General features: G+C 42.5%; 3 protein-coding genes and 1 non-coding gene across 5 annotated transcripts; 3 read left to right on the top strand and 1 right to left on the bottom strand.

The window, feature by feature from the left end:
- Positions 1-1,132: 1,132 nt before the first annotated feature.
- LOC115140250 (transmembrane protein 150A) lies at positions 1,133-25,309 on the bottom strand. Its single transcript, XM_029678498.2, is given in 10 exon segments — positions 1,133-3,690; positions 5,010-5,187; positions 9,567-9,694; positions 12,897-12,964; positions 22,838-22,924; positions 23,087-23,134; positions 23,381-23,472; positions 23,475-23,518; positions 23,521-23,637; positions 25,204-25,309. Coding segments are annotated over 10 exon segments (1,098 nt in total). The 5' UTR covers positions 25,241-25,309; the 3' UTR covers positions 1,133-3,391.
- Positions 25,310-30,154: 4,845 nt separating this feature from the next.
- On the top strand, positions 30,155-42,505 carry LOC115140249 (prominin-2-like). Its single transcript, XM_029678494.2, has 24 exons — positions 30,155-30,241; positions 30,580-30,833; positions 31,162-31,208; positions 31,746-31,957; positions 32,086-32,206; positions 32,351-32,414; positions 32,492-32,581; positions 33,877-34,061; positions 34,290-34,358; positions 34,488-34,551; positions 36,377-36,527; positions 37,900-38,058; positions 38,359-38,482; positions 38,643-38,782; positions 38,963-39,047; positions 39,243-39,389; positions 39,533-39,604; positions 39,694-39,783; positions 39,973-40,026; positions 40,159-40,239; positions 40,501-40,569; positions 41,221-41,310; positions 41,493-41,599; positions 41,994-42,505. Exons 2-24 carry the CDS (start codon positions 30,605-30,607, stop codon positions 42,142-42,144), a joined length of 2,601 nt encoding a protein of 866 aa, XP_029534354.1. The 5' UTR covers positions 30,155-30,241; positions 30,580-30,604; the 3' UTR covers positions 42,145-42,505.
- A 49-nt stretch (positions 42,506-42,554) lies between these two features.
- trnag-ccc (transfer RNA glycine (anticodon CCC)) lies at positions 42,555-42,625 on the top strand. The gene has a single exon. It is a non-coding gene; the product is annotated as a tRNA-Gly (tRNA).
- Positions 42,626-43,731: 1,106 nt separating this feature from the next.
- On the top strand, positions 43,732-53,654 carry LOC115140248 (cytotoxic granule associated RNA binding protein TIA1-like). 2 transcript variants are annotated; one of them, XM_029678491.2, is made up of 12 exons: positions 43,737-43,860; positions 43,965-44,020; positions 44,919-45,015; positions 45,485-45,583; positions 46,780-46,834; positions 48,830-48,917; positions 49,072-49,147; positions 49,294-49,402; positions 49,627-49,722; positions 49,809-49,893; positions 50,005-50,146; positions 50,259-53,654. In XM_029678491.2, exons 2-12 carry the CDS (start codon positions 43,983-43,985, stop codon positions 50,415-50,417), a joined length of 1,044 nt encoding a protein of 347 aa, XP_029534351.1. In that variant the 5' UTR covers positions 43,737-43,860; positions 43,965-43,982; the 3' UTR covers positions 50,418-53,654. The 2 variants fall into 2 exon arrangements, with proteins under 2 accessions (XP_029534352.1, XP_029534351.1); XM_029678492.2 differs by having other exon boundaries at positions 43,732-44,020; positions 50,262-53,654.
- Positions 53,655-72,089: the final 18,435 nt, after the last annotated feature.

The following is a 72,089-nucleotide window of genomic DNA, read 5'->3' as shown; positions in this document are numbered from 1 at the left end:
ACGCCGCCAGGGACTCAAATCCTGCAGTGCCAGATGTGTCCCCCTGCTTAAGCCAGTACATGTCCAGACCCGTCTGAAGTTTGCTAGAGAGCATTTGGATGATCCAGAAGAAGATTGGGAGAATGTCATATGGTCAGATGAAACCAAAATGTAACTTTTTGGTAAAAACTCAACTCGTCGTGTTTGGAGGACAAAGAATGCTGAGTTGCATCCAAAGAACACCATACCTACTGTGAAGCATGGGGGTAGAAACATCATGCTTTGGGGCTGTTTTTCCTGCAAAGGGACCAGGACGACTGATCCGTGTAAAGGAAAGAATGAATAGGGCCATGTATCGTGAGATTTTGAGTGAAAACCTCCTTCCATCAGCAAGGGCATTGAAGATGAAACGTGGCTGGGTCTTTCAGCATGACAAAGATCCCAAACACACCGCCCGGGCAACGAAGGAGTGGCTTCGTAAGAAGCATTTCAAGGTCCTGGAGTGGCCTAGCCAGTCTCCAGATCTCAACCTCATAGAAGATCTTTGGAGGGAGTTGAAAGTCCGTGTTGCCCAGCAACAGCCCCAAAACATCACTGCTCTAGAGGAGATCTGCATGGAGGAATGGGCCAAAATACCAGCAACAGTGTGTGAAAACTTACAGAAAAGGTTTGACCGCTGTCATTGCCAACAAAGGGTATATAACAAAGTATTGACATAATCTTTCGTTATTGACCAAATACTTATTTTCCACCATAATTTGCAAATAAATTCATTAAAAATCCTACAATGTGATTTTCTGGATTTTTTTTCTCATTTTGTCTGTCATAGTTGAAGTGTACCTATGATGAAAATTACAGGCCTCTCATCTTAAGTGGGAGAACTTGCACAATTGGTGGCTGACTAAATACTGTTTTCCCCCACTGTGTGTGTGTGTGTGTGTATATATATATATAATACATTTAAAAATGTTAAAGAAATAAACCTTGGTACTGACTTTGACACCCCCCCCCCCCCCCAAAAAAAAAAAAAAAATTGGTTTCGACGTTTAAAAATCATAAAATCGGTCGACCTCTGAGACGCTCTATAAATACATGCCCTGATCTCAACATGTACAGTATCTCACTCAGCACATTAATAACAGGCTTTGAGAAGTACCTTACAGAGATTGTATTTCTCACAGTATCCAAATAAGGCTTCCAAGGAACCAGCCTAGAATCCATCCATTTTCTTTCTCTCTGCATTGTTGGGAAGGGCCTGTAGGTAAGCATTTCACCGTTAGTCTACAAAGGTTGTTCACAACGCATGTGACATAACATTTGACTTAAAATAGTAGATATCCCTAATATATATATATATATTTCTTTCTTCTTCCAAATAAGACAGTTAAATGAGTAAAATTTGCACCTTTCAAAATGGATTGTAGCCAGTGGAGCCTGGCTCATAATGGCTAGAACGGAAGTCATGGAATGGCAAACTCCTGGAAACCATGTTTGATACCATTCCAGTCAAGCCATTACCACGAGCCCATCCACACCAATTAAGGTGCCACCAACCTGTGATTGTAGCCAACCAGTGGACTTTTAAATTGTGTACATTACATGTTGTACTATAGCTAAAACTGCAGATCAGAAATGAAGAGCAATATGTGAGATCTTTCTATGAATAGTTAAACACCTGGCAAAATGCAGAACTCCACTACTCTGGGATACACTTTGGCGGATGAATGGGCCATTACCGTACCAAACAAAGATTGAAAACAGTAAGGTGACCTAAAAAAAAAAAACAAGCCATGTAACCAGTAGGTAACAAGTGAGAGAAATTCAGAGGCAACATGAATAGGCAATATAAAACAAATCAAACAAGAGTGATTGAGACGCAGAGGTTGACCCAGTAAAAGAGGGGCAGAAAAGACCAGCAAGTTTGTGTGAGCATTCTGTCAGCTAGATAGCATTTTATAGATGTATGAAATGCTATGTACATCTATCTAGGGAATAACTAATATAATCACTAAACAGAGATAACATTTTAAACAATAAGAAATCAAGTCATATCACTTGCCCTTTTGAGGCCGCTATTAGAGGTCTTGGGCAGGTATTGTGCACAAAATGTGTAAATGTTTTTGTTAAATGACATTGCTAATTTCACAAATCCTTCTGCAGTTCATTTATACTTGATTGATCAATAAAAAGGTGTGCGTACAACCTGTTCAACTTGGTCTCAGGGCTAATCGTATTATTCTGTATGTAAATCTGAGACATCAATTATGTTAAGTTACATTATGAATGGAATAGCAGTCGTACAATATGATACAAATTAGAGGACCTATAGTATCATACGTGTTACCCGGTCGTACAATAGCATACGAATTGGAAGACAACTTATCTTGGAGGACGTATAGTATTGCACATCTTTATTTGAGACCAGGTTGCTTGTTGCACCATAACAAAGGAGAATTAACATTGGCAGTTAGGGGAACGAATGACAAAGGTTAGGTGGATTTGGTTACGTTTACAATCAGGGTTAGCTAAAATGCTATAGTTGTCCCTGACGTTTCTAAAACATGCAACCTTTGGCTTGCTAGTCTGTCGCGGGTTACGCCCACCCATCCTCTTTGACCAACCTCCCTACTTTAGTTTGTGTCAAGTAACTAAACCATTAGTAGGTATCATACGTCTTGGAGGTGCTCAGAAATACATTTAGTACATTTCGTATTGCTCTGAGGCCAGGCTGAACTGTCATGTACATAACAGTATACAATCTATCTATCTTCTCAAACATTCAATATTTTCTATTACGATGCATTAACATTGGCAGAGTACAGACAAAATAAAAAAACTCAGTCTGGTCAATCCAATGACACACTACTCTCTCATTCAAATTGTAGCGTGCAGAGTTGAATGGCATGAGAGACCGGGCCCCACCACAAGCCATGGCCAGGTAGAGGAAGTCTGTCAAATGTGGCAGAAAACAAAAGTTGGCATATAAAATAAAACCTTATTTTGTGTCTGTCATCCCAACATGTCAAGGATGAACACTGGCAAAAGCCTCAGTGACTGTTCAAACACTGATCTTTAAGAAAGAAGGTATCACGTCAGAGTGCAGAGAGGCCAGTAGCCATCTTGGAAACAGTCACAGCATCATCGCCCCTCATCATCCCAGATATGTATTCTTTGTGTAAGTGTTCCTTTCTGCTGATGAAGCGAAGGAAATTCGACCGTAGTGGAGAAGCGGATGGCTTATTAAAACACAAAAACCCAATACAGCAATACCGACCCGGTGCGTCAATCATATCTTGTGATTTTCAATGTCTTGTCTCCTCCCTCTGGCTGGCCAGTGCCATCATCGACTCCTGCTGCCTGTGTGGTGGTTCCCCTCTGCAGCAGTGTGGTGATCTCCTTTGCCCCTGCAGAGCTACAACATGGCTATGCTCTCTGGGGTGCAGTTGAGATGGGTGGATGTGCTGCTTCCTCCAGGGGACTTTAGGCCCTTGGCTCCCATGCCCAGCGACATGGCCCCGGCCGTGCCGCCCATCATGACCCCCGAGTGGTGGTGGGTCTGCTGCAGGCCGACCATCATGGTGTCGTTGGTGACCGTGCCAAACTCGTAGGTGAAGGTGCCGTAGAAGACAAGGATGTCCACGGTGAAGACCCACTCGCAGATGGCTGCTGCGTGCTGGAGAACAAAGCTCTCGTGGATGAAGAAGATACCACCTGGGGAAAGAGTTAAGGAGACGCAACAGCCCCATCGATGGAGGAAGAAAGGCCACATCAATAAATCCAAATGGGACACATCACCCGCAGAGGGGAGGGGACACCTCACACCAAATCGTAAATTGTATGCAGCAGACGACTCTTTTTGGTCTCTAGTATGGGGGATTGGAATATCTCTTTGTTACAGGGACATTTTGCCACCCAAAAACTCTAACGTCCAAAAGTGAACACTGGGACAATACATTTCAACATCTGAATGTGGGGAATGATGAGATGGAATATGGGAAATTAATGTCTATCATTAAAAGGTACAAAAGTGATATAACAAAAATTGGGTCTTCTCCTTAGTTTGTAAGTGTAAGGCTCTAACTGCCACCCGTTTTGGGTAAGAAGTAATGCATGTATTTACGTGTTGAAGGTCTTCCTTCGTTTAGTCTCTGTTGGACCCAGGCCTTTGTGAAAAGGGTTCGATTGGGTCTTCTCCTTAGTTTGTAAGTGCAAGGCTCTAACTGCCACCCGTTTTGGGTAAGCAGTAATGCATGTATTTACGTGTTGAAGGTCTTCCTTCGTTTTGTCTCTGTTGGACCCAGGGTAAGGTATTAGGATTACTGTGAGCGTAGTTCCCAAATAAATCCAAGTGTTGTCGCTCCATCTTTTTTAACAAGTGTCATATTGTGTTAGTCTGCTAGGTATCCATTTTCATCGTATTAAGTTTCTAATCAATAACCTATACCGTGTGTGTGTATATCCTGTGTTATCATTTAGTTAGTAAGTAATCAAATCAATGTGTGTGGTACGGAATGATCACCAAGACTCGGGTTTGTGCAGTTTCAAGAAGTCTGCGACGTTCAGAATGAGACTAATATGAAGTAATGATTAATAGCGGTTATCGAAAAACAGAAATCGAGTTTGTCAGGAAATGATAACGCTATAAACAACTTCCTCCGTGGTGCTCCAAACTCCTAACGAGTTAATAGTTACATGATCAATTTAATATTGGGTAACAATTAAAACATTGTTATTTGTTGGAATCAACGGTCATCCCATTAATTAAAGTCACAACACTATGCAGTACACTACTTTTGTCCAGAGCCCCATTCATCACAGACCGGAACTAGACGACCGCTTACGCGGTTTCACAGACTAGCCATTGCAAGGTTTCAATAGAGAAGAGAAATTACACATTAACTGTGCTTGATTTAAATTACATGACGCTATGGAGACATGATCAGTCACCTTTTATTAAATGGTGTAATCCATCATGACCAATATCTAATAACCTAACCCCACCACCAATCCCAGCGAGTCAGGAAGGATACTAAGGACAAGTGAGACCAGGGCTCCTGCGGCCAGCGCTACGCGGACGTGTGCCATCCAGTAGTCAAGGGCGGTGATGGCCATCCGGTAGGTGAGAACACACTGCAAGCACACGAAGAGCAGACCCGCTGGGAATGCCACGCCCGCGCCAACGTAGTGCAGAGACTTGGCATGGTCAACCTGCTCAGGGAGGGGGGGGTAAACAGGTTAATCCATTTTTTAAATTGAGATTGAAAACATACATTTTAATATACAAGTGAAGCTGCTCCGAATACCCAAATTCAATTGACTGTCCCCCTGAACCCGCCCACAAGACAAACTCAAAAACGTCACTCACAACAAAAGGGAGCTAACAAAGAAAATCCCTTTAACAACCAAAACAGAAAGGGATTCAAAAGGGGTTCCGAAAGGCACCCATGTGGGTGCACACTGAAAGTTGGCAAAGCCACTAGTAAGGGGTTATAAAAAAAATAAAGACACCCACCATGGATGTCCACTAGGTTTGCCTCCAAAAAGAAAAACTAAATAAAACAGGATAGGGAGTAAAAAGAATATGGAGCAAAAAAAAACACAAAAAAAACAGGAGAAACACCAAAACTCAGGCCTCGTTCAAAATCACACCTCAGTTTACATGAAGTGTAGCTCTCACCAACATCTCTCAAGCTCGCCTGGAGCACAGGGCCAGCCACTACACTTACCTAGATGGCATAGCAGTCAGACGTCTTTTGTCCTCGTCTTGTCCCGCCCGTGTATATATATTTACATCTTTCTTCGCATATCTTTTATATATTTTCTTTTCCAAAAACACTCCTGCAACCCGTCTCACCAATTAAAAAAAGTATTATTCACCTCAAATGTGAAATCCACAATAGAAGCTAGCCAGTTTACTGACTAACGGTTTGTGGTCATCAGCTATCCTTTAACTCGAAAAGCCATCGCCAGTTTTGTACAACGCGACTCACACCAGAACATACCGGACCTATTTTTCTCTCCATATCCCCGGATTTCAACCGCAAGTTCTGGACATTTACACATGGATCTCGCAGCTAGCTAGCTGCTATCCGTGTGACTATTGGCTTACGTCGATCCCGGAGCAAACATCAATTATTCCGGAGCTAGCCAGCTGAAGAGTTCCATCAGCCACTCCTGGGCTACAATCACCTATCCAGACCCGTTTTACTGCACCGGGCCTTCACGACTGGAATACCGACGTTATCTGCTGAGGGAGTTATCCAACTGGCCCCTCCGTCGCGACGTTACCTGAACGCCCATCTGCGGCCCGCTAATCATTAGCCGTCTTATCGGCTGCTATCGGAATAGGTCTATCGGACAATTTTTCTTGGATCACTATATCACCAACTGCATTGATCCCCTCTTCCACACGGAACCCCACTAATCTACCGACGGAAACACACGAGGTGGCTAAAAACAGACCTCCATCCTATGCTAGCTTGCTAAAGATGGCCCGGCTAGCTGTCTGAAACGCCGTGAACCCAATCAACCTCACTACTCAACGGACCCTTATGATTACTCGACTAAGCATGCCTCTCCTTAATGTCAATATGCCTTGTCCATTGCTGTTCTGGTTCGTGTTTATGGGCTTATTTCACTGTGGAGCCGCTAGCGCTGCTCATTACACCTTATCCAACCTTTCAGTTCCACCACCCACACATGCGATTACATCACCTGGTTTCAATGATGTTTCTAGAGACAATATCTCTCATCACTCAATACCTAGGTTTACCTCCACTGTATTCACATCCTCCCATACCTTTGTCTGTACATTATACCTTGAAGCTATTTTATCGCCCCCAGAAACCTCCTTTTACTCTGTTCCGGATGTTCTAGACGACCAATTCTCATAGCTTTTAGCCGTACCCTTATCCTACTCTGTTCCTCTGGTGATGTAGAGGTGAATCCAAGCCCTGCAGTGCCTAGCTCCATTCCTATTCCCCAGGCGCTCTCTTTTGATGTTAACATTAGGGAGGAGGCTTCTAAGTTTTTGTTATTCACTGCTTTAGCACACTCTGCCAACCCGGAAGCCAAGGTAGTTTTTTTTCAAGCAGAAATTTGCTTCCTGCAACACAAACTCAAAAAAGTTCTGGGACACTGTAAAGTCCATGGAGAATAAGAACTTCTCCTCCCAGCTGCCCACTGCACTGAGGATAGGAAACACTGTCACCACCGATTAAATCCACTATAATTGAGAATTTCAATAAGCATTTTTCTACAGCTGGCCATGCTTTCCACCTGGCTACCCCTACCCCTGTCAACAGCACTGCACCCCCCACAGAAACTCGCCCAAGCCTTCCCCATTTCTCCCAAATCCAATCAGCTGATGTTCTGAAAGAGCTGCAAAATCTGGACCCCTACAAATCAGCCGGGCTAGACAATCTGGACCCTTTCATTCTAAAATATCTGCAGAAATTGTTGCAACCCCTATTACTTACTTGCCTGTTCAACCTCTTTCGTGTCATCTGAGATTCCCAAAGATTGAAAAGCAGCTGCGGTCATCCCCCTCTTCAAAGGGGGGGGGGACACTCTTGACCCAAACTGCTACAGACCTATATCTATCCTACCCTGCCTTTCCAAGGTCTTCGAAAGCCAAGTCAACAGATTACCGACCATTTCGAATCCAACCATACCTTCTCCGCTATGCAATCTGGTTTCAGAGCTGGTCATGGGTGCACTTCAGCCACGCTCAAGGTCCTGAACGATATCTTAACCACCATCGATAAGAAACAATACTGTGCAGCCGTATTCATTGACCTGGCCAAGGCTTTCGACTGTCAATCACCACATTCTCATCGGCAGACTCGATAGCCTTGGTTTCTCAAATGATTGCCTCGCCTGGTTCACCAACTACTTCTCTGATGGAGTTCAGTGTGTCAAATCGGGGGGCCTGTTGTCCAGGCCTCTGGCAGTCTCTATGAGGGTGCCACAGGGCTCAATTCTTGGACCGACTCTCCTCTGTAAACATCAATTATGTCGCTCTTGCTGCTGGTGAGTCTCTGATCCACCTCTACGCAGACGAAACCATTCTGTATACTTCTGGCCCTTCTTTGGACACTTAACAACCCTTGAGACGAGCTTCAATGTCATACATCTCTCCTTCCAATGGCTCTTAAATACAAGTAAAATTAAATGCATGCTCTTCAACCGATCGCTGCCTGCACCTACACGCCCGTCCAACATCACTACTCTGGACGGTTTTGACTTAGGTATTTGTAGTTGTCCACATATTCTAGGTGCCTGGTTAGCCTGTAAACTCTCCTTCCAGACTCACATCAAACATCTCCAATCCAAAGTTAAATCTAGAATTGGGTTCCTATTTCACAACAAAGCATCCTTCACTCATGCTGCCAAACATACCCTTGTAAAGCTGACTATCCTACCGATCCTCGGCGATGTCATTTACAAAATAGCCTCCAATACCCTACTCAACAAATTTGATGCAGTCTACCACAGTGCAATCCGTTTTGTCACCAAAGCCCCATGTACTACCCACCACTGCGACCTGTACTCTCTCGTTTGCTGGCCCTCGCTTCATACTCGTCGCCAAACCCACTGGCTCCAGGTCATCTACAAGATCCTGCTAGGTAAAGTCCCCCCTCATCTCAGCTCGCTGGTCACCATAGCAGCACCCACTTGTAGCACGCGCTCCAGCAAGTAAATCTCTCTGGTCACCTCAAACTAATTCTCCTTCCAGTTCTCTGCTGCCAATGACTGGAACGAACTACAAAAATCTCAAACTGAAAACACTTATCTCCCTCACTAGCTTTAAGCACCAGCTGTCAGAGCAGCTCACAGATTACTGCACCTGTACATGTCCCATTTATAATTTAGCCCAAACTACCTCCCCCTACTGTATTTATTTAGCTCCTTTGCATCTCTACCTTGCACATTATTCTACTGCAAATCTACCATTCCAGTGTTTCGCCACCATGGCCTTTTTTTTCTTCTTTGCCTTTACCTCCCTTATCTCACCTCATTTGCTCACATCGTATATAGACTTACTTTTCTACTGTATGTTTGTTTTACTCCATGTGTAACTCTGTGCTGTTGTATGTGTCAAACTCCTTTGCTTTATCTTGGCCATGTCGCAATTGTAAATGAGAAGGTGAAATAAAACAAACTCCTAAATAGCACCTGGGCCAACACAGGTGAAACACCTTCCCACTAATGGGATAGCAACCAGCACAGGTGTAACATACTGACTGATGAGGTGACACCATGTGCTAACCAGCTATACGTGCTAAAGTCCAATCTTAAAACATTAAAAAAACAAAGCCTGTAACACCCACTTCTACCTACCCACACCGCTTGTTTTTAACCAATAGACAAATAGACAAAACAGGGAATCAGAAGGAGAATATAGCCACCACTTGATAATTGACAAAACTTTAAGTTGCTCTGGTTAAGAGTGTCTGCTGAAAAATGGTGGGGTGTAATTGACATCAGGTCATTGTGATAATACAGTCACAACTGGAGAGGAACTGGTAGCAGAGTTATGGAATCAAGATGTACTGTATGTCTAGAGAAGAATTGACGTGAATCACCTGGAAGTTTCCCACCATGACCAGTCCTACAGCATTGGTGCAGCCAGACAACAGGGCATTGGTGTTAATCCAGCAACCGTGGCTGTGCTCAATCACCTGGGCATAGCGCAGAAGGCACACCATCACCACTGGGGGGGAGAGCAAGAGAGATGGGATGAAGAGGAGCACAGGCAAAGGCAGCAGAGTGAGTGGTAATAAATAAGACAGAACAGGAAGTAATGGAGAAGGGTCATGGATGATTAAGGGGGGGGGGGGGCAATAATGGAGGAAAGGCCACATGCATTATTGATTAAAGACCAGAGCCCATTTCAAGCCCTTCTGCACATACTGCTGACTAGTGGCATACACCGACTGCTGACAAGTGGCATACACCGATTTGCTATGTAAATTCATCTAGACTAGATCAGTTAGGCCTATATAGGAAATTCTTAAATATTTGGTTTTGATAAAAGTTCACATTATACCTGTGGATTCAGCACCCGTTTCCTGTGTCATGGTGATAATGACTACAGTACTAAAAAGGAGATTATGTGAGGTGATATAATCTCCTTTGGGGAAAAAAATAAAAATGATAGCAAGTATAGGTATTTAATCACCACCTTCAGATCATTATCACCATGACACAGCAAAAGTATTATCTGTACTGTTGCACAAACAACCAACCTCTCGAATGAGCCAATGATCATATTTGGCCGATATTTCTACTGAGATAATGTTTTTATTATGCCCACCCAGCAGACTGTCGACCAATCGCGTTTATGGTTGTCATGCTGCGGCACGCGGTTGCTAAGCTAATCATCATGCAATCCCTTCTCAAAGTCAGTGTTCATGTCAAAAACATGCCTATTTTCCTTGAAAGTACGTAATGTCACAATTCTAAAGCTATATGATACTACAGATGGCAAGTCATTTTTTCTAGATCAACTTTAATATGGATGTAAACTATAAATATATCTGCAATGTAATTGTCTGCATAATTTAAAATCCCTCATACACAGTACCAGTTTGGACACACTCATTCAAGAGTTTCTCTTTATTTTTTACATTGTAGAATAATAGTGAAGATGCCAAACATATGACACACATATTGAAAGTGTTATACAAATCTAAATATTTTATATTTGAGATTCTTCAAAGTAGTCCCCCCTATGCCCCTAGCTTTGCACACTCTTGGCATTCTCTCAACCAGCTTCATGAGGTAGTCACCTGGAATGCATTTGAATTAACAGGTGTGCCTTGTAAAAGTTAATTTGTGGAATTGCTTTCCTTCTTAATGTGTTTGAGCCAATCAGTTGTGCTGTGACAAGGTAGGGTTGGTATACAGAAGATTTACCAAATAGGGCTAAGACCAAGTTCATATTATGGCAAGAACAGCTCAAATAAGCAAAGAGAAGAAACGACAGTCCATCATTACTTCAAGACATGAAGGTCAGTCAATTCGAAAATTAAGAACTTTGATAGTTTCTTCAAGTGCAGTAGCAAAAACCCTCAAGCGCTATGATGAAACTGGCTCTCATGAAGAACATTACAGGAGAGGAAGACCCAGAGTTACCTCTGCTGCAGAGGATAAGTTCATTAGAGTTACCAGCCTCAGAAATTGCAGCCCAAATAAATGCTTCAGAGTTCAACAGACACATCTCAACATCAACTGTTCAGAGGAGACTGCGTGAATCAGGCCTTCATGGTCAAATTGCTGCAAAGAAACCACTACTAAAGGACACCAATAAGAAGAGACTACTTGGGCCAAGAAATATGAGCAATGGACATTAGACTGATGGAAATCTGTCCTTTGGTTTGATGAGTCCAAATTTGAGATTTTTGGTTCCAACAGCCGTGTCTTTGAAACGCAGAGTAGGTGAATGGATGATCTCCCCATGTGTGGTTCCCACCGTGAAGCATGGAGGTTTGATGGTGTGGGGATGCTTTGCTAGTGACACTATCAGTGATTTATTTAGATTTCAAGTCACACTTAACCAGCATGGCTACCACAGCATTCTGCAGTGATACGCCATCCCTTCTGGTTTGCGCTTAGTGGGACTCTGTTTTCCAACAGGACAATGACACAACACACCTCCAGGTTGTGTAAAGGCTATTTGACCAAGAAAGAGAGTGATGGCGTGCTGCATCAGATAACCTAGCCTCGACAAAATCACCCAACCGAAATGAGATGTTTTGGGATGAGTTGGACCACAGAGTGAAGGAAAAGCAGCCAACAAGTGCTCAGCATATGTAGGAACCCTTCAAGACAGTTGGAAAAGCAGTCCAGGTGAAGCTGGTTGAGAGAAGGCCAAGTGCAAAGCTGACATCAAGGCAAAGGGTGGCTATTTATTTGTTTAACACTTTTTTGGTTATTACCTGATTACATAGATCATAGGTCTTCACTATTATTCTACAATGCAGAAAATAGTAAAAAGAGAAAAACCCTTGAATGAGTAGGTGTCCCAAATTTTGATACTGTATATACACTTTTTTTGTATAATTTTCTCCTAACCCTACCATCCCTCCCCTAATTGGAGTAAACTAATGGACAACACTTTCTACATACATTTTACAAGTCATTTTTTGTTTTTAATCCCATCCTTCAGCTACCCTCAAATCTCATCTCTGAAGACCATCCAGATGGCAAGTTAATTATCTCACATCTGAGAAAAGAGTAGCAATGTTGTACTTCTTGTTGCCGAAATTCTTGCTAATGTTGGGTTTTTGAGCTAGCGCACATTGACATAGCATGGGCAAAGTTTCCCCCATCCTCAAAAGTATATCTGCCATTCTGAATGTTAGACTCCACTCCGAGGCACATCAATCCGCAGGTTGAACATGGTGAGATTGTAGACGCCTAAATTGAGCGGTAAAGTCAAACTGCACTAACTAGCTACGTTACAGGCTGATAAGGTCTTTGGTTTTATTGCGTGGAGCTACATTAGTTAGCTAGCTACCTACCTAGCCAGCCAGCCCATAGAGCAACCATTGCATTGTGGATTTTGTAGTAGACTTGAGCTGTTACAGATTATCACAACGATTTTACTACCAGCCTTATTATAACGGCAAAATGAAACATTTGTTTGCCCCCCCCCCAAAAAAGTGTTATTTAACACTAAATTAAAGGAATGAGTGGCTTTGACCTCCAATACATCACTGATGAGTGATACAAAGGGCACAGCTTATTGTCAGTGTGAGTGATGACAGAAGAGGGGCTGCATCCCAAATGACACCCTATTAATCCCTACATAGGTCTCTGTTCAAAAGTAGTGCACTATGGGCCCAGGTCAAAAATAGTACTCTAAATCGTGAATAGTTTGCCATTTGGGATGGAGAAGAGGCTCTTCTTACCCATGAAGCCTCCGACGTTCCCGATCAGACTGAACAGACAGCTCTCAGGAGGGAAGGAGCCACATTTACTGTACGAGACACAAGAGGGAGGAAACAACATGTCACTCAAAACGCATAAGGAATCCACCCACAAGTTGACTAGGCCTATATTATGACCATGATTCAAATGTTAGGAAAAGGCATGCATGACAAGGTTGTTACTATTCCACCATTTCTCTTCTGGTACGGTTACAAGACTGTAGATTAACGTATTATTAGAGAGCGAGAGAGAAAGAGCGAGACCCTAATTGACAAACAAAAGCAGTCTTCTCATGCTTGGTTGATTTAAAAAAAAGCTTTGGACTCAATTTGGCATGAGTGTCTGCTATACAAATTGATGGAAAGCAGTGTTGGGTGGAAAACATGGCATTATAACATCCATGTACACAAACAAGTGTGCAGTTAAAATGGGCAATAAACACATCTTTCTTCAGGGCCAGGGGGTGAGACAGGGATGTAGCTTGAGCCCCACCCTCTAACACAGAGTGTAAAAAAACATTAGGAACACCTACCTAACATTGAGTTGCACCCCTTTTTGCCCTCAGAACAGCCTCAATTCATCGGGGCATGGAATACAAGGTGTCGAAAGTGTTCCATAGGGATACTGGCCCATGTTGACTCTAGAGGTCGACCGATTAATAGTAATGGCGAAAAAATTAGGGCCGATTTCAAGTTTTCATAACAATCGGAAATCTGTATTTTTGGACACCGATTTTGCCAATTTTTTTCAGCTCTTCCATTGTAGCATTGCCCTGTTTAGGACTTCAAGCCTATCAACTCCCGAGATTAGGCTGTTGTGAAATGGCTAGCTAGTTAGTGGGGTGTGCGCTAATAGCGTTTCAAAAGTCACTCGCTCCGAGACTTGGAGTGGTTGTTCCCCTTGCTCTGCATGTATAACGCTGCTTTGAGGGTGGCTGTTGTCAATGTGTTCCTGGTTCGAGCCCAGGTAGGAGCGAGGAGAGGGACGGAAGCTATACTGTTACACTGGCAATACTAAAGTGCTTATAAGAACATCCAATAGTCAAAGGTATATGAAATAGTCCTATAATAACAACTACAACCTAAAACTAATTACCTGGGATTATTGAAGACTCATGTGGCACATATTACACTTTTACTTTCTTCTCCAACACTTTGTTTTTGCATTATTTAAACCAAATTGAACATGTTTCATTATTTATTTGAGGCCAAATTTATTTTATTGATGTATTAAGTTAAATAAGTGTTCATTCAGTATTGTCATGAAATTGTCAAAATCATAATCGGTCGACCTCTAGTTGACTCCATTGCTTCCTACAGTTTTGTCAAGTTGCCTGTGTGTCCTTTGGGTGGTGGAACATTCTTGATACACATGGGGAAACTATTGAGCGTGGGAAAAAACAGCAGCGTTGCAGTTCTTGACACAAACCGGTGCACTTGGCACCTACTACTATACCTCATTCAAAAAGGAACTTAAATCTTTTGTCTTGCCCATTCACCATCTAAATGGCGCACATACACAACCCATGTCTCAATACTTAAAAATCTTTATTTAACCCATCTCCTCCCATTCATCTACACCAGAGGCTCCTCACAGAAGGGGAGGACCATCCTCCTCAGTGAATTTCAGAAACATTTTAGTGATTTATTTTTAACTAAATATATAGTCACGTCACTAAATAATTCATTAAAAATTTTTTTTTGTAATGTACGTCAACAGCACTCTGTAGGGTAGCACCATGGTGTAGCTGGAGGATAGCTAGTTTCCATCCTCTGGGTACATTGACTTACAGTTGAAGTCGGAGGTTTACATACACCTTAGCCAAATACATTTAAACTTTCACAATTCCTGACATTTAATCCTAGTCAAAATTCCCTGTCTTAGGTCAGTTAGGATAACCACTTTATTTTAAGAATGTGAAATGTCAGTATAATAGTAGAGAGAGATTTATTTCAGCTTGTACTTCTTTCATCACATTCCCAGTGGGTCAGAAATGTACATACACAATTAGTATTTGGTAGCATTGCCTTTAAAATTGTTGAACTTGGGTCAAACGTGTCAAGTAGCCTTCCACAAGCTTCCCACAATAAGTTGGGTGAATTTTGGCCCATTCCTCCTGACAGAGCTGGTGTAACAGTCAGGTTTGTAGGCCTCCTTGCTCCCACATGCTTTTTCAGTTCTGCCCACAAATTTTCTATGGGATTGAAGTCAGGGCTTTGTGATGGTCACTCCAATACCTTGACATTGTTGTCCTTAAGCCATTTTGCCACAACTTTGGAAGTATGCTTGGGGTCATTGTCCATTTGGAAGACCCATTTGCGACCAAGTTTTAACTTGATGTCTTGAGATGTTGCTTCAATATATCCACATAATTTATTCTTCGTGATGCCATCTATTTTGTGAAGTGCACCAGTCCCTCCTGCAGCAAAGCACCCCCACAACATGATGCTGCCACTTCCATGCTTCATGGTTGGGATGGTGTTCTTCAGCTTGCAAGCCTCCCCCTTTTTCCTCCAAACATAACAATGGTCATTATGGTCAAACAGTTCTATTTTTGTTTCATCAGACCAACGGACATTTCTCCAAAAAGTACAATCTTTGTCCCCATGTAGAGCTGCAAACCGTAGTCTGGCTTTTTTTTAATGGCGGTTTTGGAGCAGTGGCTTCTTCCTTGCTGAGAGGCCTTTCAGGTTATGTCAATATAGGACTAATTTTTACTGTGGATATAGATAGATACTTTCGTACCTGTTTCCTTCAGCATCTTCACAAGGTTCTTTGCTGTTGTTCTGGGATTGATTTGCACTTTTCACACCAAATACGTTCATTACTAGGAGACAGAACGAGTCTCCTTCCTGAGCGGTATGACGGCTGCGTGGTCTCATGGTGTTTATACTTGCGTACTATTGTTTGTACAGATGAATGTGGTACCTTCAGGCATTTGGAAACTGCTCCCAAGGAAGAACCAGACTTGGAGGTCTACAAATTTCTTCTGCGGTCTTGCCTGATTTCATTTTCCCATGATGTCAAGCAAAGAGGCAATGAGTTTGAAGGTAGACCTTGAAATACGTCCACAGGTACACATTCAGTTGACTCAAATGATGTCAATTAGGCTATCAGAATCTTCTAAAGCCATGACATCATTTTCTGGAATTTTACAAGCTGTTTATAGACAGTCAATGTAAGTGTATGTACAATTCTGACCCACTGGAATTGTGATACAGTGAATTAGAAGTGAAATAATCTGTCTGTAAACAATTGTTGGAAAAAGAAATGACTTGTGTCATGCAAAGTAGACGTCATAACTGACTTGCAAAGACTATAGTTTGATAATAAGAAATTTGTGGAGTGGTTGAAAAACAAGTTTTAATAACCCCAACCTAAGTGTATGTAAACTTCCAACTTCAATTGTAAATACAAAACCTAGGAGGCTCATGGTTTTCACTCCCTTCCACAGCAATTATGACAACTTCCGGAGGATGTCTTTGAACCTATCAGAGATCTTGTAGCATGAAATGACGTCCACCCAAATCAAAGGATCAGAGAATGAATGTAGTACTGAAAGTCTAAGCTGAAGCTATCTAGCACTGCAATGCATGTTGACTCAAAAAGACAATAGTTGAACAAAATAACAAAACTGGAATAAACATATCTGAATTTGTCCAATAGAAACGCTTGTTTGCAAATTTTGGACTAATGATCACACCCTAGATCAGCTAGATGCAGGCAAGAGTGTGCAAGGCGGTATTGAAAGTGTCACTGTCACCTTGATTACTCAAATCTCTCTCAACCAGTGCACAGACAAACTCTTGTTGCTTTGTTGTAGCAACCTCTTGATGGGTATAGGGAAAATTCGAGTATCATGTAGTAGTGTAACAGTATAACTTTAGACCGTCCCCTCGCCCATACCCGGGCGTGAACCAGGGACCCTCTGCACACATCAACAACAGTCACCCACGAAGCCGATTGAAACACTATTTAGCGCGCACCACCGCTGACTAGCTAGCAGTTTCACATCTGTTACACTAGCCTAAACCTATCAATGTCATATTGAGCTCGGTGAATGGAATATGAATGAGTCATCCAATATGCTGTAATATAAATTAAGCATTGATACATAGAAAATGTAATTAAAATAAAACAGTAATACCTTATTTACATAAGTACTCAGACCCTTTGCTAGGAGACTTGAAATTGAGCTCTGGTGCATCCTGTTCACATTGATCATCCTTGAGATGTTTCGAGAACTTACCTGTGGTAAATTCAATTGATTGGACATGATTTGGATAGGCACACACCTGTCTATATAAAAAGGTCCCACAATTGACAATGCATGTCAGAACAAAAACCAAGCCATGAGGTCAAAGGAATTGTCCATAGCGCTAACAGACAGGATTGTTTGAGGCACAGATCTTTTTTTGAAGAATTGAAGGTCCCAAAGAATACAGTGGCCTACATCATTAAATTGATAGGTTTGAAACCAGCAAGACTCTCCCTAGAGCTGGCTACTCAGCCAAACTGAGCAATCAGGGGAGAAAGGCCTTGGGGAGGTGACCAAGAACCCGATGGTCACTGACAGAGCTCCAGAGTTCCTCTATAGAGAGGGGAGAACCTTCCAGAAGTACAACCATCTCTGTAGCACTCCACCATTTTATGGTAGAGCAGCCAGACTGAAGCCACTCCTCAGTAAAAGGCACATGACAGACCCCTTTGGAGTTTGCCAAAAGGAACCTAAAGACTCTCAGACCATGAGAACCTAGATTCACTGGTCTGATGAAACCAAGATTGAACTCTTTGGCCTGAATGCCAAACGTCACATCTGGAGGAAACCTGACACCATCCCTTAAGTGAAGCATGATGATGGCAGCATCATGCCGTGGGGATGTTTTTCAGCGGCAGGGACTGGGAGATTAGTCAGGATCGAGGGAAAGTACAGATCCTTGATGAAAACCTGCTCCAAAGTGCTCAGGACCTCAGACTGGGTCAAAGGTTCACCTTTCAACAGGACAACGACCCAAAGCACACAGCCAAGACAATGCAGGAGTGGCTTCAGGACAAATCTCTGAATGTCCTTGAGTGGCCCAGACAGAACATCTCTGAAGAGACCTGAAAACAGTTGTGCAGTGACACTCCCATCCAACCTGACAGAGGTTGAGCGGACCTGCAGAGAAGAATGGGAGAAACTCCAAATACAAATGTGCCAAGCTTGTAGTGTCATACCCAAGAAAACTCGAGGCTGTAATCACTGCCAAAGGTGCTTCAACAAAATACTGAGTAAAGAGTCTGAATACTTATGTATTAAATAAAAAATATCACATATCTTAGAACCGGTTTTTGCTTCTTCATTATGGGGTAGTGTGTGTAGATTGAGAGGGGAAACGATTTAATCCATTTTAGAATAAGACTAACCTAACAAAATGGGTCTAAATACTTTCCGAATGCACTGTATATCAATGAATTGTCGAGAACACTAGAACAGCCTTACCCTACTGCAGCCTTACCCTACTGGACCTGGAAATCAAATGCCTGTCTGCAGAATATCTGGTGTGTCAGTCCCTAACCAAGAAGGGCCTACAGCAGCACCTAAGCTTCTGCACAGATTCTGGCCCTGACAGTAAATCTCAGGAAGACAAAAATAATGGTGTACCAAAAAAGGTCCAGTAGCCAGGACAACAATTTTCAGTGGTATTGTTAACAAGCACACCCACATAAAGAAAATGAAAAACCGGTTCAGCCTCTGGTTTGACCGTGATCTTGCAGGGTTACTCCACCTCAAGAATTGCATTTAGCGAAAGGCTTGGCATACGCATACCCAGGCTGACTGGCTATCGTTCAGGGAAATGAGTAATAAGTGCACTCAGGATATACAGAAGGCCAAAGTTGGTGACTTAAAGGAGAAGTTCTCTCTCTGTGGGTCTAACCCCAATAAGTTCTGGTAAACGGTTAAAAACCAGGAGAATAAGCCATGCTCCGCAGCTGCCCATGTCCCTTAACGTAGATGTGGTTGTTACTAACAAGAAGCAAGAAGCACATGCCTCCTTGCCCGTCCAACATTTCCCGTCCAACATTTCCTCATCTCCCACCCCTTCTAATTCGACTAGACCCGATGCTTCTCCCTTTTTTTCCCCTTCTCCGCTACAAAGTTTCTCCCTGCAGACGGTCACTGAGTCCGAAGTGCTAAAGGAGCTCCTTTAACTTGACCCCCCCCCAAAAAACATCTGGGTCAGATGGTTTAGACCCTTCTTTAAGGTTGCTGCCCCTATCATCGCTAAGACTGTCTCTCCTTTCTGGGGAGGTTCCCATTGCTTGGAAGGCAGCCATGGTTCATCCTATATTTAAAAAAGGGGGAGATCAAGCTGATCCTAACTGTTATAGGCCTATTTCTATATTGCCCTGTTTATCTGACTGGCTTTCTTGATGTCTATAGTTCTCTGGTATGCAATCTAGTTTCCGCTCAGGTTATGGATGTGTCACTGCAACCTTAAAGGTCTTCAATGATGTCACCATTGCCCTTGATTCTAAGCAATGTTGTGCTGCTATTTTTATTGACTTGGCCAAAGCTTTTGATGTCTCTGAGGGGTCTTTGGCCTGGTTTGCTAACTACTGCTCTCAAAGAGTGCAGTGCATAAAGTCAGAACATCTGCTGTCTCAGCCACAGGGTGTACCCCAAGGCTCAATCCTAGGCCCCACGCTCTTCTCAATTTACATCAACAACATAGCTCAGGCAGTAAGAAGTTCTCTCATCCATTTATATACAGATGATACAGTCATACTCAGCTAGCCCCTCCCCGGATTTTGTGTTAAACGCTCTACGACAAAGCTTTTAGCGTCCAACAAGCTTTCTCTGCCCTTAACACATCCAAAACATAGGTAATGTGGTTTGGTAAGAACAATGTCCCTCTTCCCACAGGTGTTATTACTACCTCTAAGGGTTTAGAGCTTGAGATCGTCAACTCATACAAGTACTTGGGAGAATGGCGAGATGGTACACTGTTCTTCTCGCAGCACATATTAAAGCTGCAGGCTAAAGTTAAAATCTAGACTTGGTTTCCTCTATCATAACTGCTTCTCTTTCACCCCAGCTGTCAAACTAACCCTGATAAAGATGACCATCCTACCCATACTAGAATACAGAGACGTAATGTATAGATCGGCAAGTAAGGGTGCTCTCGAGCGGCTAGATGTTCTTTACCTTTAGGCCATCTGATTTGCCTCCAATGCTCCTTATAGGACACATCACTGCACTCTCTATATGCCCTCTATGGTTGTGAGGTTGTGGTCCACTCACCAACCAATAATTCACAAAATGGCATCAACATCCAATTGAGACTACACAAAATATATTTTTGTACATCGCAAACAATGTATACAGAGCAGAATTAGGACTTCACCCACTAGTTAACAAAGTCCAGAAAATATATCTTAAATTCTACAACCATCTAAAAGGAAGCGATGCTCACACATCCTATGACAAAGCCATCACCTACAGAGAGATGAACCTAGAGAAGAGTCCCCTCAGCCAAATGGTTCTGGGGCTCTGTTTAAAAACACAGACAGAACCCACAAAGCTCCAGGACAACAACACAATTAGACCCAACCTAATTATAAGAATGCAAAAAGAAAACAGACAAAATTAGAAGAAACAAATCCAGAAAAATCACATTGTAGGATTTTCTATTTATTTATTTGCAAATTATAATGGAAAATAAGTATTTGGTCACCTACAAACAAGCAAGATTTCTGGCTCTCAAAGACCTGTAACTTCTTCTTTAAGAGGCTCCTCTGTCCTCCACTCGTTACCTGTATTAATGGCACCTGTTTGAACTTGTTATCAGTATAAAAGACACCTGTCCACAACCTCAAACAGTCACACTCCAAACTCCACTATGGCCAAGACCAAAGAGCTGTCAAAGGACACCAGAAACAAAACTGCAATTATTAGGAAATGGAAGACATACAAGACTACTGATAATCTCCCTCGATCTGGGGCTCCACGCAAGATCTCACCCCGTGGGGTCAAAATGATCACAAGAACAGTGAGCAAAAATCCCAGAATCACATGGGGGGACCTAGTGAATGACCTGCAGAGAGCTGGGACCAAAGTAACAAAGCCTACCATCAGTAACACACTACGCCGCAGGGACTCAAATCCTGCAGTGCCAGACGTGTCCCCCTGCTTAAGCCAGTACATGTCCAGGCCCGTCTGAAGTTTGCTAGAGAGCATTTGGATGATCCAGAAGAAGATTGGGAGAATGTCATATGGTCAGATGAAACCAAAATATAACTTTTTGGTAAAAACTCAACTCGTCGTGTTTGGAGGACAAAGAATGCTGAGTTGCATCCAAAGAACACCATACCTACTGTGAAGCATGGGGTGGAAACATCATGCTTTGGGGCTGTTTTTCTGCAAAGGGACCAGGACGACTGATCCGTGTAAAGGAAAGACTGATCCGTGTAAAGGAAAGAATGAATAGGGCCATGTATCGTGAGATTTTGAGTGAAAACCTCCATCAGCAAGGGCATTGAAGATGAAACGTGGCTGGGTCTTTCAGCATGACAATGATGCCAAACACACCGCCCGGGCAACGAAGGAGTGGCTTCGTAAGAAGCATTTCAAGGTCCTGGAGTGGCCTAGCCAGTCTCCAGATCTCAACCCCATAGAAAATCTTTGGAGGGAGTTGAAAGTCTGTGTTGCCCAGCAACAGCCTCAAAACATCACTGCTCTAGAGGAGATCTGCATGGAGGAATGAGCCAAAATACCAGCAACAGTGTGTGAAAACCTTGTGAAGACTTACAGAAAAGGTTCGCTGTCATTGCCAACAAAGGGTATATAACAAAGTATTGAGATAAACTTTTGTTATAGTGGTTAGAGCGTTGGACTAGTAACCGGAAGGTTGCAAGTTCAAACCCCCGAGCCGACAAGGTACAAATCTGTCGTTCTGCCCCTGAACAGGCAGTTAACCCACTGTTCCTAGGCCGTTATTGAAAATAAGAATTTGTTCTTAACTGACTTGCCTGGTTAAATAAAGGTAAAAAAAAATAAAATAAAATACTTATTTCCCACCATAATTTGTAAATAAATTCTTTAAAAATCCTACAATGTGATTTCCTGGATTTTTTTCCTCTCATTGTCTGTCATAGTTGAAGTGTACCGATGATGAAAATTACAGGCCTCTCATATTTTTAAGTGGGAGAACTTGCACAATTGGTGGCTGACTAAATACTTTTTTGCCCCACTGTATTTCCCACAGACTCAAAGAAATTGAAAACATTGATCAACTCCCATACCGGTTAGATGATGAACAAACCAACTCCGTGCGTGTGCAGGTTGAGTTTGTCTATCCACACCAGGCGCAATCAGGACACGCAGGTTGAAATTTCAAAATTAACTCTGAACCAACTATTTTAATTTGGGGTCGAAAAACACATTAAACATTCATGGACATTTAGCTAGCTAGCTAATTTGTCCTGGGATAAAAATATTGGCTAGTTATTTTACCTGAAATGTACAGTCTTTTCTGGATCGTTGTAGAATATCGGCCTATTTTGAGTCACAACATCGTGTGTTTATACTCTGACAATGAATCCACAGATTAAAAGGGGAAACCTAGTTAGTTTAGGTTGGCAACCAACTTTAAGATGTACTACTGCAACCAACCGGACTGGTGTGGACCTTGTTCATCTTTCAATCACCCACATGTATATTCTCCTAAAAACCAATGAGGAGATGGGAGATGCAGGACTTGCAGTGCATCAAGTGTCTATTTTAGCGCCTAGCCACACTAACACTCATTGATGCGCACATGCAGTTTTGATGAAATGATTGAACATGTGTACATTATTTTGCAATGCTCACACACAAAACGCAGCAGGTGTGGTCAGCATGAAAGGTGAGAGAGAGCAAGCGAACAAAGGAATGTGAGACCTGATGAGGGGGATGTCCTGTATGGTGCAGCACGTCTTAGGGAAGCCTGGCCTGGCCATCTCCTCTGTACATGTCACATTGTAGGACCTGCACACAAGACACCATTTTGGGACGGAATTAGCCCTTTGTTCAGTCAAGCAGATGATATACTGTAGTATCAAGTCAATGTAGGCTATAAATCCAAAGACAAAACGGGGTCTTCTTTACTCCCATAAATGTTTATATGAAACTCACTGAAGGGTCACTCACCAGTTCTCCACAGGACAAACGTGATGATTCATCACAGCCATGGCGTAGCTGTGGGGGAAAACAAACACATCAATGACTTAAACATTAACATTATGGACTGGATTTCTGGATATATATTAAGCCTAGTCCTGGACTAAAAATGTAGATTCTCCATTAAGCATGCTTTTTAAAATCCAGAACTGGGCTTAATCAGTGTCCAAGAAACTAGATATCAATGTTTCTCTGTCAATCACTTTCTAGTACACCCTTAGTAAGGAAACAAATGTAACTGGAGCCTAGTATTTGAGAACTCACACTATCCATATTCCTGTGATGGAGAAGGCAGAGAGGCTGACAGGCAAGACGATCCAGGCAGTCATTGGACTGGCAGTGGACTGCTGTCCAATCTTTGTTCAAAGCATGAGGGAGAGGAGGGCTTCAGGCTGGACAAGGCAGACAATAAGGGGACAAGGTGGGGACACTAACAGGCAGGGAGGACAGACATGGGGGGGGCATGAAAGGAAGACAGGGGGATGGCACACTGCTTGTGTTATGACGCTCGATGCCTGCAGCTGTCTTTACCACAGAGCAGGGAGTGAGAGAGTTGAACAAAAGGCCAAATGTGAGCAGAGAAGAAAAGAGGGGCAGGGGAGAAAGAACAATGAGGCATAGTATTTGTAGTTTCTTTTTCAGTAGGGTGACTTCACTTTCTTTAGTTGCCTGAAAAAAATGTCAGACATCAGGAAGTCTAAAATCAGGTATCCTAGGTCTAGGAAAATCACACCACAATAACATTTAAAAGTTTATTAATTTAGCAGACACTCTTATTCAGAGCGACTTACAGGAGCATAAGGTTAAGTGCCTTGCTCAAGAACACAACAGATTTTTCACCTAGTCGGCTCAGGGATTCGAACCAGCGACCTTTCAATTACTGGCCCAACACTCTGTCAAAATCACCCTTTGTCAGTATAACCTACAGACGAAAACAAAATCTGATTGGCATTGCTATACTAAAATTAGTGTGTTGACTGACATTATAAGCAGTGTCATTTTGCAGTTTAGTCCTGTACAGTTTCAACCTTCTCTCAGACTCACAGGGATTAGAATGAACTAAGAATGATCACACTGTAACTAAAAACAAGCTCCTGGTTTTCCATGATCACATTAGAAAACAGACTAAGACTTAGGTTAAAGGGGTAGTTTAGTTCTCAAGTAGTACTGAAATACAGTATATTTTATACAATGTGGGGGGCAGTAGAGATACTGAGAGCTCATCTCAGTGACAAATGAGAGAGGCCATTGTTTCCTGATACATTTACACAGGGAAGAGATAATAGAGAGGTTCATGACAGAATATTTCCTGTCTAGGATTGATCAATTTCCCCATTTAGCTGGATATCTCTTCTCAAGTCTCACAATTATCAACCCCCACTGTTACTGAAGCATCGGACTTGGCTAGGGCAGGGGTCCCGCTCTATCGTGCTAGGCTAATTCATTTGAGGTCCAACTGCAGCAAGCAACAATTATTGGGTTTTCTAGCTGACTGATGTTGAAATTGAGTAGCTATGATACATTGTTGCACTGTGGCTGGCATGGATGATCAGATAATCATTGTCAGAACACCGGCTGTTAGCCAGCTATCAAGCCAACCTTAGCTAACCGCTAACTAATTAAAGCTAGTCTCAAATGATTGGCAGTACACCCTGCAAGTGTGACAGGTAAACTAGCCACCTACAGTAGGATCAAATGCATTACCTAGCTACCAACAGTAGTTAATGCATTTGATCCTATTAACGTTAAATCGTTACTCCTAGTTAGCTAACGACATAGCATCTTGTTTCGCTAACCAACGTCAGTCCATACGCAAACGAACGTAAGCTAACTAGTCAACACTGCTACTAGCTAACAAGTTAAAGTGGGGGTTGTGTACCGGTAACGCTGGGTAAAGTGTGTTCACTGACAGACAGCTGGTTCATGCTGGCTAAATAATTATTATCCCCTTTCTCCAAAGCAAGTAGCTAGCTGGCGGACTGGACAATTGAACAAAATAGAGGGGTTGGTTTTGGCTAGTTTTGACCCCGCATACAAGTTAAACGTCCACAACAGTAGCACATATAATGAAACCACTATGTACATACCCCAGATCCCCGCTATTCCCACCACGAACCTCAACATTGGTTTCCCTTTAAAACGGGCCCCTCCACTCAATCGTGCGTGCCACTCTTCTGCCTCTTCTTCTTCTTCTGTGGGTTTTATGGCAGACTATTACCTAAAAAGTTTTAATGCGCCACCAACTGGACGGGTTGAAATCAAAACAAGGTACAAAAAGAAGATCCATATGTGATTGTGAAACTAACTTAATTCACCAAAATAAAAAATAGTACATTGACAAAACAAAACTCCCACTTCTTCCTTCTTTCAATTCTCCATATCTACCTTCTCAGGCTTGAGGACCTGAGGGTGGTACAGTTTGTGACAATATTCCATGTAAAAGAGGAGAGGCGCTGTTGTTCCTTCTTCACCACACTGTCTGTGTGCGTGGACCATTTCAGTTTGTCTGTGATATAAACACAGACAAACTTAAAATCCAACACCATGGACTTTTCAAGTGCACCATTCAAACCCTCAACCCGTTTAACAGCTGCTCTGGATAGCCCTGACTTTGGCCACCTCATTCTCTTTCACCCTTGTGGGACATTCGAAAGAAGTGGCTTCATGGTTCCCACCACAATTACAACATGTCCCATTTTCATCACTTTTATAACACATATGATCTTTTCCACAACTTGGACATCTCGGCTTCTCCCTTCTGAAAACACTTGAAACATTTATCTTGGGATAGTTGCTCTTACTCTGTAGTTAATATAACCAAACTGCGCTTGAGTTGGGAGAGACTTCATGTCAAAAAACAAAAGAACAGGTAGACTCTTCACTTTGTCTTCATTCACCACACGATTCATCCGACGTGCATCAATCACTTCAGGAAGTAAGCCAGTGTGTCTATGTATACGGACGAGTCTAAATATTTCTAAAACTAAAAGCATTGTATTTAGGAAGAATTATTCACTAAACCCTAATCCTCAACTAAATCTTGTACTAAATAATGTGGAATTTGAACAAGTTGAGGTGACTAAACTGCTTGGAGTAACCCCGGATTCCCCCGGATTCACCCCTGATTGTAAAACTGTCATGGTGAAAACATATTGATACAATAGTAGCTAAGATGGGAAGAATTGTCAAAGACCCCAGCCAACCCAGTCATAGAATGTTATCTCTACTACCGCATGGCAAGCGGTACCGGAGTGCCAAGTCTAGGACAAAAAGGCTTCTCAACAGTTTTTACCCCCAAGCCATAAGACTCCTGAACAGGTAATCAAATGGCTACCCGGACTATTTGCATTGTGTGCTCCCCCAACCCCTCTTTTACACTGCTGATACTCTCTGTTTATCATATATGCATAGTCACTTTAAATATACATTCATGTACATACTACCTCAATTTACCCGACCAACCAGTGCCCACGGACAATCAGTCCGACTAACTGGTGCCTATATGTGGCCTCGCTACTGTTATAGCCTCGCTACTGTATATAACCTCGCTACTGTTATTTGTCTTTTTAGTGTTGTTTTTATTTCTTTACTTACCTATTGTTCACCTAATAGCTTTATTGCACTGTTGGTTAGAGCCTATAAGTAAGCATTTCACTGTAAGGTCTACGGTCGTGGCCAAAAGTTTTGAGAATGACACAAATATTAATTTTCACAGTCTGCTGCCTCAGTTTGTATGATGGCAATTTGCATATACTCCAGAATGTTATGAAGAGAGATCAGATAAATTGCAATTAATTGCAAATTCCCTCTTTGCCATGCAAATGACCTGAATCCCCCCAAAACATTTCTACTGCATTTTAGCCCTGCCAGAAAAGGATCAGCTGACATCATGTCAGTGGTTCTCTCGTTAACACAGGTGTGAGTATTGACGAGGACAAGCCTGGAGATCACTCTGTCATGCGGATTAAGTTTGAATAACAGACTGGAAGCTTCAAAAGGAGGGGGGTGCTTGGAATCATTGTTCTTCCTCTGTCAGTCATGGTTACCTGCATGGAAACATGTGCCGTCATCATTGCTTTGCACAAAAGGGCTTCACAGGCAAGGATATTGCTGCCAGTAAGATTGCACCTAAATCAACCATTTATCAGATCATCAAGAACTTTAAGGAGAGTGGTTCAATTGTTCTGAAGAAGGCTTCAGGGCACCCAAGAAAGTCCAGCAAGCGCCAGGACCGTCTCCCAAAGTTGATTCAGCTCCGGGATCGGGGCACCACCAGTACAGAGCTTGCTCAGGAATGGCAGCAGGCAGGTGTGAGTGCATCTGCATGTACAGTGAGGCAAAAACTTTTGGAGGATGGCCTGGTGTCAAGAAGGGCAGCAAAGAAGCCACTTCTCTCCAGGAAAAATATCAGGGACAGGCTGATATTCTGCAAAAGGTACAGGGATTGGACTGCTGAGGACTGGGGTAAAGTCATTTTCTCTGATGAATCCCCTTTCCGATTGTTTGGGGCATCCGGAAAAAGCTTGTCTGGAGAATACAAGGTGAGCACTACCATCAGTCCTGTGTCATGCCAACAGTAAAGCATCCTGAGACCATTCATGTGTGGGGTTGCTTCTTAGCCAAGGGAGTGGGCTCACTCACAATTTTGCCTAAGAACACAGCCATGAATAAATAATGGTACCAGCACATCCTCCAAGAGCAACTTCTCCCAACCATCCAGGAACAGTTTGGTGACAAACAATGCATTTTCCAGCATGATAGAGCGCTTTGTCATAAGGCAAAAGTGATAACTAAGTGGCTCGGGGAACAAAGCATCAATATTTTGGGTCCACGGCCAGGAAACTCCCCAGACCTTAATCCCATTGAGAACTTGTTGTACATCCTCAAGAGGCGGGTGGACAAACAAAAGCCCACAAATTCTGACAAACTCCAAGCATTGATTATGCAAGAATGGGCTGCCATCAGTCAGGATGTGGCCCAGAAGTTAATTGACAGCATGCCAGGGCGGATTACAGAGGTCTTGAAAAAGAAGGGTCAACACTGCAAATATTGACTCTTTGCATCAACTTCATGTAATTGTCTATAATAGCCTTTGACACTTATGAAATGCTTGTAATTATACTTCAGTATTGCATAGTAACATCTGCCAAAAATATCTAGACACTGAAGCAGCAAACTTTGTGAAAATGAATATTCGTGTCATTCTCAAAACTTTTGGCCACAACTGTACACCTGTTGTATTGGAATGCTGTACCTAATAAAGCACTGCTCTGCCTTCTTGACAGCACTATCAACAAGGAAGGCCCTACAGGCCCTTGTTTTGTCGCATCTAGGCTACTGTTCAGTCATGTGGTCAGATGCCACAAAAGGGGACTTTTGCAATTGCAATTGGCTCAGAACAGGGCAGCATGGCTGGCCCTTGGATGGACACAGAGAGCTAATATTAATAATATGCATGTCAATCTCTCCTGACTCAAAGTGGAGAAGAGATTGACTTCATCACTACTTGTATTTATGAGAAGTATTGACATGTTGAGTGTGCTGAGCTGTCTGTTTGAACTACTGGCGCACAGCTTGGACACCCATGCATACCCCACAAAATCAAATCAAATGTATTTATATAGCCCTTCTTACATCATCTGATATATCAAAGTGCTGTACAGAAACCCAGCCTAAAACCCCAAACAGCAAGCAATGCAGGTGTAGAAGCACAGTGGCTAGGGAAAACTCCCTAGAAAGGCCAAAACCTAGGAAGAAACCTAGAGAGTAACCAGGCTATGAGGGGTGGCCAGTCCTCTTCTGGCTGTGCCGGGTGGAGATTATAACAGAACATGGCCAAGATGTTCAAATGTTCATACATTACCAGCATGGTCAAATAATAATAATCACAGTAGTTGTCGAGGGTGCAACAAGTCAGCACCTCAGGAGTAAATATCAGTTGGCTTTTCATAGTCGATCATTGAGAGTATCTCTACCGCTCCTGCTGTCTCTAGAGAGTTGAAAACAGCAGGTCTGGGACAGGTAGCATGTCCGGTGAACAGGTCAGGGTTCCATAGCCGCAGGCAGAACAGTTGAAAATGGAGCAGTTGGACTGGGGGCAGCAAGGAGTCATCATGCCAGGTAGTCCTGAGGCATGGTCCTAGGGCTCAGGTCCTCTGAGAGAGAGAAAGAAAGAAAGAATTAGAGAGAGCATACTTAAGTTCACACAGGACACCGGATAAGACAGGAGAAATACTCCAGATATAACAGACTGATCCTAGCCCCCCAACACATAAACTACTGCAGCATAACTACTGGAGGCTGAGACAGGAGGGGTCAGGAGACACTGCCACAAGAGGTCTCTTCACAGTACCCAAGTCCAGAACAGACTATGTGAGCCGCACAGTACTACATAAAGCCATGACTACATGGAACTCTATTCCACATCAAGTAACTGATGCATGCAGTAAAATTAGATGAAAAAAAACGGATAAAAATACACCTCATGGAACAGCGGGGACTGTGAAGCAACACAAACATGGGCACAGACACATGCACACACACAATAACATACGCACAATACACACACATACACATGGATTTTGTACTGTAGATATGTGGTAGTGGTGGAGTAGGGGCCTGAGGGCACACAGTGTGATGTGAAATCTGTGAATGTATTGTAATGTTTGTAAAACTGTATAAACTGCCTTAATTTTGCTGGACCCCAGGAAGAGTAAGCTTTCAAGCTTTATCGTGTTATCCTTGATGATTCTTTTAAATTGTATGTGGAGCGCCCCTTATGTACATGTATGTATTTAATAAAGAAAAGTATAATAAATTCAATCAATCAAATAGGGCTTCCCACCTCCGAATCCACGTAGTATTCCATGCTATGGGTGTACTGTATATACTGCATTATAATGTCTATGGATTTATTGGACCAATGAATGAATTCAGATATGGCCTGGTCATGTAATAAACAAAGAACACCCTGTATAACTTGTTCTCAAACCCTTCCTACTGAAGGTATGCTGTTTTAATGTCAAGCTCATCGAACACAATTACAACCACAACACAATCAGAGAAACTTAGAGGACACACTGTTTCCATGTTTATGGAGGAACCTCGCACTTCATTCAATTGAAGGTAATACTAGATTTCGGTTATGCCAATTGACTGATAATAAGGGACTTTTCGTTAGGTAATTCTATTAGGCTAAATTAAGATTGCAATTTTTTGGTCTTGGTATATCATCGGATTTGTGAACTGCTGCACCACTATACAAACACTAAAGCTTAGAATAATTACATTAACTGATTAAAAACATAATCCTGATTTAAACAAAAACTACTTCTACTACTACTACTACTACTACTACTTCTACTACTACTGCTGCTAATATTATCATCATAATCATTCAACACATTGTCACTGTCATCATCATTATTATGATCATCATATGTTTGTGAATCTGTGACTCTCAGCAGGACATCAAGTGCCTGATGAACCATGGGGCCGAGGCTCTCTCATGGCAGTTGGCTGTGGATGTTCATGTCCCTACTGGGTGCTGCAGACTGCACTTACCACTGCCTCAGCAGCAGCAGTGACACACAACCTTTCCTCTCCTTGACCCAAACTCAGACTTGGCGGGTGGAAAGCGATGGTGGTTGCCTGAAGCCCTTGTATAACTTTGCCAAGCTTTTCCTTGACTCAGTACAGCCAAATCCTTTCCCGGAAGGTAAGCAAGGAACATTGATGAGGCTTAACCTTACACTGTCTGTTGCACAGGGAATTGGAGCAACATTTTGAAAGCCCACATTCTTAGAACACACTGTGAGTTCGTTGCACTGTGAGTGACTTATTGTAAGCATTCTAATAGATGTCCTACATACTGAAGAGCCATATGATGTTAACATCTGCTACTTCCCTTTATTGACCCTGAAATTATACTACATAGAAGAAGTATTGTGACACAGAATCAATATAACAATGGTTAGATGTCTTAAAAACTACCAGTTTCCCTTGGCTTAGTGCAAAAACAAAACCTGTATGATTTCTATTTTCAGATATCATCTCTACAGCTTTAAAGACTGAACAACTAGATATTCCACAGGTATGTGCTTCCTATGGTCTGTCTCTATGGTGTTCCCTGGCCTTATGTCTTTCTGTTTCAGACATATTCCTGATTTATATGTTGCATATTATACATTCATGGACAAGATGTTCTGCTATGCCTTTACAATCATATCAGCTCGACAGATCGTTTCAGATCCTCTGTCCCACACTGGTAACATTACTGGTTTGTGCAGCTGATTTCCTCCTCCTACAGTGAGGGTAACATTATGTAATGCATGTTTTTTTAGCAGACACTCTTATCCAGAGAGACTTACAGTTAGGTGCCTTGTTCAAGGGCACATCGACAGATGTTTCAGCTACAGAGCTCAGGGATTTGAACCAGGAACCTTTTGGTTGCTGGCCCAACTGCTTAACCGCTAGGCTACCTACTGCCTCTTACTCTAAGGGATTATTATCTCAATCAGATTTCCGTCAATGGATAACACCATTCTGACCTTTATGAAGTATTTGCTATTTGAAATGGTTGTTGCTTATGATGTAATCTTGGCGGTTTCATTTCCGCAACTCTCAACAGCTGGTTCGGTATGAGGCTGGATACATAGTGTGTTTGCTCTTGGCTGTAATTTACCTGCTCGTGATGCCAGTTGCCGGTGGAGTCCTTGCTTGGAGGTCTTTCCATGGCAGGAAGGTAGAGGTGAACAACACTCAGTCATCATCATTAGCATCCCTCTACCATCAGGACATCGGTGTGGCAGCTTGTTTAGTTCTTGTCACCATTTTACTCCTGTAAGAAAGTATGCACACACACATGCACACACACATGCACACGTATGAAGTTGTATAATTACTGTGTATGACAGTGTATAGGTGGATATTGTGTGACGTGTGATTTCTTCCTTGGTATGTGTGTTTAGGACAGGGGTGATCTTGGCTTTCACCGTGAACAGTCGAGTCAGTGAGAACATGCACCCAGGCCTGTATCATGTAGAGACCAGCGCCAGGATCATTGAAGACTCTCTAACTTCAATTACACAGGTCTAGCCGGCCACCATAACACATCATAACACTCTGTCTTCCTGGAATTCGTTTTTGATAGTTGGTTTGTTCTGGGAATTAGCATTTTGGAAATATACAGTTGTAGCCCTAATGCACTCTCTTTGCTTACTTTTTTCTGTACAGAAAATTAAGGTCATTATGGAACAGTACTCCATTCCCAAAGCAGAAATCTCAAAGGAAATGAATGGTAAATAAAGTTGGTAAGAAAATGTTGCCTATTTAAAAAAAAAAAATGTAAGTATGTTTACAATCTGTACTTTACAGATGCTGACGACATCATTGGTGCAACAATCATCTCCTCTTTCAACACTGATGTCGACGAATATCTCATAGACTTATCTGTCTCCATCGAAGGTGTGTTTCACTACAATATTTAAAAATAGATATTATTTCACCTTTATTTAACCCGGTAGACTAGTTGAGAACAAGCTCTCATTTACCACTGCGACCTGGCCAAGATAAAGCAAAGCAGTGAGACACAAACAACACAGAGTAACACATGGAATAAACAAACATACTGTACAGTCAATAATACAATAGAAAAAGTCTATATATAGTGTGTGCATGAGGTAGGATAAGGGAGGCAATAAATAGGCCATGGTGAAATAATTACAATATAGCAATTAAACACTGGAGTGATAGATGTGCAGAAGATGAGTGTGCAAGTAGAGATACTGGGGTGCAAAGGAGCAAAATAAATAAAATAAATAACAGTATGGGGATGACGTAGTTGGATGGGCCTAGAGCGTGACAATATACCTAGAGCTTTACAAAATTCTGCCTCGGGGAGCAGGTAAACTGTCCTTTTCCTGCTCCTGATGGTAGTTGCTGGAGGAGTTCTTGCTTGGAGGTCTTTCCATAGCAGGAAGGTAGAGGTGAACAACACTCAGTCATCATTATCATCATAACTCTACCATCAGGACATCAGTGTGGCAGCTTGTCTTGTTCTTGTCACCATTTATTCCTGTAAGAAAGTATACACACATGCCCATGGACACACGGACATACACACACACACACACACACACGCACACGGACATACACACACCCATTCATATCCTATTCAAATGCTAAATATTTTGCTGAAATGCATTGTCTTACATCTGACTTAAGACAAGGCAATACACCTTGTCAACTATTGTGACAGATATGATTGGTAAATTCAGTTCATATGTAAACCTGTTAGATGTTTTGTAGTGATGAGTTAGTACAATCCAGGGAGTGCCATTGGCTTGCACTCTGGCATACTTTAGCTACCATGATCACAGTTAGACAAAGGGATTCATTGTCTCTCATCCAGAGAAGATATGCGATTACATACACAAAACAAAGTCCTGAGTCATGTCTTCTCAACAGACACAAAAACCAGGGTCTGTATTCATAAAGCACCTTAGAGTAGGAGTGCTGATCTAGGATCATGTTGTTGTTTTTTTAGATCATAATGAATAAGAGGGGGAACCTGATCCTAGATCTGCTCCGAGACACTTTACGAAAAACAGGCCATGGCCACCAGTCAAAATCAGTATCTGCCACCCAGTACTTAATCAGACATTGTTTCTAATGTTTTATTCAAGTACAGGATCTCACTGAGTCTCAGTGACTTTCATTTCCTTCCCAATGGGCCTGTGTGTTTGTCTGTATGGACACAGATGCTATTGGAACCTTTGAGAACCTGCAGCTGTATCAGACGACCAGGACAGACCTGCAGGCCAATCACACAACCCTGCAGAACGGCATCCAGGGACTACAGAGCCGAGTGGAGAGTCTGGGGAAATGCCCCACCTGTGACGTCCCCAACCCTAGCAACCTGACTACTGTTGCTAACTACTACCTGGTATGAAAAATGGTACCCTTTTTTATATTTAGTGTAGTAGGTTTTGAACAGGGCTCATTTGAACAGGGAATCCAATGTGTCTTTCTCCAATGTTGTTTTCTTGTCTGTCAAAACCAAGAATATGATGGAGATCGATTTTTTTTTAAATAACATTTTCCCAGTGTATGTTGTATAATATGTCTGGTGCTGAATAATGTTGCAGTGTCTCTTCTGTGTTTGTCATTGTAGATCCCCAGTGTGGATGACAAGTTGAATGATATGCCTCCTGCATCCAGCCTCGCAGGCCTCATTGAACAGGTGGGCATACAAACAGGATTAATTTAATCACATCAGAATGGAAATGTTTGCAAAACTATTCTTGATATGTTGTTGCATTGAACTGGAGAAAATCTAACTGAAATAATGTTTTTATCGGCTGTCTTCTAGGGGAACCTAACCTTCCATGCCATTCCACAAAAGTGCTCAGAGCAAGTGGCTCCCACAATAGCAGGTGCATTTGAAAACGGCCTTCTTGTTCTTCATCATTATTTGCGATACTTAATTATGTCTAATGACCAAGTAAATGGCTGCAAGGCATAAATGTGCAATTTATCAAAACCTCTCTCTCTCTCAAATCAAAGTTTATTGGTTGCGTACACAGTCTAGTAGATGTTATAGCAGGTGCAGTGAAATGCAGGTGCAGCGAAGTGTTACTAACTCCTGACAGTGCAGCAAAAATGTTGAAAAATACACAAATAATAATGAAAACTAGAAACAAGAAATCACGAATGTCAGTACGAATCCATGTAACAACCCAAATAACACTGTATCAGTAATCTAATACAATCTATGCGTATATATACCACAAATATATACTAAGAATGATATGCATGTCATTAGATATATTACAGTGAGCTATGTTGAGAATCCCGTGTATAAATAAACAGTGGAACAAAATGCAATGTACAGCAGTAGATATACTATATATACACAAGTATGTGGACATCCCTTCAAATTAGTGGATTCGGCTATTTCAGCCACACTCGTGGCTGACAGGTGTGGCTGTCAGCACACAGCCATGCAATCTCCATAGACAAACATTGGCAGTAGAATTGCCTTACTAAAGAGCTCAGTGACTTTCAACGTGGCACTGTCATAGGATGCCACCTTTCCAAGAAGTCCGTTTGTAAAATGTCTGCCCTGCTAGAGCTACCCCAGTATGTGAAGTGAAAACGTCTAGGAGCAACAACGGCTCAGCCGCGAAGTAGTAAGCCACACAAGCTCACAGAACGGGATCGCAGAGTGCTGAAGCGCGTAGTGCATAAAAATTGTCTGTCGTCGGTTGCAACACTCACTACCGAGTTCCAAACTGCCCCTGGAAGCAACGTCAGCACAATAACTGTTTATCAGGAGCTTCATGAAATGAGGTTCCATGGCCGAGCAGCCGCACACAAGCCTAAGATCACCATGCGCAGTGCCAAGTGTCGGCTAGAGTGGTGTAAAACTCGCCGCCATTGGACTCTGGAGCAGTGGAAACGCGTTTTCTGGAGTGATGAATCACGCTTCACCATCTGATGGACGAATCGGGGTTTGGCGGATGCCAGCAGAACGCTACCTGCCTGAATGCATAGTACCGACAGTAAAGTTTGGTGGAGGAGGAATAATGGTCTGTTTTTTTTTTCATGGTTCGGCCTAGGCCCCTTAGTTCAAGTGAAGGGAAATCTGAACGTTACAACATACAATGACATTCTAGATGATTCTGTGCTTCCAACTTGGCAACAGTTTGGGGGAAGACCCTTTCCTGTTTCAGCATGTCCCCGGGCACAAAGCAAGGTCCATACAGAAATGGTTTGTCGAGATCGGTGTGAAAGAACTGGACTGGCCTGCACAGAGCCCTGACCTCCTTTGGGATGAATTGGAACACTGACTGTGAGCCGGGCCTAATTGCCCAACATCAGTGTCCAACCTCACGAATGCTCTTTTGGCTGAATGGAAGCAAGTCCCTGCATCAATGTTGCAACATCTCATGGAAAGCCTTCCCAGAAGAGTGGAGGCTGTTATAGCAGCAAAGGGGGGGACCAACTCCATATTAATGCCAATGATATTGGAATGAGATGTTCACGAGGAGGTGTCCACATACTTTTGGTCATGTATTGCATATTAGAATGAGCTATGTGAAGAATCTCTCTCTCTGTGTGTGTGTCTCTCTCTGTCTCGCTCTCTCTCTGTCTCTCTTTCTTTCTCTCTATCTCTCTCTGTCTCTCTCTCGCTTTCCTTCTCTCCTTGTCATTACTCTATTTATGAAACCTTCTGCCCTCTGTGTCTGGTTAACGTAGCTCTCATGTCAGTGCTGAATGAATCCCAAGAAGAGTTGCTGAACACCAGCCATAGGTTCCCCTCGCTGGAGTCTCTCATTGAGGCTGTGTCTGACTGTAAAACCACTGTGAGACGCTTTGCAGACCCAGTAGATTACTACGACTTTGTCAGGTAACATTTTGCTGAGTTCCAAATTGTACCCTATTGTCTATATAGTAAACTACTTTTGACCAGGGCCCACAAGTTCTGTACTATGTAGGGGATAAGGTGCCATTTGTGATACAGCCTATGACTATCATGGAACATTTATCACCAGAGTCATAAAATCATATCAATGCTGTCAGTTGTTAATCTCTTGTGGACAGACTACGTAAACATAAATTGTTCCATAGATTTGTACTGTTACAACGGGATGCATGAGATCAGCAGCATTAGTTCCAGTGCTTGGGTTTTTCATCACTGGTTATTCAGACAAATCACAATGTGATGTTAGCATCTTGCGAATATCTGAAAGTTAAGGGTAATTTGGCCCATAGACTTGCCTGTAACGTTCAGAGAGAAAGGGTGGAGCTCTTTGTTCCGGTTCCTAACCTCGTACTATCGCTCCGAATGGGCCCACAATTTAATTGAGCATCTGACCAATTACGTAAGATTTTTGTTCTGGATTAATCAAGATTAGTCACTTGTTAAAGGCCCAGAGCTGTCAAATACAACTTTCCTGTGTTTTATATTTATTTCCACACTATGAGGTTGAAATAATACTTTGAAATTGTGAAATTATGGTTATGTTGTTTTAGTGTAAGAGCTGTTTGAAAAGCCCGCCTGAAATGTAAGATTATTTTGCATGGGTGGGTATTTGGACAGCTTGGTGACATCACCAGGAGGTAGGAAGTGAATAGACAAATAACTAAGAGAGTTTCAAACCTCTCTGCCAATAACAGCTTGTTTTCAGGTTACATATCTCTATTAGGCTCCTCCCATTCAGGTCCTCCAATTAGGTCCCTCACTTAGACCACTCCCTGACAGTCCTAGAAAAATTATTGCTAGAGATATAGCTTTTTGCTAAGAAGGAGCTATTTTTGTTTATTTTTGACCAATTTAATTGAAAACAATTACAATAACGTACTTAATTGTTATCCAGAAAGTATTTGATATTGAGAACAAAAAACAGCTGCATTGGACCTTTAATACTAAGGTGTCATACCATACACATACAGAAGCATGATGAACCTGTCTACCACATTACAGGCATGGTTCCCTTAGCAGTCAGTAGCTTAGGCACATATCAGTGTATTGTAAACTATTTTCCATCTGACTGATACAGTATTTTGATTATCTCTGTCACTTACAGTATCTCAAGACATACAAAAACAAATTTGATAGTGTTTACCCACAGACTTCTGTATGCATCTGTCCCCCTTGTCTTCCCCTATAGGGTCACATATTTTTCCATCATTTATAAGATAACGACATGTTGACATACTTTTTGAGCAAAGACATTGAGGTGGATTGACGCCAGTATGTTGTCTGGCGCGCTCTCCAGGTGGGCAGTGTCATTGACACTCTGCATGGTGATGCTGGTCATAGTGGTTCTGATGGTGGTTGCTCTCTCTCTGGGACTGCCTGTGTTCTTCTACCCTACGATTTACTCCACATACCAAGATGCTCGACTGGAACACACAGCAATTGGCCTGTATAGAGCGTAAGTGAAGTATACCCGATTTAGCATATCATGGCCAGTATTCATAAAACGCCAAAGAGCAGGAGTGCTGATCTAGGATCAAATGAAGCCCACCCTGTCCATGTAATCATATTCATTGTGGTGTTAAAGCAAGAACTGATCCTAGATCAAATGTCCTTATCTGAGATGTTTTAAGAATACCTGTATCTTCTCACAGGTTACAGATCCAGTCCTGTCCTCTTCTGACATGGACCTGTTTTCTACTGACGGTATTGACTGTGTTTTTCTTTAATTATGTTGTTTTCTGTCATCATTCCACAGAGCTGTAGTAGCGAGCTTCGTGTTTTCCTGGCTTTTCATCCTCTTGGTCTTTATCGTGTTGTTTTTCGGGGGGAATGCCCACACCCTGGGCTGCCGGAGCTGGACCCATGGACAGCTCTTTGGGGTCAGTGAGGGCCCCTATGGAGCAAATGGGAAATATATGTGCATAGGGAATAATCTGTGTGTAAAAAGCTATTTTAAAAACCTTATACTTATTTAATTTAAATTACTACATACACAACTCATTAAAATGATTCTCTCCCCCGTTGTCATTTCTATCACAGTTCTTAGACCAGCAGAAGAATATTTTCAGCAGCCTAAACAACATCAGTCAAAGCTTCAACACCAGTCAAAGCCCCAATATCAGTCAAGAGACCAACTCTGAGACCCAACAGATTCAGCCCAGCACCTCAGCAATATACCAGTGAGCTCTCAATTGCTGCTCAATGAGCATCTGTCCTTTCATGTGCTACTGCCCCTCGCATTCCACAATGATGCTCAGTCACTATCATATTGTCTCAGACCGTTAAACTGGATAACAGCTTTTGTACCCTCTGTTTCTGGGTTTGGTCATACTTTTCTCTGTCTGTGCTCTTTGTTTCAGTGGCTGTAAGAGTGGACAGTCATTGTTCCACAGCATGCACATGGAGCAGCACTTTGATCTGGAGGACTTCCTCAATGCCAGCAAGGTGTTGCTCAATTTGTCATCTTCATATTTCATTTGTTTTCTGTTCTTTCAAATATCACCCTGTGTGACTAAGGTACTGTTACTACTGAACCTTTGATTACAGTATATTTACATTTTCAAATGGCATATAATAATGATACTGTCTGTGCCAGGTATTGAATATGTGCCTGGATGTTTCTCCTCTCATTTGTTGTAGTACTTGGATGGATTCAATGAGACTGCTCAGAATATGTCAGTCAACCTGGATGGCTTGAAACTGCTACCTGACAATGGCAGACAGGGCCTACTGAGCTTTAAACAGTGTGGGATAGACAGCATCAACTACCATGAGCAATTACTACTGGTATACACAGGAGCAGCAAATTGTGTGTGTGTGTGTGTGTGTGTGCGTGTGCGTGTGCGTGTGCGCGTGTGTGTGTGTGTGTGTGTGTGTGTCAGAAAGCTCCATATTTATGTTGTCCATTTATCAATTTATTGTCTCTGTAGCTAAGCACACCAGTTGTGAAGACAGACCTTGGAGTATTTGCCAATGAACTGGATAAGAAGGCAGAAGTTCCTGTAAGTCTGTCTTGGTTTAGGTAACAAATAAACCTCAGAACACAATGGACCATGTAAATTGCAATGCATGATTATTTTCTTCACATCAGGCAAATGGTGAAATTAAGGAAGAATTGAAAAAAGAGGCAGAAACAACCAGATATCTGAACACCATCGTTAAGCTACAGCAGACAAATGCAGTGAGTTTTATTTTGACATTTATTGTCATCCCAACCACAAGCATTTATAAGTGATAATGTTCCACCCCAAAATAAGCACATAGAAATTGTAGCTCTAAGTAGATTTTTTCCCAGAACTATTTAGACTCGCTCAGTCCTAACATTGCAAAGTATTTTATTGCCTCAAATTTGAATGTTTTCACTACTCAGGCAAAGATGAGCCAAATTGTGAGTGCCTTGAAGACTATCAGCACAGTCTACAAGGTAGAGTACTGTCACTATCTGATGATGATCCCTTTGAGATAAAATAACCACTGAGTTGTGTCTGTGTGTGTTTTAATGTGATTATTTGAGTGTGGTGATCAATCCCTTAAAAACGAATTCATCTCACTCTAGGCTAATGTAGACAAAGCTCTGGAAAGTTTGACCCAGACAGAAGTGGCACTCCACAACCAGCTTCCTTACATTGTCGGAAATGTAAGACCAAAATGAAATTGTTTTCCATTATTCTCTATGCACTTGGTCAAGGACTACATTACAATTAATTGTATACAGGAAAGTTGAACAGAGAATAGCTCTGGTCCAGAACGTTTTGTGTGGCACGTTACCACATGTAACGCCCTGGACCAGAGCTAAATGTAGAGCTGCTGTTAGAAGTTATGATGAATGACACTGCCAAAACTTTTCAGGGGTCATAGTTATAATGGTTCTAGACTGAGGTGAGGTTTTTCTCTGCAGGTGTCTCAGTGTATCATGGAGAAAGGAGAACAATCCCTGCTTCGGTACCTAGATTGGGTCCGTCATGCGGCAAGTACTGTACTAGTATGCCATAGAATTACACAGAGATAATAATAGCACTTAGCAACAACGTGTAAATCAGAATGGCTACTTTGGGTAGGTAATTGCTCATGTCACTGTTTTATTATGGCCATGTTTTCAAAATGTACATCATTGTTATGGTGTTGATGTACAGGACTGTGCAATTATTACTAGCACAACAAATGTCATACAGAAATAATTTCACTGGCAGGCACCATGTTGCTGCTTCTGAGCATTACATTTGGATACCACTACAGAATAATCTCTCCCCAAAGTGTTTGCAATAGTAAGGTCAAAAGGACAATAGTTTCTATACCATGATTCTTGAAACAGTGGAATATTGTTTCATAATGTCATGCTGGTAGGGTGTCAATAGACGTGAGGACATCCCATGTGTTTGGTTTTAAAGAGGGTACATTGAGTAAGTGACATGACAAGAAACATATTGCTTTGATGGATTGGTTATCATAGCTCCTTTCATAACCATACAATAACTGTCAATGTACATATGTACAGTAGCCTACATACAGGACACAAAACATCAGCATATATTACATCCTTTTTCTATGCACATTAGTCTCCATGGAGAACATAGACTAGACCTACTCGATAATTGATACTGTATTTTCCCATGTACAGATCTTATATAATGTCCTGGATTGCCATTGGCTTGCTGTGTCACTGGACAATGTGTATACAGCAGTCTGTCTCAATGTGGTTGATCCATTGGTGAGCGTTTTCTCTATTACTATATCCCAAACATACCATGCCATCTGATCTCACTCTCTCTCTCCTGCTGCCTCTCTTCCTTTCTTTTTCTGTCTTTCTCCTCCAATCAATCTGAGCATGTTACTCATCTCTGTCTGTCTGTCTCTCTTCATCTCTATGTTTTTGTTTCTCTCTGCATGAAGAATGCATTCTGGCTGTGTCTGGGATGGTGTTGTGCATTCCTGGTCCCTGGAGTGATCTTCAGCATCTATACAGCCAGGCGATTGAAGCCAGAGCCCACCTTCATTAGGTGAGAGAACCTTGCTCAGAACACTGATACAACATTCTCCTCATATAACTAGAATGAATAGAACTAGAATATAACTTATTCTAGTTTTGTGGTACTCCTTTCAGCTCAATGTATGAGTAGTGTCCATGTTAACCTGACTAGCAATTGTGCACCTAGCAATTATCTACTGTCTTTATTGGCTCCCACTGAATTGCGTCATGAGACAAATCTCTAACCATGTTTGCTCATACGTTGTGCTATAATACTAGTATGGTTGACGCCAGCTTTACCGCGCGGTGTAGTCACGTGGGTCACTCGTCAGCCTTGCTACTAAAATATAATACGTCCTTGCTCTATAAATGTAGTTCAACATAGCACTGTCGTTTTAATCATATATTGCTGTTTATATCTGCAGTAAGGATACATTCATCTTGCCTGAGAAGAAGACAGAGAATATGAAATGCCATACAGAGAAAGCTGCATCCAACAACTACATGAGCTTAGAAGAAGTCCATGAGATGAGCATGGTTTCTGAATACATCAAAAGCAAAAAATGTGAAGACTAAAACACTTGAATTTAAATGCAAAAAAAGATGATACTATGTTGAAAGCAAAATGGTGGGGTTACCCCATATGGAATCTAATCTTGTCGATTATAGAAATAATTTGTGTAACAACTCCTGACATCCTGACAACGTTAGTTGTGGTATCTATCGCTATGTGGTCTCGGGTATCTATTCTTATTTCAACTGGGCAAACCAGCCTCTATAATTCATCTGAAGCACATGCCTATTTAATCAAAAGCGAAGGCCTATGTAATCTGATAAATTGGTTTATTCGTTTCTATTCGTTTTTTTCTACTAAGTTGTTATAATGAATAAAAAACGAATACATGTATAATACAAATAATAAAATTACTTAAAGCATTGCCTTTCTCTTATTAGTATTATCACTGTATTTCTCTCTTATGTCATCAGCGCCGCTGGTGTAATGGTATCATGGAAGATTCCCATTCTTTCGACCCGGGTTCGATTCCCGGGCGGCGCACAAATTTTATTTATTTTGTTCTCGCCAAATTCCAAATCAAAAAGTATTGTGAAGAAACCAAATTATATATTGAGTAATACATCCACCGTCACCTATGTATTTGGATGCTTTCATCTCACTTGAGAGCGAACCAAAGATTTTCAAAGGTCCAACTACTAAACCCACCCTGGCCCCACTCAAGGGAAGTTTGGATTTGCAAAAAAACACATTCACACTTGTATATTTGTGTAATAAGACAAATATAAGCACCGATGAAATTATTATTGTAGAATTATTGCATTGTCAACCCCTATCGCTGACGCTAACGTTAGCTACAATGTTGCTGGTTGTGATCAGTCACGTGAGTTTCCAAGACGTGTGTTATTTTTTGTTCATCACCATTTTTTAAATATTTTTTTAAATACAATACAAAATAAACAATTTACATCGCTACATCAAACATGTCTAACAAAACACAACACAGGTATAAACAAGAAAATATTAAATAAAATAATAATAATATATAAATAAATAAAAAACAATTATAGTGCAATTGTATTCACTCGGGGAAAAAATGCATTATAATGATTCGGGAAGATGTTATTCACTAGGGATAATGTCTCAATTCAATTCAATTTTGGTATAGAATTCTGGAATTTTTGATTGTGTATAAAGTATTTGGCAACAAGAATTAAAAAAATTCACAATCATTTCAATGGTCTTGTTATTATTGCAATAGTAACATATTATATCCTTCATGTCAAAAACATGGGTGGTGTTCAAAATGGTAAATAACTATTCTGCAATGCTTTCCCAAAAATCTATCACAGATTTACTTTCATAGAACAAGTGTGTCAGATTTTCACATTTTTCACAGAAAATGCAGATATCATCAATGGCCACATATAATTACATGGATATATCGTATATCTTATGTAGAATTTTAAAGTGCACAATATTTGTAAGGCATCAACCAAGTTTTGTCCCAGACAATGTCGGGATTTGTTCATCACCAGTGTCTTGGTAATGTCACTTAAAAGGTCGTCATTATAAAACGCAAGATTACAAGCAGATATGGTTTCGAAATAGTGGTTTTACTGACGCCTGCAGCTGAAGTGTGTTACACATTATTTGGTCCATTCATTGCGCATGCGACCGTGGACATCCGCTCTTATTTTCCGCCATCTTCCACTTCGGCTGTGCACCCATTGTTCATACAAGCTGATCACGGCTGGTTTCCACAGTCAGCGACTGAGGTGATTTGTGCCCCTTTTTATAAATACTCCTGTAAGTCTGCATGAACTGTATCAGAAAGTGCGTGTGTATCCCTCAAAATACCATACACTGATTACTCTCGCAGGGCGCGACGTACGAAAACATGATGATGATGATGGACGACGAACAGCCCAAAACCCTGTAAGTAACTAACATTAACGCGGGCTGGCTAGCAGTAGCTAGCTACTTTTACATGTGTCTATAATAAAGTGTGTTCCAGCATTTAAAAACGTCCATGTACTAATGTCTTATCTGTCAATGTGTGACCATTATTGATGTAGATGGTGTAACTCAAACGGGCCAGTCCATGGCTCGAGATTTGTCAGAACACAGTTGGCTAGCTAGCTGCTCGTTCGCTTTCGCCGAAACGAAAACTAGTTATAGTTAGCTACCTACGTCTCAACAGCTATATATATATATATATCTCGTTCTAACCAGCTAACTACTAGCTAGTTACTTGATATAGTTTTTATTCATATGTCCATAACAGAAATGAGCTACTACTGTTACTTTTAACGCTACCGTCTTGTCAAAGCAGCAATCATTGGCTAACTTTCAGCTAACAACCTTACTTTCGTGGAAAATATGCAGAGACAGGCGTGTCATCCACTAATTTGTGCCCTGGCGTCAGCCAATTTGCACAGTATTACATTTAATCGGTAACCAAAATTATGTTATGGATTTATTGAGTTTAATATGATAGCTAGCTGGCTAACTAGCTTACATCCACACATTCCAACAAGCAAGGGACTGCGCGAGGCCCAACTCCAAGCGTCATGCAATGCATGCCTTTCTACCGGCTGCTGGGGATGATAGCCACGTAAACGAGAGTCAGATTTTTGGGGGGACGGCCAGAAGTTGCTTTAAACGAAATATGCGTCAAACGCAAGGGTTAGATAAGGTTAGTTGTCTCACTGAAGTAACTATACTGTTCTGGCTAATTGTAAGTGCAGCAGTGTACCCTACATTTTGCTTCCCTGGAAGAAGTATCTAAACTTGCTTAGAACTTCCTAGTCACGTGCTTGTTTTTTCCCTCCAGGTATGTAGGGAACCTGTCTAGGGATGTCACTGAGCCCCTCATCCTACAGGTTTTCACACAGATCGGCCCCTGCAAGAGCTGTAAAATGATTTTTGATGTGAGTATTCCTGGACCCAAGAGAATTACATGCACACAATAATGTAATTATTGTGGGTAGTTGGATTAATATGTTAGTTGCTTGATTATGTTAATGTTCTTTTTGGGAAGCATATTTGCATGTGAAAACTTGTAAGACTCTTGTATTCAATTATGCTGAACACACTCGCTCTAAAGAGGGAGGCTTGCTCGGCTGGTGCAAGCACATACGCAGATCAAACACAGCAGGAATCCTGAATTTAAGGTGTTTACATGTCCTAATGATTTGAAAGATTGCTAAAAAAAATACTGGTTTTAATCGCCGTATGCTTACTTGGTTTTGACCTTATGCTGATTTAAGATGAGCAGAGTAATGTGTTTATAACTTGCATAATCTGCCTACTGCCATGATCAGTATATAAAAATATGACAAATATGGCGTTATTAGTGTGCATATAAACATCCTCATTGTAACTCTTGTTATCTTACAGACTGCAGGCAATGATCCATACTGCTTTGTGGAGTTCTATGAACACAGGCATGCTGCTGCTTCGCTGTCTGCCATGAATGGACGTAAAATTATGGGTAAGGTAAGCTATCGTATCTACAAGTTGAGTTGGGATGGGTGAGTTATGGTTTTGAGCATCCAGTAGGCAAAAACTATGAGGATTAGCTGTGTCAGGCAGTGAGTTTCTCAACAATGTTGAAATGGCAAAGTCATGAATTGATTTGCTTTGTGAGAATGGCTTATTCCGACTTCCCGTCCACAGGTAAGTACTTTGATTCCCCAGATTAAATGAGACTGAAAGATGTGATCTCATTCCAAATATAGGCCTAACCACCACAGTTGGTTCCAATGCTGACTACCAGGCATGTTCGTGTATAATATATATGATCCTATTGCTCCAAATATGGAGTAGGTTAGTTCTGTTATATGGACATCCAGTGCATTTCTGTCTTAGTGGTTGATAGACTATATATTAGAGATTAAAATGTTCTTGACCCATCACTGGTTTTGTAAAAGAAAACAATCAGTATGCTTTTTTCTTCATATATATATATATATTTTAAAATATAAACTAGGGAAGCCAGTTAAGAACAAATTCTTATTTACAATAACTGCCTACCTCAGCCAAATCCTCCCCTAACCCGGATGACGCTGGGCCAATTGTGCGCCGCCCTATGGGACTCCCGATCACTGCCGGTTGTGATAAATCTAAAACAATTTCAGTACCTTTTCCAGACTCACAGCTTCACAATACATATAGGGTCTAACCTCAGGAGAAATATATATTCAGTGCCAATTATTTTATCCTCAGCAGGTAATGAAGGACCATTTGAGGAGTAATACAAGTTGATAATGTCACTGGTTTGTAAGTCCTTTGTTACTTGGACCTTTTACTCAGTAGTTTATAGTCCACTTGTTTATGGAGTGCACAGTTCTTCCATGTTCTGTTCTCTGCTTGTCACGGCATTGAGATTCACTCTGCGTTTGGTCAGGTGGCTCATTTGTTTCTCACAGACTGCACCACAGAAACTGAGGTAGTAATATAGCCCACTGTATCCAAATTATATAAACATCTAGCCTGCTCACTATCGCACTCTCAATTTAAGGGGTTTTATTGGCATGGGAAACATATGTTTACATTGCCAAAGCAAGTGAAATAGATCATGAAGAAAAGTGAAATTGAAAATATGGGTGTTTATCAAAATTGGATTTGTTTTCAAATTCTTTGGTCTGTAATCTGAGGGAAATGTCTCTAATATGGTAATTCTCTCTCTCTAGGAGGTTAAAGTCAACTGGGCCACAACACCAAGCAGTCAGAAGAAAGACACAAGCAGTAAGTGCCCAGCTCCCTTATCAGTTAGTTCCATAGGAAAATAGTGAGGTTCTCTCTGTAAATGTGGTCTTCCACACCATAGATATACAAATACATCTCTATATGGGCAACTCCACTGTAACAGAATGATGCAGAGACTCAGAATTTTCACTTTAAAATATGTATAACAAAAAACAATTATTGCAAAGTTAAACAAACCATACAATTCTATGCACAAGGACTACTTCGAACAATTTCCGCTGAAGATTTTACTAAACACATTTACTTGAACAGTGCAGTTGCAACATTTGGTAAGAGAATTACAATTTGTGTGGTTTGTTCTGTCATTCTGTTACTTACTTTCTGCACTGTTCTTCAAGTAAATGTGTTTTAGAAAAATGTTCAGTGATCATTGTTAAATGTAGTCATTGTGCATAGAGTTGTATGGTTTTAACTTTGCAGTCAACTCATCAAAAAAAGAAACGTCCTCTCACTGTCAATTGCATTTATTTTCAGAGAACTTAACATGTAAATATTTGTATGAACATAAGATTCAACAACTGAGACATAAACTGAACAAGTTCCACAGATATGTGACTAACAGAAATAGAATAATGTGACCCTGAACAAAGGGGGAATCAAAAGTAACAGTAAGTATCTGGTGAGGCCACCAGCTGCATTAAGTACTGCAGTGCATCTCCTCCTTGTAGACTGCACCAGATATGCCAGTTCTTGCTGTGAGCTGTTACCCCATTCTCCACCAAGGCACCTGCAAGTTCCCAGACACTTCTGGGGGGGAATGGCCATAGCCCTCATCCTCCGATCCAACAGGTCCCAGAAGTGCTCAATGGAATTGAGATCCGGGCAGAATATTCCTGTCTTGCAGAATATCACGCACAGAACAAGCAGTATGGGTGGTGGCATTGTCATGCTGGAGGGTCATGTCAGGATGGGTACCACATGAGGGAGGAGGATGTCTTCCCTGTAATGCACATCGTTGAGATTGCCTGCAATGACAACAAGCTCAGTCCGATGATGCTGTGACACACCGCCCCAGACTATGACGGACCTCCAACTCCAAACCGCTCCAGAGTACAGGCCTCGGTGTAACGCTCGTTCCTTCAAAGATAAACGCGAATCCGACCATCACCCCCGGTGAGACAACTGCAACTCGTCAGTGAAGAGCACTTTTTGCCAGTCCTGTCTGGTCCAGCGACGGTGGGTTTGTGCCCATAGGCAATGTTGTTGCCGGTGATGTCTGGTGATGACAGGCCTTACAACAGGCTTACAAGCCCTCAGTCCAGCCTCTCTCAGCCTATTTCGCACAGTCTGAGCACTGATGGAGGGATTGTGCCTTCCTGGAGTAACTTGGGCAGTTGTTGTTGCCATCCTGTACCTGTCCCGCAGGTGTGATGTTCGGATGTACCGATCCTGTGTAGGTGTTACACGTGGTCTGCCACTGCGAGGACAACCAGCTGTCCGTCCCGTCTCCCTGTAGCGCTGTCTTAGGCGTCTCACAGTACGGACATTGCAATTTATTGCCCTGGCCACATCTACAGTTCTCATGTCTCCTTGTAGGGTGCCTAAGGCACATTCTTGCAGATGAGCAGGGTCCCTGGGTCTTCCCCCCCCCCCCATAGTCAGTAGAAAGGCCTTTTCAGTGTCCTAAGTTTTCATAACTGTGACCTTAATTGCCTACAGTCTGTAAGCTGTTAGTGTCTTAACGACCGTTCCACAGGTGGTGTTCATTAATTGTTTATGGTTCATTGAACAAGCATGGGAAACAGTGTTTAAACCCTCTACAATGAAGATCTGTGAAGTTATTTGGATTTTTACAAATTGTCTTTGAAAGACAGGGTCCTGAAAAAAGGACATTTTCTTTTTTTGCTGAGTTTACATTTTAAAGGAAAAAATCAGTCTGCATCATTCTGTTAACATGGAATTGCACATCTCTCAATTTCTTCACAATGTGCTGCATCCAGCAAGGAGTCACAATTGTTGATGTCCTCCCAACAGATCATTTCCATGTCTTTGTTGGAGATCTCAGCCCCGAAATCACAACAGATGATGTCAAAGCTGCCTTCGGCCCATTTGGGAGGATATCGTATGTACCTTACAAACATTAATGTCTATCTGCTCTATCACAGGGTTACATTGGATAGCTTAAGTCCTGAAGAGTAATTGGTGTGATATCAGTCAGTAATTTGTTTACATGGTCACATTACTCCTTATTGAGTGAATGGTGTGTTTCTCCTCAGGGATGCTCGTGTGGTCAAAGATATTGCCACAGGGAAATCTAAAGGCTATGGTTTTGTCTCTTTCTTCAACAAGTGGGTAAGTGTTACAGATGGACGTAATCACTTATGGGGGGGTCATAATAACTCATAATGGAAGAGTTTCCTGTAAATGTAGTCAACATTATCCTTTGGTATTTGGGTATGTAGATGGGTCATATGATGAATCTCTTTTACTACCCACAGGATGCAGAGAATGCCATTCAGCAAATGGGTGGCCAATGGCTAGGTGGCAGACAGATCAGGACCAACTGGGCCACTAGAAAACCCCCAGCCCCTAAAACCACCTATGAAAGTGAGTCCAGGCAAGAAGTCATTGGTTTCCAGCGCATTTGTCATTGAGAAGAAATGTTAAGTTTTTATCTTACAACTATATTCTCTATTTTATCCTCTAACACTGGTTGAGTTCAGAGGACAATGTCATACATTTTACTCCATTGTGTGATCAATGGAGCCCCTAAGATCTTCTTATTTTGTTGAATGGTAATGTATTAACTTTCATTCTCCTGTTCCCAATAGCCAACACCAAGCACCTGGCCTTTGATGAGGTAGTGAACCAGTCAAGCCCCAGTAACTGCACTGTGTACTGTGGGGGAGTCAGCACCGGTCTAACAGGTTGGTAGTCTGTCATTCAACTGTTTACTTTCTGTTGTGTGTGAGAGAGAGAGGGGTCTTTGACATGCCTCCCTCCTGTTTTCTAGAACAATTGATGAGACAGACCTTCACCCCCTTTGGACAAATCATGGAAATCCGTGTGTTCCCAGACAAAGGATATTCCTTTGTGAGGTATGCCATGAGATGAAAAATTGCTAAACCTCTGACAAAGACTTAGTATCATTGAAATACAATTTTATGCATATGTTTCTCAGTACCATATTTTGACTCTTCTCTGTTCAGGTTTAACTCTCACGAGGGAGCAGCCCATGCAATTGTGTCTGTGAATGGTACTTCGATAGAGGGACATATGGTGAAGTGTTACTGGGGTAAAGAGACCCCGGACATGATTAGCTCTATGCAGCAGGTTCAGCAAGTTCCCCAGGTATGAAGCAAGAGCCAGAGGCTTCCACTCATCGGCATAGCTTATGCACAGCTTACGCACGCATGCATACACAGGCACACACTCTTACACTGTTGTCCTCTCTCCCCTGCAGCAGAATAAAGTGGGCTTTGCAGCCCAGCCCTATGGCCAGTATGCCCAGTGGTACGGCAATGCCCAGCAGATTGGCCAGTATGTCCCCAATGGGTGGCAGGTACCCACCTATGGCGTTTACGGCCAGGCCCAGGCCTGGAACCAGCAGGGTTTTCAGTAAGTACACAAGGACATCTGTAGGGCTCCCCTCCCCTCCAGCAACAAGGCTGCAGCTGAATGTCTGAGTGTCTTTGGCTGGGCTTCCCAAGGACAGCTAGGCTCCAGCCCAGTCGCCTGCAGCTCTGGCCAGGGGAAGGAAGGAGCCAAAGATGTCCTCCAACCTTCACTCTCGCCACCATATCCAGCTTATGAGGACAAAGACAAAAAAAACGCATTTAAAAAAATAGATATAATCAAAGATTTAATTTGTGATTTATTGGTCAACATAACAGCAATTTCATCCTTTTTTCCCCATCGGAGTTTGATCCTTTTTCTTTTTTTATATATAGAAAGAGTATTAATTAATGTCCTTTTTGGCCTTTCAAAATGGCCACTATTCTGGGTCTAATTGGACTTGTCGCCAGATGTGAGTGTCCGCTCAATGAACTACATCGTCCTAGACAGTGAGGAAACTGGGATTGTTGAATACACAGAAAGGGACCTGCTGCCCTGCCCTCTGAAGCTCTTCCCAGTGCAGAGGGATACATCTTAGTGTGCACGTGTCGCATCCACGTTATTATTTTTTTAAGTGCCATGTCATCTTTTGTTACTTCATGCACACTTGTTTTTACTCGGAACTTTAATTTGCCCTTAATTTGTTGAATATGATTTTTTTTCTCCTGAGTTAAGACATTGCTACTTGAAATGGGATGTTGTATGAATTTGTGTTGGTAGATTATAGCTACATTTGACATATGACTGGTCATTTGCTTGTCTCAAATTGGTAGAATTGGGTTTGACAAATCCTGTTAACTGCTCTTACAACAGGAGAAACATTGATAATGAGTTTACCACAGTTTTTTTTTAGTTCTTGTTTTTCTCTAATCTAGAGAACCAAAGAATGGAGTAACTTGGAATAATTTTCTGAAATCCTAAATCTTACTTTTTTGGAAATAGAAATTGCAGAGTTACTTAACTAGATTGTATGTAAACATCCCACCAAAATTTTGTGAGTCCATGCAAATATTCTTATGAGGAAATATTAGGCTACAAAGAAATAGTTAAGCAATAATGCCTGGGAATTATAGTTGACAACTGCTGACAAGGGCTGTTCTGAAACTGTTTTAAATCCTAAAATCAATCTGTCTGAGCTACAGGCTCCCCAACTCTTACTACGTTGAACTCATCAGTCAATGTTGCCAATACCAGATGTACTGACTGTTCCAATGTTAACTTTTCCCTTCAGGTATTTGTTTCATACTGGATGTTGCTAAAGATTTGATCAGGAAAAACAAGTCGTGAATGGGGTTTTGGCATGAAACAGTCACATTTTAGTTATTCATTTGCAGTGTTACAGGATTCAGGGAAGAAGTTTAAAATTCAACTTCAAAGCCAAATTTAAACGCAGCTAGTCCCACGCCGTTCATTGACCCATTTCAGCAACTTCGGGTTGGATACGAGGAGTCAAGACGCATGCAAACATATTTTATGTAAAGCTAAACCAGTTGATCATGACTAATTTAATACACTGAGCCTATGCTCTGTCAGCATGCCCACACTCACAAATACCATCCTTCGCTCTGTTTCCCTTTTCAATATCAAATCCCTTTCTCTCTCTCCCTACCATATTCTCTGCTCTCTTAGTTTTGTGCTGATCCTCTGACATACCCTGACCCTCGTGGGCTCGCACGTTCTGTCCTCAGCTGGCGCTTGCTCAGTTTATTTGTTGTGTGTGCTGTCTGCTTGAGTCCCAAATGGCTCCCCTATGTAGTGCACTACTTTTTCAGGGCCCTGGACAAAAGTAGTACACTATAAAGGGAATAGGGTGCCGTTTGGTATTAAGCCTGTCTTGCTTTCGCCTCTTTAACCTGCTGGTGTTTTTTTTCTTTCCCCCCCTGTTTGCAGTCACTTACTGGCCAGTGCTGGGTGGACAGGTGTGAGTGCCCTCCGTAATGGTGGGGTTATGGAAGTTACACAGGGATTGAATGGGAGTATGCTAGCAAACTAGGCCAGTATGGGAGCCACAGGATACCCCACACACTGATGATTGGGGGGCGGGGGGGGGTGTAGTCAACTTCTTACTGGCTACTGGAGCACCACAGGGATCTGTGTTATATCCCTGCCTCTTGGGGCAGACTAAGACTTGGCATTTGAAGGGGAAGTTTACCTCTGCTTAGGCTCATGAAACTGATTTCATAGGAGGTTAAGGGGAGCCATGGAGGACTGGAATAAACCACACATATTATGCTGCCCTTGTTAGACGGACTGTACATGGCCAGTGCTGTACCATTTTTAAATTAATATCACTTAAGGAGAGACTTTAGGATTTGCGCCATTGTTGGTATGTTTACAGTGTCTCAAACCCATTTTCATAAGGACTTAAAGTCAAAATAAATCGCTTTTGATTGAAGAATAATAATCCATTTAGAGTTTGATGCAATGAATCATGTCAAAAGTAATGGCTCCTTCACTTTTTGGGGGGTTTGAAGTAATAAAATGGGTAACTTTATTATTTTTTTCTTGCATTTTGTTTTCAATTCAGCCAATTGCAGGGATAGATGCCACTGCTTTCTTTCTGTAGGGGCAGACAAATATTGCACAGTATTCTCTTGTTTTTACAAATTTGATTTCCAAGAGGTTTCTTTTTGCATTCCACCTTTCCCCTTTATATATTTTGGATGGCCTCAACATTTGCTTAATGTGTAAATAACCATACCTTGATTTCAAGCTGTATGAAGGAAAATCCAAATGTTCACTAAGGGAGCTTGTTTGCTTTCTTTGTTTCGATAACTGAATAAATTAAAAATTATTAGTAGCAGCATTATCAAATGCATATCCATGGTAACTGGCATAGTGATACATGTGCATCCAGGAAGGGAAAAGACAGCATTGCTATGCAGTGCAAAAATGAACACAATTTTTACTTTGAATAGTAATTCTGTGCATAAATTGAGTTTTCTGCCATTTTCTATGAAGTAAGATCAGTATTTTTTTATGGAAAAACCTGAATGAATCTGAAATGTGCGCTGTTGCCCCTTGAACATGTTTTAATACCAGAGGGACCAGACCCATTGTGTTGCCTTAGAGTTGATTGCTTTTAATGGACACAATATCATTAAAGATTAGGCAGTGCCTACAGACATTTTCAAAACTTTTGTTTTGAAAACTGTTTTACTCTGGGGTTTGATAATGTTTCTGCTACTGTAATAACCAATGTGTTCTTGCTTTGTCCAATTAAATTGCTGATGTGCAAAAACAATTTTCTGTCCTGTGTGATTAGTAGAGTGGAAAATATTCAAACAAGTATTCCAAGTGCCTATAAAAGTTAGTTTTATTATAGAGATTGAAGTGTGATAGGATAATTACAACCAAATCACACATTGAGGGGTGTAAGGGGCATGGGGAACAAACAACTTCAATATTTGCTTCCTTTGTTGTGGTTCTTGTAGTTGTACCACAGAACAAGGATATGTGTTTCACCAGATGTATAAATCTGAAGCATCAGGTTGAAATGTCTATTCCTCACTGAACATGGTTAGGAAAGAGAGCCATTGATTTGGGTTTATATGCATCATTGGAGGAAGCCCAGTTCTGGCAGTGGGAGAGAATGGAGCAAGACGGAACTGGGCTGACGACGTGCTTATTTTATCAGCGAAGAAAAGCCCGATTTCATGTTTCTGATCTCAACTAAAATGTGTTTCTAACAGAGTGCACTAAGTTTTGACAAAGTTTCTGAAAATATTGTTTACGAGTGCAAGGGGCAAATTTAGTTATTCAACAGGAACACAAAGTGTTCCCAAAAGAAAATATACAAGTACATGAGAATAGGAACTTGCTTGCTCACCTCCTTGCTTGTTCTGCCCACAACTTTTTATTTAACTTGGCAAGTCAGTTAAGAACAAATTGTTATTTACAATGACAGCCTAGGAACAGTGGGTTAACTGCCTTGTTCAGGGGCATATTTGGTTGTACCAAATATTTTTTATAACTAACCCAAGATGTTTTATAACTAACCCAAGATAGACCAGAGCCTGTTGTGGGAGTAAATTAATCATAGTAGGCAGAACATGCAAGGAGGTGGGCAGAGCCAAGCATGAACTAGTGAGATCCTATTGATGTGTTTTTGTCCATTAAAATAACATCAAGTTGATCAGAAATACAGTGTAGACGTTAATGTTGTAAATGACTATTGTAGCTGGAAATAGCCGATTTTTAATGGAATATCTAATGGAATAGGCATACAGAGGCCCATTATCAGCAACCATCGCTCTTGTGTTCCAATGGCACGTTGGGTTAGCTAATCCAAGTTTATCATTTTAAAAGGCTAATTGATGATTAGAAAACCCTTTTTCAATTATGTTAACACAGCTGAAAATGGTTGTTCTGCTTAAATAAGCAATAAAAATGGCCTTATTTAGACCAGTTGAGTATCTGGAGCATCAGCATTTGTGGGTTCGATTACAGGCTCAAAATGGCCATAAACAAATAACCTTCTAATGAAACTCATGTCTATTTTTGTTCTGAGAAATGAAGGCTATTCCATGTGATAAATTGCCAAGAAACTGAAGATCTCGTACAACGCTGTGTACTATTCCCTTCACAGAACAGCGCAAACTGGCTCTAACCAGAATAGAAAGAGGAGTGGGGTGCACAACTGAGCAAGAGGACAAGTACATTAGTGTCTAGTTTGAGAAAGCAGGGCCACCAGCAGGAAGGTAAGAAGTGCGACCACAGTGCTGATGCCCTGGATGAACCTCCGGAAATAGTTGGCAAATCCCAGGAATCGCTGGACTGCTTTCACAGAGTTGGGGATGGGCCATGACCTGACAGCACTGACACATTGCTCCTCCATCTCTACTCCCTCTGTGGATATGAGGTAGCCTGAAAATGACACGGACTGCTGGAAAAACAAACACTTCTCTTGTTTAACATATAGATCATGCTCCAAAGTCTTCCCAGCGCAGACCTGACTAAAGAGCACAGACCTAAACCACTGTGCCCCGTCCCAGCATGTCCCGAAACACTTCGTTAATAAAGGCCTGGAAGACTGAAGGAGCATTAGATAGGCCTAAAGGCATCACGAGATACTCGTAATGGCCGGTGATAGTGCAAAAGGCCGTTTTCCATTTGTCTCCTGCAAGAATGCGCACCAGATTGTTGGCGCTCTTCAAGTCCAGTTCTGCGAAGTACTACGCCCTGTGCATTTGTTCGATGATGGTTGGGTTGAGGGGTAAAGGATAGCTGAACTTAACGGTGGCTTTATTCAGAGGTCGATAATCAATGCAGGGGCGCAGTCCCCCATCCTTCTTTTTAACAAAAAAATAATGTAGCCTGGGTCTTAGAGAAAACCCGGTGCAGATCCTGGTATTCCTCCGGTAAATCCACTTGAGAGGCGTGGTCCGGACTTTCCACCGTAGTGATGTTGACACCTCCCTTGACACTTCTGCGACCAACCCAGCAGTCTCCCCTCGGACCAGAAAATAACAGGGTTATGCCAACTCAACCAGGGGAGACCTAATACAACAGATGTGGGTGTCAATAATCAAAAAGGTTATCTGTTCTAAATGAGTGTCATGGGTCAGCAGAGAAATGGGAACAGTGATGTATGAGCCCTGTCTCTATTGGACGATTATCCAGCGCTCGAACCGGAATGGGTGACTGTGGGGGAACCAAAGGAATGCGTAATGCAGTGGCCCGTGCGCTATCTAAAAGATTCCCGGCGCTAGGGTATAGGCGCTAGGGTATTCAGGGAATTTAATGGGAAAACACACTGGTTGAGTTGAAAGGCAGTTAACCCACTGTTCCTAGGCCGCCATTGAAAATAAGAATTTGTTCTTAACTGACTTGCCTAGTTAAATAAAGGTAAAATAAAAAATAAAAAGAAGGGAGGGGAGATCTTGCATCCTACCTGGGTTAGAGCAGGAGAATTCCCTGGCTTGTCACCTCCTCGCCTACGATCTGCCTCGGGCAAACGTGCAGAGCCCACCTCCATCGGCTCTGGCCACGGAGCAGGTGTAGCCATGGGCTCCGGATTCCGTGCAGGTCTTTTTCGGGACCGCAGGACGTTGTCCAAACGAATCGCCATGCTGATGAGCTGGTCGAGTGACAGGTTGTCATCACCGCAGGCTAACTCCATCTATATCTCCTCCCGCAGTCCGCTGCGGAACAGGTGACCAGAGACGACTCGTTCCATCCGGTGGAGGCCGTGATGGTCCGGAACTCCATAGCGAACTCCGAGGCGGTCCTAGATCCCTGGCGTAGTCGGAGTTGGCGTTCACCCCCCTCTCGGCCCTCCACAGGATGATCAAACGCCGAGCGGAAGGGGAGGGTGAAGCGCTCGTAGGACTCGACCTCGGGTCCGCCCGTTTCCCAGATATCCCAGTCCATGGCCCGTCCGGTCATGACCATTGCAAACCCTGTCTCTGGAGATGACCATGGCCACCCTGTCTCTCCCGGAGACTGCCTCGGCGTAGCAAGTGAGGTACATGTCACATTGCAGAAGGAATCCATTGCAACTGGCTGGCGCTCTGTCAAAGTATTCCAGGAAGGACAGGGGTATTCCACGGACCGGCTCAGATGGGACGGAGGCAGGTAGTGGTGTGGGGGCTGGTGCCGGAACCGGTGCTGGAGACTCGAGGGACTGCACATTCCCCTCCAAATGCAGGATGGTTGCCAGCACGCTGTCCATGGCGCTGCCAAGTCTGGAGAGACAGTCCTCTTGATGCTGGACTATCTCTGAATATTGACGCTCGGTTTCTCCTGCTGTCTTTAGTTAGTGGGATGGTTATTCTGTCATGTTGTATAATGATAGGATACAAGCGCAGGAATAGGTAATAGTTTTTTAAATTTCTCCACCCAAACTAAGAGCGAGATGTAAACCTCTAAATAATACACGGGACGAGATCCGTAAAAGAAGGGCACAATAACACGTAGCATGGAAGCCGATACAGCATCACAGGTGCTCACAAGACCAACGGACCTGGTAACAATAACCGACAAGGGGGAACAGAGGGCACATATATACACATACTAATCAGGGGGAATCGACTCTATCTAACATGTTACTGGGCCCACCCATAACCGCAGCCATACTCTGGACTTAGCTATTACCAAGTGTCTTCCTATTGACATGTCCTCTATTGTTGATGTTACTTTATCTGATCACCACTGTGTATTTTTTACTACCTTGTTGCCCATAGCACAGGGTAATACTGAACGCAATTATTAAGAAACGCCATCTTACCTTTGAAGTTGCACCAGATTTTTTTCAGTGGATAAACAATACACCATCATCTTGTGATGATTTAGTTGATAACTTTAATAGCAAATTCGGGGCAACCATTGATGCTTTAGCTCCAGTAAGGTTGAAAGAGGATCCAAACGGAGAGAAACTTGGATGAGAAATTCCAGAAAGTAATAGCAGTGGAGAAAGTCACATTTGCAGGTCAATTATGATATTCTGAGAGAATAACTTGGCATATACAGTTGAAGTCGGAAGTTTACATACACTTAGGTTGGAGTGCGGTGGTTAATTTCTTTACTATCAAATGAGGAGAGACAAACTTGTCACACAAGTCAGAGTTATACTTACACCAAATCTTTAATCACTTATTAATAAGGAAGCAGGTCAATACAACGCACAAATATAAAGTGAATGGATTGAGTGCTCTACGATAATGATGGCTGGTCGACGATTCACGATCAGATGATTTGTTGAGAGCCCCGAGACAAAAGTACAAAGGTCTTTTATAGCCAAGATACTATACACCCCTTTCAACCTACATGAAGAACAACAGATATATAGAATGGGTCACAAGTTTAAAATGTGTATAAAAGATACCTATAATACATAGCAGACAGTATGTGATGTATCAACAGTTTTCATTGTATAGACCAGTGTCTGGTCCTTTGACTCCAAACTGGAACCATCTTTCCCTGGTACGGTATAGAACAGAAATATTAACTCATGCTCTGGAATGCTCTAGGTTTTATCACCCAAAAGACATTGTAAATCTCCTGTCAGTGTTATCTCCCAGAGGCCCATCGTCAGTAGAACACACACACACAATAGTTTAGAAGAACCCTCTAATCTCAAATCAAATCAAATCAAATTTAAATTCAAATGGTTGAATAAAACAACCATTTGATGCAATAAAAGTATTATAACATAATCTTGCAATTTGTCCGCCATAGGAGTCATTAAAACTTGTTTTTCAACCACTCCACAAATGTCTTGTTAACAAACTATAGTTTTGACAAGTCGGTTAGGACATCTACTTTGTGCATGACACAAGTAATTTCCAACAATTGTTTACAGACAGATTATTTCACTTATCATTCACTGTATCACAATTCCAGTGGGTCAGAAGTTTACATACACTAAGTTGACTGTGCCTTTAAACAGCTTGGAAAATTCCAGAAAATAATGTCATGACTTTAAAAGCTTCTGATAGGCTAATTGGCATCATTTGAGTCAATTGGATGTGTACCTGTGGATGTATTTCAAGGCCTACCTTCAAACTTAGTGCCTCTTTGCTTTTGACATCATGGGAAAATCAAAAGAAATCAGCCAACACCTCAGAAAAAAATGTAGACCTCCACAAGTCTGGTTCATCCTTGGGAGCAATTTCCAAATGCCTGAAGGTACCACGTTCATCTGTACAAACAATAGTACGCAAGTATAAACAGCATGGGACCACGCAGCCACCATTCCGCTCAGGAAGGAGATGCGTTCTGTCTCCTAGAGATTAACGTACTTTGGTGAGAAAAGTGCAAATCAATTCCAGAACAACAGCAAAGGACCCTGTGAAGATGCTGGAGGAAACAGGGTCAAAAGTATCTATTTCCACAGTAAAACGAGTCCTATATTAACATAACCTGAAAGGCCGCTCAGCAAGGAAGAAGCCACTGCTTCAAAACCGCAATAAAAAAGCCAGACTACGGTTTGCAACTGCACATGGGGACAAAGATCGTACTTTTTGGAGAGATGTCCTCTGGTCTGATGAAACAAAAATAGAACTGTTTGGCCATAATGACCATTGTTTTGTTTGGAGGAAAAAGGGGGAGGCTTGCAAGCTGAAGAACACCATCCCAATCGTGAAGCACGGGGGTGGCAGCATCATGTTGTGGGGGTGCTTTGCTGCAGGAGGGACTGGTGCACTTCACCAAATAGATGGCATCATAGGGTCGGGAAATTACATGGACAATTATCTCAAGACATCAGTCAGGAAGTTAAAGCTTGGTCGCAAATGGGTCTTCCAAATGAACAATGACCCCAAGCATACTTCCAAAGTTGTGGCAAAATGGCTTAAAAGTCAGTTAGGATCACCACTTTATTTTAAGAATGTGAAATGTCAGAATAATAGTTGGGCGAATGATTTATTTCAGCTTTTATTTCTTCATCACATTCCCAGTGGGTCAGACATTTACATACCTTCAATTAGTATTTGGTAGCATTGCCTTTAAATTGTTTAACTTGGGTCAAACGTTTCGGGTAGCCTTCCACAATAAGTTTGGTGAATTTTGGCCCATTCCTCCTGACAGAGCTGTTGAAACTGAGGAAGGTTTGTAGGCCTCCTTGCTCGCACACACCTTTTCAGTTCTGCCCACAAATTATCTATAGGATTGAGGTCAGGGCTTTGTGATGGCCACACCTTGACTTTGTTGTCCTTAAAACAGGGATTTTTTTAATTGGATTAAATGTCAGGAATTGTGAAAAACTGAGTTTAAATTAATTTGGCTAAGGTGCATGTAAACTTCCGACTTCAACTGTATAACAAGGCAATTAGAAATGCCAGACAGGCTCATTTTTCTAACTTGATAATTAATTATCAGAATAATTGAGAGAGCACTCTTATCAAGCGTTTTCCCTGGTTGACACAGACATGCTCACGAAAGTGATATCACAACTTAAGCCTTCTACCTGTCTTCTCGATCCTATCCCCACCACCTTCTTAAAAACGGTTTTAATTGCATATGTGAAGTATTAATCACTCCCTGTTCACAGGCACTTTCCACACTGCACTAAAAACTGCTATGGTGAATCTATCTACTGTAGATTCTTCAGCTCTCAGCAATTTTCGGCCAATCTCCAACCTTCCTTTCTTAAGCAAAATTCTGGAGAAATTGGTTTTCAAACAGCTAAAAGATAATTATTTTTTTAAGTGCCAACTGTGTTTTTGAAAAATGTCAATCAGGTTGTCGTGCCCACCACAGCACATAGACAGCCTTAGTTAAAGTGGTAAGTTATCTTGAGCCAACACAGATACCAAACAGCTCTCTGTCTTTGTACTCATAGATTTAAGTGCTGCATTCAACACTGTTGAACATGATGACCTTCTGGACAGACTGAAGAGGTGGGTTAGCCTCTCCGGTCCAGTTCTAAATTGGTTTACAACTGACCGATTTAACCGGTCAAGAGTTTTTTGTCACCCTTGGTGAATATAACTCAAAAAATATATATATCACGTGGCGTTCCACAAGGTTCGATTTTGGGTCGGTACTGTTCAGATCATGGAATTATTGAGGCAGTGAAGCATGTTTTCTTCTTTTGGCTCTATACTCCAAAGGTTTGGATTTGAAATCCAACAATGACTATGTTAAAGTGCAAACTTTCAGCTTTAATTTGAGGGTATTTTCATCCATATCGGGTGAACCGTTTAGAAATTACTGCACTTGTTGTACATACTCCCCCATTTTAGGGGAACTAAAGTATTAGGACAAATTCACTTACGTGCATTAAAGTAGTAAATATTTAAGTATTTGGTCCCATATTCATGGCACACAATGACTACATCAAGCTTTTGACTACCAATTTATAAATGCATCTGCTGTTTTTTTTGTTTATGTTTCAGATTATTTTGTGCGCAGTTGAAATGAATGGTAAATAATGCAATTTTGGAGTCACTTTTATTTGTAAATAAGAAAAGCATATATTTCTAAACTTCTACATTAATGTGGATGCTACCATGATTACGGATAATCCTGAATTAATCGTGAATAGCGATGAGTGAGAAAATTACAGACGCACAAATACACTATATAGACAAAACTATGTGGACACCCCGTCAAATTAGTGGATTCTGCTATTTCAGCCACACCCGTTGTTGACAGGTATATAAAATCAAGCACACAGCCAAGAAATCTCCATAGACAAACATTGGCAGTTGAATGGCCTTACTGAAGAGCTCATTGACCTTCAATGTGGCACTGTCATTAGATGCCACCTTTCCAATAAGTCTGTTTGTAAATTCTTTGCCCTGCTAGAGCTGCCCCGGTCAACTGTAAGTGCTGTTATTGTGAAGTGGAAACATCCAGGAGCAACAACGGCTCAGCTGCAAAGTGGTAGGCCACACAAGCTCACCGAATGGGACCGCCGAGTGCTGAAGCGCGTAGCACATAAAAATAATCTGTCCTCAGTTGCAACACTCACTACTGTCATGACGTTGGCCTGGGGGTAGGTTTATGACAATCATAAATATCTCTTCCCTCCTTTTTCCTCTCTCCACCCTACTGATGTGAAATTTGAAAACCCCTTGGTTAACATAGAGATTCTGGGAACATCAGAAGGTGGGGGGAAATGAACTATTTTCTGGTAATCCGACCAATTGAACATATGCGGTGGTACTTGAATATGATGTCAGTTCGTTTGTCATCTGAGACATTCTCATCAATGATAGGAGGACATAAACTCTACAGTGGAAAGTGTGCACATTGTAGTTATCGGAGTCACATGGAATTGTTGTTCAATTTAAATGTTTGAATATAAAATTATTGGTGAAGAGATTAAACGTAATTCTAGCTTCCAAATGAGAGATTTGGGTTTTCATATGATTAGGGCTCTGGTCAATCAGTGGCCCGCCCCTGTGAAGAGACATGGGTTATAAAACTTTTCAAACACACCCTTCTCGCTCCACTATATAAAGCCTTGATGAAAATGTAACCTCCTTTTCCAAGTACGTGAGGTCTGCAGCCTCTGCGTTAAAAGGACTAACATGTCAACTACAGAACTTAGCCAACCTCAGCGTGAGCTTCGGTTGCGAATGGTATGAACTTTGAACCCTTATTCACTACAGAAGTGATACCTCCTAGCCGTTGAGTTAGCAGCAGCAAACGCGGGCTAGGAAAGAACAGTATCCAAATGACCACCAGAGACATTCTTCAAAAGACAAAGGACTCGGTTTTGCAACACGGCCTTCCATCTACCACCAACCTACCGAAGTGCAGCTCAGAGTAAATATTTATTGCATTTTCCTTTTCCAAATGGGCGTTAATTTAGAATGCATAAGATACTGTATTTACGATAGCACAGCTCCCTTTGTCCCTCAGCCATCTTTTGTGTAACCAGCTGTCATATCTGTTCTGCCCGCTAGGGACCTTTTCCTTCATGACGTAATTTGTAATCAAGGTATGATTCATTCTTTGTATATGTAATTCTGTGTGATTAGTTAGGTATTTAGTAAATACATAATTAAACCCAATTTTGTATTGCTGATTCAACTTGTTAGCTGGGTTCGTGAAGATGTACAACTTTCAGATGAGACTGAATTAAGGTGACGATTAATATTGACTGCTATTGATGTAAAATATTACTAGGTCTTTAAGAGTTTATTCGGAAGATAACAGCTCTATAAATATTCTTTCGTGGTACCCCGACTTTCTAGTTAATTACATTTACATGATTAGCTCAATCAGGTAATATTAATTACGGAGAAAGGATTTTATAGAATAGCATGTCATATCACTTAATCCGGCATAGCCAAAGATACGACACTACCGAGTTCCAAACTGCCTCTGGAATCAACATCAGCACAAGAACTGTTCATTGGGAGCTTCATGAAAGGGGTTTCCATGGACGAGCAGCCGCACACAAGCCTAAGATCACCATGCGCATTTCCAAGCGTTGGCTGGAGTGGTGTAAAGCTCGCCGCCATTGGACTCTGGAGCAGTGGAAACGCGTTCTCTGGAGTGATGAATCACGCTTCACCATCTGGCAGTCTGATGCACGAATCTGCATTTGCCGGATGCTAGGAGACAGCTACCTGCCCGAATGCATAATGGTAACTGTAAAGTTGGGTGGAGGTGGAATAATGGTCCAGGGCTGTTTTTCATGGTTCGGGCCCTTAGTTTCAGTGAAGGGCAATCTGAACGCTACAGCGTGCAATGACATTCTAGATGATTCTGTGCTTCCAACTTTGTGGCAACAGTTTGGGGAGGGCCCTTACCTGTTTCAGCATGTCAATGCCCCAGTGCACAAAGCGATGTCCATACAGAAATTATTTGTCGAGATCGGTGTGGGAGAACTTGACCTGCACAGATCCCTGACCTCAACCCCATCGAACCCCTTTGGGATGAATTGGAACGCAGACTGCAAGCCAGGCCTAATCAACCAACGTCAGTGCCCAATGTCGCTAATGCTCTTGTGGCTTGAATGGAAGCAAGTCCCCGCAGCCATGCTCCAACATCTAAAGGAAAGCCTTCCCAGAAGAGTGGAGGCTGTTTTAGCAGCAAAGGGGGGACCAACTCCATATTAATGCCCATGATTTTGGTCATGTAGTGTATCATACCCCCAAAACATGCTAACCTCTCACCATTACAATAACAGTGGTGGTTTGCATTTTTGGGTGGGTATGATATTTGTGCGTCTAACTTTCTCACTGATCATTATTCACGATTCATTCAGGGTTATCTGTAATCATGGTAGCATCCACATTCACGTGGAACTGTTTAGAAACGTTATATTCTTATTTACAATAATAGTGACTTCAAAATGACACTACATTATTTGCCATTAATTTATTTGCCATTCAAGAAAATAATTGTAAACATAATAATTTTGATCCCCTAACTATTTGAATATATTTTTTAAAGCAGAAAGGGACAGCACAGGGGGATATAGAAATTATGCTGGCCTAGACAGGGCTCCATCCCCTGTCACCAGGCAGTATGACAGGGTTCCGGTGTGGCGCAGCGGTCTAAGGCACTGCATCTCAGTGCAATAGGCGTCAGTACAGTCCCTGGTTTGAATCCAGGCTGAATCACATCCGGCCGTTATTGGGAGTCCCATAGGGCAGCGCACAATTGGCCCAGCAATGTCTGGGTTTGACCGGGGTAGGCTGTCATTGTGAATACGAATTTGTTCTTAACTGACTTGCCTAGTTAAATAAACTGCTATACGAGACTCACACACAGTGTGCTACTTTTGGTCAGAGCCCAAATAAGGGCATAGGCAATTACTGCCCACAGAATCTCTGTTGCCATTGTGCTTAACAGCAGAATGGAGACAGCTGGCAGAATCTGTAGAGAGAGGGACTCTACAATGAGATATACACTTCGCTCAGGCCAGCAAGTCAGTCTGTCTGTCTGCTAGTGTGGAGCCATAGCTATAGAGAGACATATGATCTAATCAAATAGCCTAACTGACCTACTCTGTCTGTCTGTCTGTCTGTCTGTCTGTCTGTCTGTCTGTCTGTCTGTCTGTCTGTCTGTCTGTCTGTCTGTCTTCCTGAAGCTGAGGTTGTTGTTGATTAGGATTGAGTATCACAGTGTAGACAAATAATTCAGGTAAGCAACTACTACTACTACTAGTAGTATTAACAATAGTAGTGGCGGTAGTAGCAGCAGCGTAGTAGACAGATTTATAATGCTTATTTCATTATTTGACACATTGACTGTGGTTTTGTGGAGGGCTGTTGCACGACTGTTAAAGATGTTTTGTTGTTTGTCAGTGTGTTGGTGAATCCTCCCAGCCACATCAAAATAAAGCTGTGGACTGTGGGTTTCATCATAGCCAGCAATGCCAAAAGGTACAGTACCACCTTTTGTTTAACAGTGCTGTAACTCTACCACCCTAATATTAGCTCCTTAGCTAGAGCCTTGACTCAAAGTTATCAGTATGTATGGGAGTATTCACGGTAGTCACTTTTGTGTTTGTGTGTGTTTGTTCAGGGCGAGTATGCACTGCTCTGTGTCACAGCGACATCAAGGATTTGTCCAGGATGCGACCCTGCAGGTGCACTGAGCAGTGTGTCACAGCGACATCAAGGATTTGTCCAGGATGCGACCCTGCAGGTGCACTGAGCAGTGTGTCACAGCGACATCAAGGATTTGTCCAGGATGCGACCCTGCAGGTGCACTGAGCAGTGTGTCACAGCGACATCAAGGATTTGTCCAGGATGCGACCCTGCAGGTACACTGAGCAGTGTGTCACAGCGACATCAAGGATTTGTCAGGATGCGACCCTGCAGGTGCACTGAGCAGTGTGTCACAGCGACATCAAGGATTTGTCCAGGATGCGACCCTGCAGGTACACTGAGCAGTGTGTCACAGCGACATCAAGGATTTGTCCAGGATGCGACCCTGCAGGTGCACTGAGCAGTGTGTCACAGCGACATCAAGGATTTGTCCAGGATGCGACCCTGCAGGTGCACTGAGCAGTGTGTCACAGCGACATCAAGGATTTGTCCAGGATGCGACCCTGCAGGTACACTGAGCAGTGTGTCACAGCGACATCAAGGATTTGTCCAGGATGCGACCCTGCAGGTACACTGAGCAGTGTGTCACAGCGACATCAAGGATTTGTCCAGGATGCGACCCTGCAGGTGCACTGAGCAGTGTGTCACAGCGACATCAAGGATTTGTCCAGGATGCCACCCTGCAGGTACACTGAGCAGTGTGTCACAGCGACATCAAGGATTTGTCCAGGATGCGACCCTGCAGGTGCACTGAGCAGTGTGTCACAGCGACATCAAGGATTTGTCCAGGATGCGACCCTGCAGGTGCACTGAGCAGTGTGTCACAGCGACATCAAGGATTTGTCCAGGATGCGACCCTGCAGGTGCACTGAGCAGTGTGTCACAGCGACATCAAGGATTTGTCCAGGATGCGACCCTGCAGGTACACTGAGCAGTGTGTCACAGCGACATCAAGGATTTGTCCAGGATGCGACCCTGCAGGTGCACTGAGCAGTGTGTCACAGCGACATCAAGGATTTGTCCAGGATGCGACCCTGCAGGTACACTGAGCAGTGTGTCACAGCGACATCAAGGATTTGTCCAGGATGCCACCCTGCAGGTACACTGAGCAGTGTGTCACAGCGACATCAAGGATTTGTCCAGGATGCGACCCTGCAGGTACACTGAGCAGTGTGTCACAGCGACATCAAGGATTTGTCCAGGATGCGACCCTGCAGGTGCACTGAGCAGTGTGTCACAGCGACATCAAGGATTTGTCCAGGATGCGACCCTGCAGGTGCACTGAGCAGTGTGTCACAGCGACATCAAGGATTTGTCCAGGATGCCACCCTGCAGGTACACTGAGCAGTGTGTCACAGCGACATCAAGGATTTGTCCAGGATGCGACCCTGCAGGTGCACTGCTCTGTGTGTCACAGCGACATCAAGGATTTGTCCAGGATGCGACCCTGCAGGTACACTGAGCAGTGTGTCACAGCGACATCAAGGATTTGTCCAGGATGCGACCCTGCAGGTGCACTGAGCAGTGTGTCACAGCGACATCAAGGATTTGTCCAGGATGCGACCCTGCAGGTGCACTGAGCAGTGACCCAAACAAGCCTTTTCATTACTAACCTAATTTTCACAAGAAGCAAAGCAATGGAGACAAGACTCTTGAGAAGTGCAGAGAGGGTGCAGCCTCCAATTCCTCCTCTAGGTGGGGTCCTCATCCCACATGTTTCTCCACTGTGCTGAAAAGTCAGGCTTGTCCTTGAGGCAGTTGAGCACCAAGTCCCTCTGTCTGTCCTGTTCGCCTCATTACACCACTCACACAGGGCAGAGACACTCAGAATGGCTGTCTGTCACCATGATCCCTCTGTCTCATATGAACCTGTCTGTTACCCATGAGTGTTTATGACCTGCAGGACTATTTCACCTGTGTGTTTCTCACCTCTGTGTGTGTGTGTGTGTGTGTGTGTGTGTGTGTGTGTGTGTGTGTGTGTGTGTGTGTGTGTGTGTGTGTGTGTGTGTGTGTGTGTGTGTGTGTGTGTGTGTGTGTGTGTGTGTGTGTGTGTGTTTGCGTTTGCGTGCGTGCGTGCGTGCGTGCGTGCGCCTCCCATCAGTCCAAATCAAATCAAATGTATTTATATAGCCCTTCGTACATCAGCTGATATCTCAAAGTGTTGTACAGAAACCCAGCCTAAAACCCCAAATAGCAAGCAATGCAGGTGTAGAAGCAGGGTGGCTAGGAAAAACTCCCTAGAAAGGCCAAAACCTAGGAAGAAACCTAGAGAGGAACCAGGATATGTGGGGTGGCCAGTCCTCTTCTGGCTGTGCCGGGTGGAGATTATAACAGAACATGGCCAAGATGTTCAAATGTTCATAAATGACCAGCATGGTCAAATAATAATAATCACAGGCAGAACAGTTGAAACTGGAGCAGCAGCATGGCCAGGTGGACTGGGGACAGCAATGAGTCATCATGTCAGGTAGTCCTGAGGCATGGTCCTAGGGCTCAGTTCCTCCGAGAGAGAGAAAGAAAGAGAGAAAGAGAGAATTAGAGAGGGTATACTTAAATTCACACAGGACACCGGATAGGACAGGAGAAGTACTCCAGATATAACAAACTGACCCTAGCCCCCCGACACATTAACTACTGCAGCATAAATACTGGAGGCTGAGACATCACACATCTCATCACACATCTCTTGAGTCTAGGCTTCAGACGGCCATCACTGGGAGTTCTGCTCTTCAGGTAAGTAATCAAACCCTTCTAAACAGGAATAGTTTCGTTTTGAAAATGCTGAAACAGGAATAGTTTCGTTTTGAACATGCTGAAACAGGAATAGGTTAGTTTTGAACATGCTGAAACAGGAATAGGTTAGTTTTGAACATGCTGAAACAGGAATAGGTTAGTTTTGAACATGCTGAGACAAATACTTTATTTACCACTTACCATGATATATTTACACACACACACACACACACACACACACACACACACACACACCCCTAGTGTGTGTAACATCAGTGTGTCCTGTTATTAGTAGAGGCTGCCTAGTGCAGGCAGGCAGTAAGGTCCTGGACAGCTAAGCACAGTAGAATAGCAGGCTGTGATTGACAGGCTGATAAATGGGCCAGCCCCCCAGAGAGAGAGGAGAGAGAGCTGTCAGGAGATGAGTTAGTGAGCAGATTACACCTGATATAAATCAAAGTACCCTGCTCTCTCTCTCTCTCTCTCTCTCTCTCTAACACACACTCCTATCTCAGTCTCCTTATCTCTCTTCCTCTCTATCCTGTCTCCCCACCCTTTCTGTCTCTGTGATCTGTGATTTAACTTCCGTAGTGAATACGTTTCCTCTTCCTCTTGTGCTCTTGACCCCGACAGTGGTTGGACAGTGTGTGTGTGCCTCCCATGTTCTCTCTCCCTCAACCCTCTCTTCCCCATACTTTCCGAGGCTTGTGTGTGTTTTCTCTCTGCTGTAGCCCAGAGGGAGAGACTCTTCGAGAGAGGGAGTGTGTGAGGCAGCAGCAGCAGCTGGAGGTGGGGCTGGACTCTACAGGCCAGTTCCCCTGCAGGACATCTCTCTGGTAAAACTGGGACATCGAGGCAATTACTGTCGACACAGACTCACCTTCTGAAACACTAGCACTACCTTACTAGAATCTAGCCAGCTAGAACTTCCTTAGCCAGATATTAAACATACATGTAATAATAACATAATACACATCATCAGTCATGTGTGTGTGTCTATGTGTCTATGTGTGTCTATGTGTGTGTGTGTGTGTGTCTATGTGTCTATGTGTCTATGTGTGTCTATGTGTGTGTGTGTGTGTGCGTGCCAGTGAGTGCGTGTGCGTGTATGTGTGCGTGTGTCTGTGTGTCTATGTGTGTGTGTGTCTATGTGTCTATGTGTCTATGTGTGTCTATGTGTGTGTGTGTGTGTGTGCCAGTGAGTGCGTGTGCGTGTATGTGTGCGTGTGTCTGTGTGTCTATGTGTGTGTGGGTCTATGTGTGGGCCTATATATATGTGTGTGTGTGTGTGTGTGTGTGTGTGTGTGTGTGTGTGTGTGCGTGCGTGCGTGCGTGCGTGCGTGCGTGCGGGCGGGCCTGTCTGTGTGTGTGTGTCTGTGTGTGTCTGTGTGTGTGTCCTCTCCTCAGACCAGACAGAGTGTGAGTACTCTGGCGCTGCAGGACCACGTAGTGTTGTGTATGTTTGGGGATGGGGGCTCCAGCTTGCTGGGTCTGGGGGACTTCATGATGCCTCTGAGGGCCAGCAGCCTGACGGCCCCAGAGCTGAGAACTGTGGTCTTCCTGGGAGACCCACATTACTTCAGAAGGGAGTGGCCCAACATACAATACTTTCCCAACATCTACTGTGAGTCTCTGGACATGTTGGAATACCCTAGAATAGATCTTAAGTCTACCCCCCATCCCTCTCCCCCAGAAAGACCGACCGACAGACCGACAGACCGACAGACCGACAGACAGACAGACGATGAGAGAGACAGATGGACAGGTGGTAAGGGAAAGTCCTGAAGACTCAGCAGAGGTGCCCTGGGAATTGTGAGTGAACGGAGTGTGTGTGTATGATGCCAGCGTGTGTGTAAGCAAACGTTTTTTGTGTGTGTGTTTGAGCAAATGACGTGTGTGTGACTGCCAGTGTTTGCGCCGACAGCCTGCCGCTGAGGCTGTCAGAAAATAAACATGTTCCAGTAATTAACCTTGACAGGATCAATGTGCCGCCAACAGCAGAAATGTGCTAATGACACAATTAATCCATAATTAAGGCATGCTTTCTCACTGGAGACACATAGCAACTGGACCAACCCATCTGGGCTGCCTATCAATGACAGTCTGTACGATGAGAGGGGATGTGTGTGTTGATGTTGATGTTGTTATTCTTTGTTTGAGACATTAGTGCATAATGTCACAGTTATACACTAATACCCAAGATGTTGACATGATTTGTGACACAAAACTCAGTGTTATAGAACACAAATCGTGTTATACAAATGCTTTTGGGGATCTCATTCCTTTGAATGTGTAACATAATTGTATAGACAAAGAAGATATAGTTTGTTTGTATAGTTTACATAGTTGTACTTTTCAGTGTGTACCATTGTAATGGTGTGTTATGCTTTGTGCTTTGCAGACTCCTCCTAAATTGCTATGATACCTGAGAAGGTGGAGATCACCCCTGCTCACAGCACCGGCACCACGGTCCCTCTGCTGGTGGAGGTGGGTAATTGCGACAACTTTACTTCCTAGCACTGTGCTACATCAAAACAGTAACGGGAGTTTTTTTCAGAAATTCATGGTTAAGTCACATAGTCAGTAAAAAACTTCTGGCCCTGAAGAATTCAAGATAGTCCAGTAAAAACCATGTAGTTTTAGGTGGATGGTGACAATTTGTTATAGTAAAGTACTGTAACGACCCTGGGTTTAATAAGCGCGGAAATCGACTCTGCCGCTGGAGCATGCTTTGGCGGTACAGTCGATAGCGCGCCGGACCTCGGGCTAGAAGGTCGAGGGTTCGAGACCTGCTCCCTGTTGTTTCAATACAGTACATTATTGATATTCACAGCCAGCCCTGTTTAACAAAACTGTTTTACCAATGGAATCTTTAACTGACCTCTATACTGACTGTATGTACCAGCGGAGGCTCCTCAGTGGAGGAAGGGGAGGACCATCGTCAGTGAAAAAAAAAGGAGTTTACCTTATTAGATAAAACTATAATAAATATATTCATGTCACCAAATAATTGATTAAAGCACACGGTTTTGCAATGAAGGTCTACATTATCTCTACAGCACTCTGTAGGGTAGCACCATGGTGTAGAGGACAGCTAGTTTCCATCCTCCTCTGGGTACATTGACTTCAGTACAAGACCTAGGAGGCTTGTGGTTCTCACCCCCTTCCATAGAATTACACAGTATTCATGACAACTTCTGGAAAACGTCCTACAACCTATCAGAGCTCTTGCAGCATGAACTGACATGTTGTCCACCCAATCAAAGGATCAGAGAATGAATCTAGTACTGAAAGCATAAGCCACAGCTAACTAGCACTGTAGTCCATAAGCGAAGGGAAAAGGTGAGAGGAGGAAAGAGCGTAGATGCGAGAAGGAATTATACAAAGATCAAAGAGCTCATGCTGTTTGTATGTGGCTGCTATGAAAGTGAACTGTGTTTGCGTGCGATCAGGGGTGTATTGATTCCGCCGATTCTGTTGGGAAAAAGTTTATTAAACGGAAGCAAACAGATCAAAACGGGGATAAACATATCTGAATTTGTCCAACTCTCGTTTGCAACTGTTGGACTAAAGATTACACCCTAGATCAGCTAGATGCAGGCAAGAGTGTGCAAGGCCCTATTGAATATGTCAATGTCTGTCATCTTGATTACAGAAATGTCTCTCGACCTGTGCACCTACGTTGTAAACTTTCAATCATAGGCTAGGTTGTAGCAACTTCATGATGGGTATAGGGAAAATTTGCGTATCATGTAGTAGCCTAAACCTATAGATAGTTACATTGAGCTGGGTGAATGGAATAAGAATCAGAGTCATCCAATATGCTATAAACACACTGTATATAGACTTTTCTATTGTGTTATTGACTGTACGTTTGTGTAACTCTGTGTTGTTTGTGTCGCACTGCTTTGCTTTATCTTGGCCAGGTCACAGTTGTAAATGAGAACTTGTTCTCAACTGACCTACCTGGTTAAATAAAGGTGAAATAA

The sequence above is a fragment of the Oncorhynchus nerka genome, linkage group LG13, assembly GCF_034236695.1.
Source record: "Oncorhynchus nerka isolate Pitt River linkage group LG13, Oner_Uvic_2.0, whole genome shotgun sequence".
Classification (NCBI taxonomy): Eukaryota; Metazoa; Chordata; class Actinopteri; order Salmoniformes; family Salmonidae; genus Oncorhynchus; species Oncorhynchus nerka.
The sequence above is the reverse complement of the archived record's forward strand: the minus strand, read 5'-3'. Positions and strand labels throughout refer to the sequence as shown.

Coding starts and splice junctions, on each gene's coding strand:
- LOC115140249 (XM_029678494.2), top strand. CDS start 30,605: ATGGGGCCGAGGCTCTCTCATGGCAGTTGGCTGTGGATGTTCATGTCC. Junction 34,552..36,376: donor AGTGGCTCCCACAATAGCAG/GTGCATTTGAAA, acceptor TGGTTAACGTAG/CTCTCATGTCAGTGCTGAAT. Junction 40,240..40,500: donor TTCCTTACATTGTCGGAAAT/GTAAGACCAAAA, acceptor TTTTCTCTGCAG/GTGTCTCAGTGTATCATGGA.
- LOC115140248 (XM_029678491.2), top strand. CDS start 43,983: ATGATGATGATGATGGACGACGAACAGCCCAAAACCCT. Junction 48,918..49,071: donor GGCCCATTTGGGAGGATATC/GTATGTACCTTA, acceptor GTTTCTCCTCAG/GGATGCTCGTGTGGTCAAAG. Junction 49,148..49,293: donor TCTCTTTCTTCAACAAGTGG/GTAAGTGTTACA, acceptor TACTACCCACAG/GATGCAGAGAATGCCATTCA.